This window comes from Zosterops lateralis (genome assembly GCF_965231275.1).
Source record: "Zosterops lateralis genome assembly, chromosome: Z".
NCBI classification, from domain to species: Eukaryota; Metazoa; Chordata; class Aves; order Passeriformes; family Zosteropidae; genus Zosterops; species Zosterops lateralis.
This window is the reverse complement of record NC_139800.1, coordinates 35,465,547-35,537,635: the sequence shown is the minus strand read 5'-3', so window position 1 is coordinate 35,537,635 and position 72,089 is coordinate 35,465,547. Positions and strand designations below refer to the sequence as shown.

The 72,089-nt window shown below is 39.2% G+C and overlaps 2 protein-coding genes across 7 annotated transcripts; both read right to left on the bottom strand.

Annotated features, from left to right (window-relative positions):
* Positions 1-7,293: 7,293 nt before the first annotated feature.
* On the bottom strand, positions 7,294-23,338 carry PSAT1 (phosphoserine aminotransferase 1). The gene is made up of 9 exons (XM_083883574.1): positions 23,211-23,338; positions 20,862-20,922; positions 19,977-20,046; positions 18,689-18,894; positions 17,095-17,267; positions 15,902-16,071; positions 12,143-12,271; positions 9,562-9,699; positions 7,294-8,948 (listed from the first exon to the last, which is right to left on the bottom strand). Exons 1-9 carry the CDS (start codon positions 23,268-23,270, stop codon positions 8,843-8,845), a joined length of 1,113 nt encoding a protein of 370 aa, XP_083739700.1. The 5' UTR covers positions 23,271-23,338; the 3' UTR covers positions 7,294-8,842.
* A 3,936-nt stretch (positions 23,339-27,274) lies between these two features.
* CEP78 (centrosomal protein 78) lies at positions 27,275-53,128 on the bottom strand. 6 transcript variants are annotated; one of them, XM_083882850.1, is made up of 16 exons: positions 53,063-53,128; positions 50,568-50,844; positions 50,180-50,355; positions 49,508-49,580; positions 48,876-48,979; positions 47,923-48,097; positions 46,057-46,170; positions 45,737-45,801; positions 42,974-43,082; positions 41,275-41,410; positions 40,297-40,342; positions 39,105-39,248; positions 34,341-34,418; positions 32,432-32,598; positions 30,527-30,680; positions 27,275-29,256 (listed from the first exon to the last, which is right to left on the bottom strand). In XM_083882850.1, exons 2-16 carry the CDS (start codon positions 50,818-50,820, stop codon positions 28,729-28,731), a joined length of 2,322 nt encoding a protein of 773 aa, XP_083738976.1. In that variant the 5' UTR covers positions 50,821-50,844; positions 53,063-53,128; the 3' UTR covers positions 27,275-28,728. The 6 variants fall into 6 exon arrangements, with proteins under 6 accessions (XP_083738976.1, XP_083738980.1, XP_083738977.1 ...); XM_083882854.1 differs by having other exon boundaries at positions 53,072-53,115; XM_083882851.1 differs by lacking the exon at positions 53,063-53,128 and adding an exon at positions 52,968-53,021.
* Positions 53,129-72,089: the final 18,961 nt, after the last annotated feature.

The following is a 72,089-nucleotide window of genomic DNA, read 5'->3' as shown; positions in this document are numbered from 1 at the left end:
AGTCCCTGCTGAAACAAACACACATGTCAGACGCAAGCGTGAAGTCAAGATTCCGCCCCCGGTTCAAATGTGTGGTCAATGTAATAAAACTGTTTGGGTGGGAGGAAAAAGGCAATCTATTTTCCTCGCCTATTTCAAGGTAAATCCTCTGTGTTATGATAAATCAAAATTAAAAATATGCACCATGGGTGGGAAGTTGTATTGGGAGGGAAGGAATCTCAAGCATGAGGAAGAAGGTTCCTTTAACAATGAACCCATTGTTTCTGACCTATTACAAAGGGGTGATAATCGTGTATGCTTACAGTTTGACCAAACCCTTTGTTTCTCAAGAAACGAGGAGGGGATGGACCCTGAAAATAAAATGAAATAGGTAACTCTAGAATTAAGGAGACAGGAAGCTGAAGCCAGAAAGAGGAGGATTGAACGGAGAGATTGAAAACGCTCAGCGAACAATATGAACAACTAGAAAAACAATATGGTGATGGGAGATTTCCAGCTCCTAACCAAAATCTCTTTATAGAATTGATGCAAGAAATAGCCACTGAATTAGAACTATCAAATTGTTGGATCTGGGGGGGATTGAAGTCAGCTGAAAGGTGGCCCTGGAAAGGAGAAGGACTAGCCCCGGAACAACTCCTAAAATGGGAGGGTTCAAAAATATCCAAAACCATAAAAAGGCCAGAGGGATGGATTCTAGAGAAAAGAATAATTTGCACTATATGTATCAGCAGGGAAGGGAAGGAGTTTACCGACTTAGTAGGTTATACACCATGTATAAACACACTAACGATAAATTCCAATGATAAATCAAGAATCTGGCAACCTGAACCACCCTCCGGATATTGGAGCAAAATCCGAGAAAAGAATTGTGAGTGGTTCAAGACAATGGAACTATGTTGGCACAAGAATCCTGGGGCTAATCCTTTCCAAGCCTTAATGGGTCTGAAAGAATACTGGGATGAACCAGCTAGAACAAATGCTGGCTGGAAAGCGCCTGATGGAATATATTGGATATGTGGGAAAAAGGCGTACAGTGAACTTCCCAGAAAATGGAAGGGGTCCTGCACCCTAGGTATGATTAGACCCTTTTTCTTTACCTTACCCCGATCCAAAAGTAATTCGTTAGGGCCCCCTCTCTTTGAAACATTGAGTCAGAAGAGAAGGGAAATAAGGCGAGAACTACCTGTAGCCGGAGGCAACCAAAAGTGGGGGGGAGGAGGAGTGGCCCGCGGAAAGAATCATTAAGTATTATGGGCCAGCCACCTGGGCAAACGATGGTAGTTGGGGATATCGAACGCCCATTTACCTCCTCAATAGGCTGATACGGCTGCAGGCAGTAGTAGAGGTGGTTTCAAACCACACCTCCGATGCCTTAGAATTTCTGGCCAAGCAACATTTGTAAATGAGGGCTTTTGTATATCAAAATCGGCTTGCCCTGGATTACCTACTGGCTGAGGAAGGAAGAGTATGTGGCAGATTCAATGAGTCAGAGTGCTGCATCGAGACTGACGATTACGGGGAAACAATTAGAGGATTAGCCGCAGAAATTAAGAAAGTGGCCCATGTACCAGTCCAAAAGTGGAATTCAATTCTTCAGGCCTCATGGTGGGATCAGCTCTTTGGGCAAGGAGAGTGGTGGAAGAAATTAGTGTTCTTCATAACCTGTTCTGTTGCAGGCATCATTTTCCTCCCATGTTTGATCCCCTGTTTCATCCGACTGATTCGTTCAGTCGTCCAAGGGATGCAGATAGCCTCCCTTCCCCTAGATCCAGAAGCCGCACAAGGAAAAGCAACCACTCTCTCCTCAATTTCCAAGCTAATGAAGCTAGAGGAGGGTGACGGGAATGGGAGAGCTGTGGCAGCTCTGAGGAGGTTTGAAGAAGGACAGATACTCCAAAAAGGTGATGAATCCTCACAGGAGGACTGGGAAGACTGTGACCTTAATTGGAGTTAAGGTCAAGATAAACAAAAAGATATGAATTTTTAATCTGATGAATTATTAGGTGGGGGACTGTGATAAATCTGGTATAAAAATTCGTAAATAAAATAATAATCAAATGTATAATATAATGGTGTTAATAAACTGTAAAAACCTAGCAGGTAGAAATCTGTACCTAGCCGAGTCTCCGCGGCTCCAGCTGTGAAACAAAAAGCAGGACAAGGACCATCAGACCAAACAAAGACGCTAGCCAGCCCCGATAAGAATCACATTCCGTCCGATGCAAGGAGAATTCCTTCTTGAACGGTGAAGCAGAATTCCCCGACGATGAAAAATTCCCCGGCACAATATGCACACCAGAATCAACATAAGACTGGCTGGCTCAATTCGCATAAGAAAAAGACCTTCCCGGAACGGATCCACGGGACTCGGCAAATCCGGGAAGGCCATCTAGAAGAAATTTGGACTATTTGGTCCATCCTGGACACCTGTACTGCCTCAGGACAAAAAACCCCTATAAAACAGCGAACTGAGAATCGTTCACGGTGGATTTGGGTGACCTGTACCTTGGTGTGCAGACCCCTCATCCACCCGGCGCAGCGCTGCAGATATCCTATTTTGTGGTTTTCTCTGTTTGTCAGTGATTGGGATTGTTTGATTAATAAACCGTTTCTTTATTAATCTGGATTTTGCCCTTGCATTTATAACATAATAGAAGGTCCTGTGCATCCTTTTGTGCCCATTGCCTCTTATCCTATTGCTCAGCACCACCAAGCATAGCCTGGATCCACTCTCTTGATGCCCTCTCTTCGGGTAGTTATTGACATTGATCAAATCCTCTCTGTCATCTCTTCTCTGGGCTGAACAGACCCAGCTGCCTCAGTTTTGCCTCATAAGAGAGATGCTCCAGGCCCATCATCACTTTTGTTTCCATCTACTGAACTTGCTCCAGCAGCTCCACATCTTTGTTGTTTTGAGAAGCTCAAAAGAGGACACAGCACTCCAAATGTATCTCACCAGGGCTGAGCAGAAGAGCAGGACGATCTCCACCGCCCTGCTGGCAATGCTCTTTGTTGCACACCCCAGGACACCACTGACCTTCTTGGCCACAAGGGCAAAATATTCAAGTTTTTTCCATTCAGGTGCAGTTCAAAGCATCTACCAACCAGCAGTGAGATGTCTTCCCAATCAAAACTTGGCAGAGAGCTATCATCAGATTTCCAGATGTGGCTGTCTTCTCTGTGTCAAATGTAGTACAGATAGAAGTAATATTCTGGCTTACTTTACACATAAAAATGTGTGAATTGTGCATGAAAATGCTAAACGTTTGGTGGCAATACAGTGGATTATTTTTTACTTACTGAAATTCACACCCTACTGCCTGTTAAAGATTCTGACCAGTGGTGTTAAACAAGCAATTTGATTTCAAAGTAATGCTGTAATTAAAACTACTGCTGGTGGGCATCTGGAACACAATGGGACTGCTTCTCTGATTGTAACAGAGATGTAAAGAAGAAATTAAATAGAGAATTTTGTTCTTGTGCAGCTATTGCTACAATATGGATCAAGTAAATTATACAATGGGGATATGTTGTGTGGTTGGGCAGGGAAAGTGAGAGTGTGGTTCAGTCCTGACGTTTAACTGACATACATAAGTGTGTTCTGCCTTGCTTCCCAATCTAGCCACATTACAGCTCTTATGGTGTTAGTAGTAGTCATAGAGCCACAAAATAAGCTGTATTCCTTCTGAGTAAAGAGGGTAGGGAAGCACCTTTTCAAAGTGGTTATAACTGGTACACCAATAGGTGACAAAATAACAACTTACTGTTCTACTATATTCCTAATGTTCTCCTGTTTCTATTCCTCTCCTTTAAATTTACACAAACTAAATCTTGCAATATCCTCCTATTCACCAGCTGTCACCAGCTGCCCATACCTCACCACTAGCTTGGTGCAATGTTTCCATCGGAAGTCACCGATGGAAAGCACACAGCTCTGGTGTCAGTGTCTATCACCCTTTCTCTTGCCACACCTGAGGACACCTCACAGCACCAAAGCAGGGTCCTGTCTTGCCCCAAACTACTTCACACCACCAGATAGATTTAGAAAATTGAAGACAAGCTCCCATGATGTACCAAACAGGAAGAGGTACCTACCTTTTAGGTGGCTTAGTGAAATACCTCCACAAACAAAACCTTCTATTTCAGTACCAAGAGACCAGATCTGGCAATACAACTCAGTACTGTGACATCAGGCAAAGCACAATCACAGCTGAGTCATGCATTAACATGTCTAGCACTAAGGCCAGAGATGTGTCTTCACAATAAAAATGTGCCCCAAAGCAGCATGATTTGGGCTGCCCTGGAAGGAAAGAAAAACCATAAGCCAGTATATACTGACAGGGCACTACCAGCCCAGAAGTTTTCCAGCTTTTATAATTCTTCAGGTCTGTTTTGCCAAGCTTCAGAACCTAGTGCCAGAGTTTGAAACTTGCATACAGTTGTTTCAATTCCAAAGACTACTGCTTACCCAAGAAAGAATATTCACTAGGTTTTACAGAAGAGAGTTTGTTACTACTATGCCTAGTTTTAGCAATACATCTCTCATATCTCTTCAGGTTACATAATGGAACTACAACATAGAATCATACCCACGCTGGCTCATTATATTAAAAATTCTAAGCAGTTTAATGGCAATTTCTTGAGTAATAGTTCAGCAAATTTTCACTCTCTCACACGATTTCTTTACATTTCTTTTGTAATTAATCAATTTACCAAAATACACAATTTTTGCCTTTTATGCATAGTGCAAAGGTAGCAGATAGAATTCCAATTTTCTTGGATTTCAGAAACTGTACAGCTTTTGATTTTCTTACATCAAATACACATTTATTCTTCAGCTACTTACAAAAAAACAAATCTACCCTTGCATCTCTTTGATCACTCTCCTGCAGCCATTCAGTAATCCATCAGTAATTATAACTTCTTAGTTTCTTTGGCCTAAAAGGGTGATATTTATCCCCAATTGTTAGGAAACCTGGGTTTAAATTATCAAGAGCCCAACTGCTGACTTGAATGGGAAATCTTCTTTTCAATTAAATGGACTGATTTAATGTAAAAACTTGCAACATTTCACTTTTTAATTAAGTATATAATTATTAAGTACAAAAAGGTTCATCCTCATTTTATTTTCTACCTGGAGAAGGAAATATGGTGAAAATTAAACATATACAAATATAGTGCCAGACCTAGTAAAACTTTCAGCATACCTTTGCAAGTACTAATACATCACTATATGATGTCTTTTATTACTGTTTCATTCCAAACACTTACTTGAATGTCAAGAATAGGCTTAAGTTTTTTACATCCAAACATCCCAGGGTATATCAAAAAATATTAAGTTACAAGTTGAAAAGAAAAAATGAATTCATTTATACAGAGACAGGAAAATATTTGAAAATACAGAGCATCAGCTGACAAGAGCAGGACTCCCTGCACTGCTGCCTGTATGAGTCATTTCTCTCCACTAGAATTACTAGTTAGATAAGGATATGGCAATCTAGACTTCCAATTCTTATTTAATTCTTGCTTGGCTTGCAGATAATAACTACCATAGCAAGTTCTTATCATATACAACTGACAGGAATCTCTAGGACATGGAACCTTCCTGGAGGACAGTTGGCACCTAGGCTGAAGAATCCCTCCCACACACAGCAGAAACAGAGGGAGTGTGCAGCTTGCTCAGCAGCCTTCTCTTTTTAGACCAGGTCTGGAAAAGACATTAACCAGAGACTTTTATACTACAAAGGAGAATGCTAGAACATGCTTTTGTGAAATCAAACAAAGAGCAAGATGATTCACTAGAAAAGGAATTGAAAAAAATGTTCATTGAAAAGAGCTCATCTGATGATTCCCTCTCTATGTGGGCCAAAGTAGGTGAGACCAGTATTTTCTTTATTTATAACCTCTTTTAATGTCTCCAGAATATTCACATCACACAAAAGAGCCCTACTTCTAAACACTGACCCAGCTTTCAAGTGTTGATGAGAAAAAAAGACCAAGAGTCTCAGCAATGGGTTGCTGGAATTCCTCCTACCAATCTGATGTGAGGAAATCAGGATTTCGCTGTCCACAAGGCCTCAAAACCCCAATACAGACAAACAGCTTGGAAGGTTAGAGTTGCTGTATGGATTAGTCTGAAACAAAACTGAAGTAAATAATTTATTCAGGACATGCTTCTGTATTCCCAGAATTCCTCTATGCCCCTCACCTTGTTGCCATAAGGCCTCCGTTAGCAGTAGTTAGGCTAAGGAGTTGGTTCCTGGTGCAGGCCCATGGGAACCAAGCCTGAGAAATGAGGCCTGAGAATCTGCTGATGCAAGGAACAACGTTTAAAGGACTTAGTAGAGCATGTAGTACATACAGATATACAGATTACTTGTGAAATATGGTTACATTGTTACCAATAAAATGTTTTCTATGGTGGGAGTTAAGCTTAGAAAATTAACCTTAATTTTAGCTAAAGCAAGCATGCAAAATTTATAACCGTTAGAAAGGTTATCTAAAAGATGAATGTGAACGTTTGAAGTGAAGTATGTAGGAAACTGCACGTAGGCTGATGAAGTAAGGTATAAAAGATGGTATAAAGGTATAAAAGATGAGCATCTTTGTAACCAACTTGGGACACTGACTTGGGACGCTAGTCCTCAGGGCCCTCGAATAAAGCACCGCATAAACTGACACTCTGTTGGTTTGTGTTTTCTCTCGGAATCGGGCAACAAGTTGATATTCAGCAACCATTGTCTGCTTGATGCAGTCTTCACTCTGTATTTAAATTCTACTTGATTTTTGCCTGACTGGGTTAAAAAAATTGACAAGATGTCAATTGACCTCAGAAGCAGCAAGAGGTTCCTTGCTGGACTCATGAATCAGCTGCACAAATCAGTGCAAGCTTTTTTGTAAACACACAAAAAAGCATGCTAGCTAAGAGGAATGCAAGGCTATTAGAAAGGTTGGCTATTTCTTGGAAGGAGATAAGACAAAGCTACAGTTGAAAGGAAGTACAAAAAACTCATAAAAAGAAATTTATGAAGTTAAAAAGCTTAATATGGAATCCAAATTAGATACTCATAAATGACAGGGTAAAAAGACTTCTTTAAGCATTCATAATAATACTTTTGTTTCCATGGCTCCTATGGGAAAGACTCTTCTTGGAAAGAAATAAAACATACATAAGAGAAGCTTGCTTTTTGTGGAAAAGAAGTATACCAGAATCTAAAATTCTAACACACATTAGTCTTCATTTTCATCCTGAAAGTGACAAAATCAAAGTTTCAAACACAATGATTGTTCACATCATTATATGATCAAATTTTATTTTTTTCACATAATTTACATACTTGGAGTTACACTAAGTTGACAAAAATCTCCAAACAGTAATGATGAATTTTCAGATAGGAATGTAAGTCAACCCTAGAACATTCCACTGACTTGCTCTGAGGTTCCATCAACAAAGGGATAGTACGTCATTATCATTAATTAATTGTTAACACTGAACTGACATTACACAAAAATTAAAAAAAAAAAAAAAGTAAATCCCCATTGTGTGCCAAAGAGTTTAGTCTAAAACCAGCTGTAGTAATGCTAAACACTTTGACAGTAGCAGATAGCTTCTACACAAGTTAAAATAGGAGATTAAGGAAAATATATGAGCATTGGCATCAAAGTCACTCAAAAGTAGTAACTCAAAAAAAGTAACTCAAGGGTTCTGTAACAGGAGATCTTCTGAAGATCTTTGTGTAACCACAGTGACCTCTCTAGCCCAGAGTATCAATGTCTGCAGTAAGCCAGAAGGACCAAGTGAGAAAGTGGGACCAAAAGTACACTATAGTGTCAGGAAAAGGCAAAGAAGACTATTATTTACTCCAGTTGGACAAAGTTCCACAGATAAAAGGCTACAGAAATGAAAGAATGAAAAGGTAGAACAAATACTGGAGCAAGTAGAGAGGGAAAACACTTCAACACCAGACAAAGAAGTCTGCTGCACTTTGGCCTCAAAATCAGTGCAGAGAAAGTCACAGCCCATTGAGTGGACTATAGCAATCCAGTTTGGCACAAGGTTAACAAATGGAAAGCAAATTTTTTGCAGCAGCAAATAGGCATGCTCCAAAATAAGAATGTAACATTAATAACCTAGGAGTTTAATACACAAAATGCACAGAGAAATAAAAAACATCTTAGAAATTGATGGAATCAGACTCATGAATCTTACTTTAAACTAATAAATGTTAATAGGAAGAAAAGCCCAGTCCAGCAGACTTTAACTACAATTACTTGGAATGGTTATGATAGTACTTCTAGCATTGGAGCAGTAGTCTGAAGGCCAGATCCTCAAGTTAGGAACACTGGTGTTAACTCCTAAATACTACTGGTGGTACACTGTTGGAATATACCCCAAAAACCAACCAGATGTCCCTAGAGACACGTTAGTTTACCTTCATTATGCAGTCACAGAGTATTTGTAAAGTATTTGTAAAGCATTACAGAGAGCTTGTGACAAATTTTGCTTCCTGAATTTTACTAAAAAGAAGGTATTGCTGAAGTCACTTGTAACTGGAAGTGAGAAACAGACTCAGATCCATAGCATCTTACAATGTTATTCATGTTTTAACCACACATTTTCAAATTTTGGAATCAATCGTGATCAGTCTGGGGATCCTCACCTTCAGCAAAACCAAAGTTGCCGTATCATTGCAAGACTGGGCCTCTGTCCCATCCAGTTAATTAAAATTGCTACAGGAACTAAAAGAAAATAGAACTTGTATACTACAGCCATGCAATACCACAGTAATGTTAAAACCCTTTAACTTTTACTTCTTAGATGTGCAGTGTGGGTGTAACCCATTTATGACTGATGCATTTGCATGAAGCTTTTCATGAATGCTGCAAGCTTCTGAACATCTTCTACAGTCACTGCATTATATAAAGAGGCACGGATTCCTCCCACAGATCTAAATTGAAAACAGGAGAGGAGAAAAAAAAAACCAGAAAAGTTTTGTATATTCTAAAAAAGACATTAGTAGCAGTCACAGACATTTAAATATATTCCTACTCTAAAATGATAAAATTCACATTTATGTGCATGAGAAGCAATATTTAATTCAAGGCAGGCTTGCAATCTAGAGAAGCTTAGTATTTAATAGTTATTTACAGCTCCAAAACTGTAGCCCAATGACATAAAAGAACTAATCCCACTAACAGTATGAACATAGGAAAGAACTCTTGCAACCAGGTAGACAAGCCACTTGAAAGGCTTTATACACTGATACAATCTGACCTCAAAAGATATCTTCCTTGGCATCTGCTCAGAGACAGATTTGCAGAAGAGAGCAGAATTAGGGATAAAGCTCTCTGAAGCCCACCACTTCACCTAAGCAGTAGCTGAGCCACCAACAATCTCTAATTACAATCTCTAGACTGCTCTTTTCAAGTGTTGCTAAACCAGTATGAGGAACGGCTTATGTGTGAGAAAGGCTGGTAAGTCAATGCACAATGCCTCATGTTGTATCACTGCAATAATAGTTTATTCCACACAGGACAGAGATTCACTTGACTAATACTCACCGATGTCCTTTCAGAGATATCATGTTAAGTTCCACAGCTTTCTCAAGAAATTTCTTTTCCAGGGCTTCATCGCCTTTGACGCTGCCAATGCGGAAAGGTACATTCATCCTGCTTCGGTTCTTCCTCTCCACTGGACATCTAGAAAAGGTTGCAGAATGTAATGCTTAACCCACTTTGTGCTAAATTTGTATTTCAGCTATATGCAGTTTGAAAAAGCAAATAATCACACATGTTTAGAACCAAAGTCAATCCTTCAGAATTGAAATTTTCATTACTTTCTGTGAAAGAAAGCAACCTTCCTTTTTTAATCAAGTATAATAATGGAAGTGGTAAAATGGAAGGCTTATTAACCTCTCCTGACATACTCAAAATTGTGCCATAGAAACAGACATGAGGCTTGTATACAGACCAAATTAAAGGAGAAAAAAAAGAAAAATAAATAAAGAAAACAATTACTTGGGATAAGTGAGGTAGTTACAGGGAAATTTGACTGAGTCTAAAGCAGTTTCTTCTCTTCAAAGACTGACACTTCTCAACTAGTCACAAGTGCTACCAGAATTACACTAAGCTAAACAGAACTAAAGGAAGCATAAGAACACAACGTAAGTAAATTTGCATAGACATTAGAAACTTCTGCTAGTGATTTCAGCCAATCTTCTAAAAAAGCATTACTGGGAATCATGAAGTAGAGAAGAAGTATCTCTAGAACGAATCTTGCACTGCATACATGGCCACAACATTACATGAGATGCATCAAAGCTCCTTAATATCTTAAAATCCCATTTAATCTGAAGTGGAAAACTCAAGATATGTGTAATTCCTCTTCAACTATTTTGTGAAGTTCAGAAATGATGGGGGAGGAAGAGAAGATTTAAATACCTTTTTTTTCATATTTCTACTTATAAAAGAGATATGAAACCTCCAGATTTACTTTTTCTAAGGCTGTGATGTAGATTCTTGCAGGCATTCAATATAAATAAGTCTTTGGAAAAGAATGAGTATCATTCTTTTTAGTTCCTCTCTTGTTCCTTTGTCCAGATGTCTCCATGATGAAAAGGAAAGAAGATGCATCATAACAACTGCCTGTGAAAATCTTCTACTTCATGTTCAACCAGGAATATAATATTCAGAAAGGCCTATGCTTCTAAGCACTCCCATATCTGAATTACTGCAGCCATGCTTTAGTTTTTAGAATATCCAGTTTCTACTGGGCCATCTGATGTAACTCAGTGCACAGACGTTGAAAAACAAACTACAAACAGCACAGAGCACTTCATGGAAGAAAGCTCCCATTTGCTAAATGGCTTGTCACATGGCTTACTCAGGGAAGCATGCCACAGATTAAGTGCCATGTTACAGCTGGGAAGGCAGCTTCAAATTAAGTCTTCCTTTTAGTTATAAATACAATTTCAAAATTCACAGACTTAACTGTATTGCTTAGGAAGCTGCATACAACTCAGTTAGTGAAGCTTGTTCTGCTTTCCCAACTGATTATTTACCATCCAACATGCATTGCATTTCCCACTCACTGCCTTACAGACCAACTTTCCAGATACAGATTTCTGTTTGTCACAAAATGTTTTTTTCAAAGCTTCATTTGCTTTCTGACATTTACGAAAAACCCTGAGGACTTCCCTGGAGTAGGATCACCATCCTGATTGTGGTGATACTAAAGGCCAAGCTATTCTCGTTTTCTAAATGGATAAGAAGAATGTATTAAATGTTATGATGAAACTTTATCCCTGCCAATTATGATTGTAGACAACTTTAATTTAAAATCCAAATTTAATTTGCTCTTTTCTAACTTTGACTTGAAAGTAAATTAGGACCCCACACTAGTGCTTTTACAATGACGGTGAAGGAAAATATTTTGCAGTTTCATGGTCAATTAGTAGTCTAAGCTTGGCAAATGTTGAAATTATTACAGTATCAGCTTTTAACTATGCATAGGTCCTGTGAGCTCAAAAATACCTTGCAACTCAAGAGGGTTAAATCTGCTTTGGAAGGCCAGCAAAAAAAACTGAAGAAAATAAACTATGCATAAAGTACGTAAAGAAAATGTATTCCATTTTGGGGTCTGATCTTTCTATTTTATTTCAGGAAGTGCTTCAGAACTTAGCATAATTAGCTAATAAAAATGCTCTGCTTGACAGAGAAAAAGAAGAGTCTTTGACTCCTGGAAGGTGGTAGAGAAAATACAATGGAAAGGGGTCTCTACAATTTCTTACATGCAATTTTCTCTGTTTTCTCTGTTTTTCTCCCCCAAGAGATTCAGTAAGCATACAAGCCAGAATCTGCATATCTGTTTTTTGCATACTCTTCTCCCACACTCCTGTTTTATTAAGTTTAGAATATGTTTTTGTAGGGTTCACTACTGACCTATACAAGGTAAGTTGAAATAACTTCCAATTGGAATGTGACTTATCCTTGGGCAGTTACCAAGGGAATGGTTTGCACAAATGGTATCTCTAGGAGTCCTCAAAAAAGGTGACTTCAAAACTACAATGAAACTCTCAAAAGTTCTGAATGGTGTGGTAATGTAGCAAATATTGAAGAAAAGGGGAAAAGCTTAGCAACTTACACATAAAATCCATTAGATTTGTCTATAATATCATAAATCATCTGTGACTTGATTAAACTAAGTTTATCCATAGCTGCAGCTCCACCATTATTCTTTATCCATTCCAGTACCAATCCCATGATATAAATACTGCGAAAGGAAAAAACATTTTTCAGTGAAATTATTCAAACAGGAAAAACATAAGTCTTATTTAATTTTTTTTTAGAAAAAACATTTGCAAAACGTTTCAGCAACAAAATGCCATGTTTAAGGGCTCTTAAGATTAACAAACCAAAATCTAGACTATTTTACAAGTTATGACAACTCTAAACAGACACTGTTTTCTGGACACAGATGAAATATCCTGAAATTCAAATGCCACACACATCTGTTGGACCCAGCTTTATCCGTTGTACCATAGAAGGAAATGTCCTGCAGGCTTCCTGCAGGGCTGCCAAAGACATCCCCAGACATGCTGCATGCACTGCCAATTCACTGCCTACACAACTCCCTGTCAGGTCCTGCCTACAAGGACTACATTACTGCCTAGAAGGAGCCAGATTTAGAAAAAAGTTAATAGCATTTGCCCTGTGCAGCTGCTCTAGCAAAAATACAGGAGTAAATCTCAAATATATGTGCATTAATCTCCCAGAAATTTAACAATATTTTCACAAATGTTAAAAGTAAGAACTCTAATCCCATTTCCATCTACAAAGACCTTTTTGCCCACATGAACAGTGAAGTTTGGCAAAACAAATTACAATGTATCACACTTAATTATTCGTTACCAGTCAAGTTCTTAGTAGAGATCTGAAAGCCTACTGGCATCACATGGCTTGAGACCAAGAATTTCAATGCTAGTTACTAAGTGCAACAAAAAAAATCCTTGAGGCCTTTTGCCTTTGTGCTTTTGCTATAAAACTCAGCTTGTTCAAGTTCAGACATTTCCCATGACTACAACAATTTACATAAAAATCTGCTCACAAGTTTTTGTGGCCTATATCCAACAAGTTCATTCTTATGAATCCCTTCATTATTGATTCCAAGGGAGTGCTCAGAGAACATTACCCTACAAGTTTCCCTAACACATATCTAGCAGAAGGCTGTTTTAAATTTTACTGCTTTTTATTTCTAAATGGATGCCAGTACCAAATCCTTAAACACTTCAGAAAGGCTTCAGAATAACCAAAGTTACAGACTGCCATTTTTAGGAAGTACCTTACAGCTCTGACAGCACAATCTTGCCACATTTATGACAGCACACTATCAACTACTCTACTGTAAAGGATATAAGTGAAGTATAGACTATGCCCTTGGCAAATGTACTGGGCTACATTCACCTGTTGCACTCACTTCCTTCAGCAAAACTTTTTGGACAAGCTAACTTAGAAGTTAGCCTTAGAGTCGTTCCCAAAAACCCAGACAGCTTAAACCTTTTATCCTTCTTTTATGTCAATCAAAATAACGTTTCTGGAACAATTTTAAGTGCAAAATGCATTTCACCTTGCAAATGTGATTTTTATAGCAAATTCATTGTTAATTTTAGCTAAATAGTTAGGGTCAAAGAGTCAACTATGTAGTGCCAGGAGGTTAAAGCCATTAGCATTACCTTAATTTAATTTAGCATCTTGCTGAAGTAGCTTTTGCAAAATCAGTTAATATTTCCCGCCTGTTTGCCAGCAAACCATTAACGAGTGCAAAGAAAAGAGCAGAGAAAAAGAGAACTAAGAAGCTCTGCCAGTTCCTTAAACTGAAACAGGCAGTTAGGGCTAAGCCAAATAGATGTGCATCCTGCCAGCATTTCAGTCTGTTACATTCTGGATTCTGGAGTGTACTTCAATGTGAGTCTATAGCATGAAGTGAAATCCAACAAGACAGTGATGAGAAAGGAGAAAGACTATTACTTCAACTTTATTTGCATTTCCCTTAACCACCCACTACTCTGTTAAAGGCTACTGTCAGATACTGAGTAACAGCTAACACAGCACTTTCTTTTCAGAAGTTTTTTTGCAATGGCTAAAATGAGGCTGCAGAATTTGATTTGTTTTGCTTTTCAAATCAGAGGAACAACACTGTGTCCAAGTACTGAGATTAAGTAGAACTTCAGTTTTTCAAATGGAAATAGCTTTCTACTTGGAAAACATGAATGGCTGGATTTAAAACTTGGCATATTCAAGTATACACAGCGTCCAAAAACGGTATGTGTGACTTGGCAGTCAGGCAAATAATTGATCACGAAATAGAGGTTTCAACAAGCACTGGAAAAGAAAGACATACTGCCTATGTTACAAAGCTTCATTGAGCAGACCAAAATCCGGAAACATTGTATAGCTAATTCTTACTGGCTGTACCCAGCCAACAGACAGGCAGACAGGCTGCCAGTAAGAATACATAATTAAAGCACTACATACGGTACAGTATGAACACAACTTGGGGGAACTAGTTCTGCACGGTAAAATCTGACATAAACAAATGTTCACAAGATTTACTGTTCTGTTGATAAAGATAGCTGCTCCTGTGTCATTGCAATAGTACACTCTGTAGTGACAATCAGCAGATTCAGATATACTTAAATTCAGTAAAATTTGAAGTGAACTAATTGTACTGATGGAATTAAGTTATAAGGTTTACATACAGAAATCACTGAACTTTATGCCTGTAAATTCAATATGTGTAGAAGATCATTAAGCAACTTAACTTTGCAATTCTGGAACATACAAACAAGCTGTAAGAGCTGAGACTACACATCAGTAAAAAACTGCATTATCAAATTATCTGAATGAAAAGGAAATCTTTATTTTCAAGGTAATTTTAAAAGCTTCTGGGATAAAAAGATACCTAGATTGAAGTTTTTTTTTTAATAATCATTTCAGAAGACACTGGTATAAAAATTCTTCAGGTTAAGAATGGGTAGAATTTACTAACTCAACATCTAAAAATTCTAGTAGCAAAGCACCACTTCACTAGTTATCAGAAGCTACAAGAAAGTAATTTTTTAAAAGTAAGCTGTAGTCTGATATGCTTCTTGCGTAATGAAATCATCGGATACATGGCAATTTTGTGATTTTGACTGCTAGCAATGATTACAAAGCAAGATCAATTTTATCTTTGGATCCCAAAGCAAACACTGAGACGGCAGTCAAAGAATAATGCAAAACTCTAGAAGAGAATAAACTACTAAAATGGCTTTTAAAAAATTCTTCTACAGTTTCATTTCAAAACCAACAGTAGTGAAAGATGTAGAAAGAACAAGAAATATTTTTAAAGATTAAAAGGATATATATAATATCTTATATTATTTAAAACTTTAATCACAATAATATTTACCATTTTCCAGTAAAGAAAGTCAGTGGGCACCTGGAGGTTCAAATGCTGAGAACAACATCAGGAAGAAATTAAATCAAACTGTATTTTGTGATCAAGAAGCAAGGCAAAGGGCCAAATTACCTCCTTGCAATGAGTGAAGCACCACTGAATTGACTAGAGCTGTGCTCATGTAAACCAGAACTGCATCCTGAAACTTCTACAATGGAGCTATGGCATATAATATTTACTTTGAAGAAGACTGCATCCTCTATGGCTGAGTCACACTAGGCAATGCAAAGCCTACTAGTCACAGGACTGAACACTTCCCATGTTTTCACAGGAATCATGTGCAACACTCCAACATATCAGTGGCGTGAGGGCAAATACACAACTTTGGAAGCTTTTCTAGATAAGAGTGGCAGATGGCAGTGCAGCAGCTTTCTGAGTAAGAGATCACACAGCAGGGTGAGTTACCTGTAGCACGGTGGAGTGTTATACAAGGAGCTATTGGCTGCCTGTGTTTTGTAATCCAGCACAACAGGGCATTCCTTCAGTGCAAATCCCAGCAAGTCCTCACGTACAATTACAACAGTAACTCCAGCACAGCCAACATTCTTCTGAGCACCAGCAAAAATCACACCAAACTTTCAAAGGAAGAAAAAAAAGAACTTGGTACATGCATTCACTTGCAGATCTTATTACTAAGTAATACCCCAGGCATACTAGTCAGCTAAACAGGACAGAGAATTTGTTGAAAATTAGCAAGTTGTAGGTTAAAAGAAGAGATAGTAGAAGTTCTGATTAGCCGCAAGTGCACTTACGGCTACTCGGCTGAGGAAGACAATTACAACAAATTTCACTACAGTTTGCTAAATGTTTATTTAATAGCTGCAAATAATGCTCAGTGCAGCCTGTTGCAATTTCACACTAGTCCAAGCAAATTTACTAAAAACAAATTCCTACGCAGTTCACAGTATTTTCAACCCATCTCCTATTTCAGAAAAATCATCATAAAATCCACCTGTTCAAAGAGGCATATTAGGAAAGGCCAAGCTGAATACATTAACAACTACTCCTTTTTGCTACACACAGGTAAGAAAGGTCAAACATACTGTTTCTCTAGTCAGTAACACCTCTACTCATAGCATACTTTACAAATATAGTAGCTGCCTATGTTCTGCTTCTGTACTATCTATGAAACAGTCACCATAATAGTGAGGCAGAGGAAGCTTTAGGAGCTTAAAAGAGGTTACAGATTTTCATGTAAGAGGCAGGATTTAAAAAACTGATTCACAATACCCTGCTGTAGCCGTACACTATCTATAGAATAAATACAACTTAGAAGATATTTATTTTAATTGTTATTTTTTATAGCAGGTATTTTCTTCATCAGTGAATATCAGTAGCTAAATAATCTTGGGCAGCTATTACCATAAACAATTTCAACATAGTTAAGTATGATTTTACGAAAAAAAAGGAAAAAGACATTGAAACCTCAAACCTGAGATTTCAATGCTCCTATCCATCATCAGATACTCAATTAACAAAACAGGACTTCCTTAATTTCACTGCTCAGCATCTCTAGCCATCCACACATTTTAACACGTTTCACTATATGCATTAAATTTTGAAAATGCTTTGTGTGGTCACTGTATCAAATTGCTTACCTTGGAAACATCCACAGGTTTGGACAGGAAGTTTGAAGACATATCACAAACCAAGACTGCTCCTTTGACATCAGGTACGAAGTCAAACTCCACACCATGAACAGTTTCATTAGCACAATAATATACATAAGATGCATTTGGATTCAGAGTCCAAGTGCTTGGGTCAGGAATGCCTAACAGGCAAAAAAGAAACCCAGAGGTCACTGGAGACAAGTAATTTTCTTGGCCTGCTGTTTTACCTGAAAGTGAAACTTAAGTGCGAACCAAGAACAATTTTGCCATATACACTATTAATCATGTTGTTACAGGAAGATAATGTATCTGCAAAGCCAGTACACCAGTGCATTCCCAAAGCTCTCTGGTGAGCCATCATTAAGGATGCAAAACCTTTTGATTTTCACTGCTTATTCTTCAAATTATATTCATCCAGTTTGCAATTCCAGACTACAAACTACTGCCCTAGGGGTTCAAAACATTATTTCAGAGGAATTCGGACACTGACCCCAAGAATCTTCCCTGTGCCTTTGGAACCACTGAAACATGCAAAATCTCACTAGCAAAGTTCTCTAAAGCTCTTTCTGTGCAATCCTAGATGCATTTAAGTCTTGCCCAAGCTGAACAAACACAAGGTTACCTACCTTTCTCCCATTTTAAGGTCTGCAACTGATTTACAAAACTAAGATTTCCTCCGTCAACAGGCAATATACAGGCATGTCCTGACAGCACAGAACAGGTCTGGCATAGAACAAACAGTTGCTCTCCCTTTCTTTTTTTCTCCAGGACCTGATGGGAGGTGGAGGGAGGGGTGGGAGATGGCGCTATTGCCTCCATCATTATTTACTGCCTCTTCTCTTATGTACAGCTACGAAATAGTGAATTATGCTCCCCTAGACCAGAAAGTTGTAGGTTCAATTCCTTCCTGTGCCTCACAGTACATATGAACTTATTTTCCAAGTTAGTGCCCTAATCACCAGTTAATACACTAATTTATACGAGGATAGTCTTTGTATTTCTTGTTGCCACTCTTTTTAGTTCAAGTGTTGTAATTTGGATCAGAGGGAAGAAAAGTGAGCAAAACTAGCAGGAATAGAAACTAGATCTCATGTATTCCTGCTCCAAGAATTATTTATGTATATTCAGTGACACATTGGTAGGAAAGATAATAATTTAGGAATCCTTAAAAGCAGGCAACAGAATTCAGGTCCCCCATATCCTGGGTCAACAAGGTTAAAATCCCAGCCCTACTTCTGAATTTTAGAGCAATCTCACTACTGAGTGTACATGAAATTAAAATACCTCACAATATCCCTGTGACTAGCTTCAGATCTCAGTTAAATATTAATATGATGCCACTTATTTTCTGGCATCTGCTCAGCCTCATTTCACCTTTTTTTTTTTTTCTGGAGGAAATTGTTAAGCCATTTAACAAATCTCCCAGTGGTGAACAAGGAGAGATGTGGCAGACATTCTTTTGAGTGCTGGGCAGTCAACCCTAGTTAACATTCAACTAGATGAACATTGGCTACATTGGATCCATTTTTAGAGTAAGTCAAAACTTAAGCGTTCACATTGATAGATGCAGTCATCAACTTACTTGTATAGGCTCCTAGTTTGGGATGAACAATATTGACTTTGGCATATTTCTCTGCTTCTTTAGCTGCTTTTGCTGACCAGCCTCCAGTAACCACATAATCTGCCTGTCTTCCCTCCTTTAAACCAATAAGGTTAAGTGGGACTGCACTGAACTGAGCAGATCCACCTCCTTGAAGGAAAATAACTTTGTAGTTGTCTGGTATATTTCTGCATAAAAGAAATAACCATTTATGTTATTCCCAGCTGACACAGGATGCATACAACTTGATATTATGCATTTAACCATGACTGAGGAAGAACACTGCCACTTTAGAAGAGTCTTTGCCTAGAGCTTAGATCCAGTCCCACTAACTTACCTCAGCACTGGTCTTGAGAAACAACTTAAATATTTAAGAGTAAATGCTATGAATTTTAGCGATAAAAATTTGCTGGAAAAATCTTTCCCTCCCCAACCCTGGCACTGCATTAAACAAACTCACTCCTGAGTAGCCATACACACAAACTTGAGAGATATTCCCTCACAATTAATGCTGACTTTTAATTTTATCTGTTGCTAGCTTCATGACTTTTCCGTCAGGCTAAGAATACTCAAGTGCTTACAGTAGCAGTCAGCTTTGAGACCCTTCAATTTGAAAGCGCAACAGTACAGTAAAGTATACATGCAGAGCAAGTGAATAAAAAGCTGCTCATACAATCACAAAAATTACATATTCAAATTATTAATTAAAATACCTCTGTCAATGACTCTGGCTGTGACTGAGGGTCAAGTGTTCGTGTTAGATGACCAATATTATTAACTACTATGAGAACAGTAATTCTAATCCATCATATATTTATTTCAAAATTTTTTAAATGCATCATTCTACAAATAGGAAAACACTGATTCACAGAGCTTTTGTTACTAAAATAGGACTTATGAACAACATGCAGATCACATTTATACCACTAGAGAACTGATTTTTATTGTTTGCACTTATTTCTTTTAGTTCATGTCCTTCATGAATTCTATGAAGGTGATAAAAATCAAAATTTCAAAACAAACTCTGCTAGACAGATAAAAAACTTCTGAATCTAATAAGAACCCTTTGTCACATTCAAAAATATAAGCATCAAACAGAAGATCAGTGTTGTCCCCATGATTATTACTTTATGATACACAGTACCCATGCATAATAAACACCACTGATGAGGTGCTTTTAAGAAAGTACCCAGACACATTACACATTAGACATTACTGATGCAATTGGCACACGCAGAACATAAAAATAAGCAGAAAGTAATTAACTTACAGCAATTCACGCATAAGATTTTCAGTTGTATTTAAAATTTTTGTGAAATCTGAGGACCGATGGCTCATTTCTTTGGTGGAAGAGAGAAAAGACATAGCATGAAACAAGATGATAATACATGAATTCAATTTTAAAACTGAGTTAAGCTTTAAATCTTTTACACTACAGACCCAAAATGCTTGAAGGTTGTCCTTCCCAGCTCCTACTCCTCTTTAAGTACTTAACTACTCCTAAATACCCACAGAAGACTTATACCTGCAGTCTTGTCCAGACACAGGGAAATCCTGCTCATTGATATTTGCCACCTATATGACATTACTATCACTAGGAACAACATTTACAGGTACAAAAAATAGTCCCTAGAAAGGTTTCATTTTTCCTTATGCTAAGAACCTTCTCTGCTGCAAATACTGTAAAAAGTATATAAGTGCAGGAGTCTGTTAGTTCTCTTACCTTTAGCAAGGCTTCTTCACACAATAAAGCTAATTAAACATTAAGGACAATTACACAGTAATTCCTTTTAAATCCATAGGCTGTCTTCCATGTGTAGATGTACAATGTAAACATTACTCTGAATTGTGCAGAGACAACTGCACATTCTACTTTTAGCAACTAATCAGACTCATAGACTAATAAAATGTTCACCGTCTTGATGCATAAATCTTTTGTGCAACTGGGTCTGAAAAGGCAGCTACCCATATGGCACAGAAGACACTTCCTCCTTATCACAGGAGAGCACTGCCTGTGATAAGCACTTCCTTATACACATCTATACAGACACACAGGTGTAAGAAATAGAGCCAAAACACCAAGATCAGAAAGTCTTATTAAACAATTCAGTTAAATATCAAAATAATGAAAAATGTAGATTTTTAAAAGTCTTACCAAGAACACTTATACCAAGTCCTTTGTAGTCCACCAATTCTTTTTGTGCTTCTAATAATACCTATCAAAAGGAAAAAAAAAAAAGTCCAGAAATAAATGAAGGGATTTTTCCATTATCTGGAGTCTCTGATGCATCATGCTTATTCCGGCTGCCCCATATTGCAATAACCTGACACTTGCCAAGCGATATTAACAGAAATATAGTCACCAAAACAATTTTCTTGTACTTAGAAGCTTTAGGCTTTTCATAAATAAGATAGCAAACTTAAATCACATGCTTGTTATGGAGGCCATGTTTTAAGTTATTATTTCAAATGCTACATTTCCAGATTTCTGAACAATTTCTAGGCATTGAAGGAACTCTTAACCTTTACAGAACACTTAATGTTTGTATACGTACTCCTTCTAAGCAAGCATCCTCAATATCCTCTCCCACCACTCCATCCTGCGTCCCTTCACTTGACTTGTGCCAACAGGGCAACCAAAGTATTGAAGGAAACATAAGAAGGATCAACTTGGGGAATTGGATACCATAAACTGAGCCAACGTGACAATGATTGGTTTCACAAAATCAAGTTCCACACTTTTTGAAGATGAGCCCTTATCTTATTGAGAGTTAAGAAAGAAAATAGGCAAAATTTTGAAACAACTGAAAAAATCAGGTCCCTAAAAGTCCTAGCCAAGCACTGCTCTAGCCATCCTTTTTTTTTTTTTTTTGCTTTTCTTCCTTTTTTCTGCGTTTTTTTTTTTTTTTTTTTTTTTTTTTTTTTTTTTTTTTTTTTTTTTTTTTGTATTTTTTTTTTCAGTGCTTTCTCCCCTAGCTCTTGAGTATCAACAAAGTAGCATGAGATTCTAACCACTGGATCTGCAGCCTCTGATTTTGGTGAATTCTTGTCTGAGAGCCAGAACAATCTTGGCTGCTCCTAAAGGAAGCAGGAGAAGAGGGAGCCCCAACAGAAAATGCTGTATGCATGCACCCTAGGATCTGACAAGAAACTTCACACTCCGGGCAATTTAAGGAATAAGAAATCTACCTTGCTAACAGGGTATCTGCATGGCCTGTCAACTGTAACAGCTGGCTACCAAAAGGTCAACTAAAAGATTGTGAAGTTTTAACCACCACGTTTTACACGCAAACTTATCTCCGCCAGAGAAGGAAGCAAAAAAAGTAAGGGGGAACACACAGACTATTTGAGTACTGCTTGTTAAACTGCTTGACAAAATCCAATTCTGTTAGTAACATTCTTCATCTGAGAATCTGCACGATAGACATCTACGACACCCACTATAATCTATGAATTGCTCCATCTTCTTGTTTCAACAAGTTTGAGTGCTTAATGGGCAGCATCAGCCCACAATCAAGAGAAACACACCATCGAGGTGATACGGCAGTCCACACAAGAGCATTGCATTTTCGAGAGGGTAAAGAGATTAATAATAGCGAGCTCAGCTGTGCCCACCCGCACTCCTCAAACCTTAAATCCAGTTTTTTGCCGTTTCTGTCGGAGAGCTGGGCACTGAGGCATTGCCTGTAAGAGCCCCTTTTGGAATCTAGAGCTCGACAGAAAACAAATTTCTTTGCAACCTTATCCACAAAGGACATTTCCTCGAGAAAAGAGATAGGAGGAGAAAGAAACCCAAAAAAATAAAAACAAGAAAGTTGCTTTGCAGCAAATTTGTTTATCTAAAGAATTTTTTTTTTCAAGGAAACAACACATTAAAAAAGGAAGAATACTATGAAGGGAACTAAGAAAAGAACAACAACAACAAAAAAAAATCCCACAGTAGATAACCCTTAAACTGAAAGTCAGGTACGTACAGTTCGGCAGAAACCACCCCTCTCCATATGTAACTGGATAATCCACGGCTGCTGATGCAACTTTCCAGAGGGTTGAGTGTACACCACAGTCACTATAACCTCTGACAAAAAGGCGTCTCACGGCATTACCATGCTATTTATCAACTGACAAATCTCACACTGCACAGAGCTATCCTTGCGCGCTTAGGTCCCACTTCCTATCCCAAACCTAACGATATAGGTGCTGGTGGCATACGATCCAACAGGGGAAGAAAAAAAAAAAAGAAAAAAAAAAGAAAAAAAAATCCACAACACACCACACAACCACCACACCTAGAAAGTATTCCAAAAACCGCACTCGAGCTCGCTTCCAAAAATCCGAGCTTATCGGGGCAGTTCGCTGAAGAAGGGGAGAAGACAGGGGGTTTCGGCGCTGTGCGGGTAAACTCCTGTAATTACTATTTACTAGAGTTTCCCCAGCCCTCGCTTTGCAGCCGGAACCCCGCGGAGAACACCCATCCCCGCCGTGCCCCAGCACAGCCCCTACTCACAGAGCGCGGCAGCTTCGCCGGCCCGGCGCCGAAGTTCGCGACCTGCCGCCCGCCCTCCATCGCTTCAACGCCGCCCGCTACACCTGCTGCTCCTGCTGCGGCCCCGCCGCCAGCCCCTCCGCTATAAACCCGCGCCCGCCGGGGCCCGGCACCTTCCACCCCTGTCCCCGCCGCCCATTGGAAGCGCGGCCGCGGGGAGGGGTGTGAGGGGCGGGCGGTGTGAGGAGTGAGCGCTGTGAGGGGCGGTGTGAGGGCCGGGCGGGGTGTGAGGGGCGGGCCGGGCGCTGTGAGGGGCGGTGTGAGGGCCGGGCGCTGTGAGGGGCGGGAGGGGTGAGGAGTGAGCGCTGTGAGGGGCGGTGTGAGGGCCGGGCGGTGTGAGGGGCGGGCCGGGCGGGGTGAGGGGCGCTGTGAGGGGCGGGCCGGGCAGGGTGAGGGGCGGTGTGAGGGCCGGGCGGGGTGAGGGGCGCTGTGGGGGGCGGGCCGGGCGGGGTGAGGGGCGGGCGGGGTGAGGGGCGGGCCGGGCGGGTGCGGGCCGCCGGAGCCGCCGGTGGGTGGGCGTGCGGACAGACACACGCCCAACACGGGGAATGCATGTCCTGTTGTAACTTTCTGCCTGTGCTTTTCCCCTACGCGGGTGCTGCAGCAGCGCTGGGATGCTTGTTCCAAAAGCAGTCTACGTGAATGCATGAGAATGTAAAGGCAGCGACTCACGTTTACAGTGAATTTTAGGAGATCCTTCATATTTCATACGAAATGACAAGAGGCAACGGACAGAAAGTGTGCACAGGGAAGTTCCACCTGAATATGAGAAAGGACCTAACTATACAAGTGACCGTGCACTAGAACACTTTGCCCAGAGAGGCTGTGGGGTCTCCCCTCCCTGGAGACACTTAAGAACCATCCAGGTGCAATCCTAGACCATGTACTCTAGTACGCCCCTGATAAAGCTGTGAATCTGGAGCAGATCACCTGCTGTTTCCAACCAGACCGTTTCTGTGACACTGCGATTTATCTTGAAAGAGGTGCGTTTACAGAGGTGGGATTACCCAGATGTTCTAATATTTTGTGTGAAACACTTACCTTGTAGAGGAGGATTCCTGCCTTCTGTAAGCCAAGAAGTACCTGCATGTTGTGCAGTTTCCCCAAACAGTCTTTCGCAGGCAAATTGCTATTTAAATTTCATCGAAGAGGGAAAAAAAAAAAAAAAAAAAAAAAAAAAAAAAAAAAAAAAAAAAACCACAACAGGAGAGCTGTGAAGCCTGATCACCTTCACATAATGGATAGCATAGCCTGGACTTGTCTTGAGGTTTGCCAAATCCTAGGCTAATATCCCTGAATACCAAAGCATTCCTTCCACAGATATCTTGGTTCATTGAAAACACAGAGGTAGTATAACTAGACAGTTGTAACTGAGACTTTAGCTCATCCAATTTTTTCTGAATGTTTCAGGGAGACATTCTGCCCAAGTCAGTTTTCAGAAGTTATTTCAAAGACAGTAAACAAATTTTGACCAAGCAAAATTTGAGGTATGACTGAAAACAGATGGGCATCACAGCCTTGGACAAGATTGACAATTCTCATACATAGATGTATAAAGCACAGCTCTTGAACACATTAGCTTGCCCTGTGTTTCCTGTAATGCTGGCCCTATGTTAGTCTCATGGGTCTTCACCAAGCTTATCATCAACATTATTCATCGTATAGAAATCTGGGGGTTTTTTAAGACATGTAAGTAGCAATGTCCCTTATTTTGAGAATAGTGAAATGTATATAAAATACCATTCTTCATTACCATTTTCATATCTATTATTTCACTGAAGAAATACTGATTACTTGAATTTGGTCATTTTCTTGTCAAGCCAGGTGATATCTGGAACCACAAAAAGAATTTACAGACCACAGGCTGATCTGGTATTTAGTTGAAAGATTATCATCTTAAGGAATTTATTTTTGTAAAAAATTGTAAACAGAAATGCTGGTGTTAGAGCAAAGATAACTTTCACTTCAATGATAGCTACAGCTTAAGAAAAACCTACCAAACTTGCTTTCAGACACTAGAAACTTCCTCAGTTCTTAAGAGAGAGTAGCAAACTTCACAGATATAACAGGCTGGATACATTATCTTCAAAACACAAGGGTATTTTTAAAGTATGTCTCACACCAGAACATCCAGAACAACTACCTTACTTCTGGTTATTAGAATTAATTATAATTAAATAGAAACCTCTATTGAAATGTTTAATAACAACATGGATGTGACTAAAAAATATTTTTACTGGTGTCTCAAGTAGACGTAAGATCAAAAGATACAGGGTTCTCATGCGGGCTTTTTGCAGTATCAAATCTAAAGCCCCTATGCAGGCCCAGGGAGGCAACTGCAAACTTCAGTCTGGTTAGGAAAATGGTTTCCAAAGTGGTAGTGGAAGCAGTCATAATAATAAGGTTAGGAAGCCTCTCCACTACTACAGAAAGTACTTCAACATCCAGTCAGCATCAGTATTAAATTCTAATTGTGTGGCACAAACCACAAGGGAAATTAAAACTTTGGAGTTAAAAATGTACTTCAAATGCTGGCACAAAGAGCTAGAACACAAAAATAGAAATGAGGCAAGCTGGAGCTGGTATCAGCTTGAGCACTGGTATAAATACCAGGTATTGGAGCTTTCACAGAAGTCTCATCCTGACCAGAAGGGTCAAAAATAGCAGCTCCCACAAAATCAGAGGACAACTCTTCTGGAAACCTTGTCACCAAGAAGCTTTAGAAAATCCTCTTCATACTGTGCATTGAAGTATATAAAATTGGAAAGAATGTACAAGTGTGAATTTTTTCCTGTGGACAAGGGATCATTATGCTGTTGCAGATGGAAAGAAAAAAGAGAAGTAGTATAGATCACATTACAGTTTTGTTTGTATTGGATTGAGATTTCTCCTATTTTAAAATTTTGCTAGCAGCAATGATGATTTATTGTTTTAATTACATCAAAACTATGACTTCCATCATAGAATCATACCAATATTCAGTCACCCAATATAAGCTTTCGAAACCATGATTTCCAGGAATGCTAGAGAATTTGACCCTTCAAGTGCCACAAATCAGTCCCTGCACGTGAACATGAATTTGCCTAATTAACACAAAAGCAAAAAGCTGTATTTACTATGATGTGTAAGTGGAAAAAACAAGACAGATGAAAAGAAAAAGTTTAAATAAAGTTTCAGAATTTTCAGTGAACTTTTATTAGGTTCATTGTGACTTCATGTTATACTGGACAGCAAAACCTTGATCGACTACTGCTGGCAAAGTATCAGCTCACTCAAGGAGAGCACGTGTACACAAGTCTTCTGACTGGTACCAGAGCTGACAAACGGACGTCATTATTAAAAGATAAATAATGCTGACTACATAGCAACCTGGCAAGTGTTTCAGGAGGCAGCTGGGATGTCTGGTCCAGCAAACTAGTGAGATGAGCAAATTCTGGTGAAATCTTACACTTAGGTGTTCAAACAAGGGTCTGGGGTTATTTTGTTTTTCAGAGATCAAGGTTCTGAACTGTGAAGAGTAGGTCTTGGGAAGACTAAGTGAAGAGAAAAAATTATTGAGCTTTATGAGTAAATAGTAGCATGTTCTCTAGCACAGAGCTGGCCTATTGATTTCAGGCTTTTATGTCAAACAAGAACACAGACAATTATGTAAAACATTAACTAATAGCAATAGAATGAAAGTTTATATTCAGACTCAGCATAGAAAATGGTTTCCTAATAATTTAAAATAAAAGTGCTTTTACTTTCTATTAGAATACTGCTAAATATATATATATGTTTATATGTGTAAAATACTTCTTGTAAATGAGTTTTTAAATTGTTATTAAAAACCTTGAAACTTCTGACGTATTCATGATAGCCTTAAAAGAATACTTCTCCCCTAGGAGCTTCAATCCACTGTCTCTGCCAATTTCAGATCCAACGATATATAAAGTATACGCTACAGATTCTTATAGTAAGAGTGCAATACCATAGCACCAGTAACATGAAGAATCTTTTTTCATGTTTCTGATTTAAGAGGAAAAAAAAGGTTTAGTATTAATCCACTGAAAAAAATGCCCATCTAAATTGCAAACTGCCTGGTCAATTTTGCTTTAAAAGATTATTTTTGATGTAATTCATACTCTAAATACAAATATTGAAAAGCAAGTATTTGACATGAAAGGTATTTAATATCACCTGCTTTTGGGCATGTAATACATAAATTGTTCTAAGTTCTTCATGGTATTTTTAGGGACAACTAACAGACTGCTAACTCCTAACCTCACAAATTAAACACTTCTGAATTTATAATCTTATCAAGCATTTCTAAGTGATTAGCTTTAGAATTTTAGATTTAGAAAAGGGAATAGGTAGGCTTTTACTGCTGAATATACAGATTGCATGTAATTGTTCAGCCAAACCAAAATCACAAACTAAGAACAACTGAAGAATTAGACAAGCAGTTGGAAAAATATGTAAAAAATAACAGAGATTAATGTATTACCTTATAATATTCTGAAGTGACAAAGTCTGTAAAAGAACATACTTTCATTGTGCAATTACTTGTGCAATATTGCAATATCTAAGGTAATCTTGCACTATTTGCTCTGTAGGATTGAATTTGAGGATTCATGAGTTTTTTCACGTTTGTGAAGCAACTGGAATAAGGAATTTCTACAGATCCTGTGTGTTCCAGAAATCACATAGCAATGACTGAGTGAAAAATAGTTACTGGCTGTTTTTTCCTCCAGTTCAGCCTAAATCATCCTGCCTAGTTCCTGTATGTAATAAGTATATTCCAGTTCAGAAGCTGCAAACCAGCTGCCTGAGCACAAGGACAAGAACAAGATGCCAGAGGTAAATCTCAGGAGCTTTAAAATGGTACCACACAATGGTAATTCTCTTAGTTTTACATTTTCACATTTCTCTAGGTCCTGAGAGCAATCTGAGTTAGACTATACATCCTCCAGAGGCCCCTTCCAACACATACTATTCTATGATCTGCAGTCATAGCACTAATGATGTTTGTATTTAAAGGTTTCTTATAGGGATGTTTCTGGGCTCATTTTTGACTCTGAAACTTACACTAATTTTCGGAATGTCACACCCACACACTGTTATGCAGGAATTGATGTTTGCCCCAAAACCACTTCTGTACTTCCCCTGTAATACACTGAAAATTAACACTAGAAAAATAAAACTGTATTCAAATTAACTTTATTACCTGAAAAATCTGTGATAATGAAATCCGTATGTCAAAGAGTCCCTTATATGTAGTACAAACTGATGGGTACCATTTTAGGTGTATCACATGTTTTCAAAACTAAAAATCTAGTGACAAGGAATGCAAACATGAAACAGGAATACTGAGCAGTATGCAATGTTTTAAAAAGTCAAAAAGTCTACAAAACTTTACCAAAAATTCACTAATTATACTGAGACATCCAAAACCTAGTCTTGCAAGTGTAGAGAACAGTTCAAACATTTTAGAATTATTTCAAATGCTGGTAACACTTTGTATACTTTCCTGTATTTCAGAGCCAGATCCTAGAGTATCAGTTCCAGAGCTAACATTTACTACCAGCAGCCTACTTCTGTCTCCTCTCACACCATTACTTGGAGTTGCTGTTTCAATTGCTACAGGGATGTATTTCTTAGAGGAACTATTTTTGCTTTTTTCACCAGAAATTCCACTGGATATTCTGCTATCATCACTTTTGATTTGTACACTGGAATCAGTAAATGAATGCAGACTGGTAGCCAACTGCCTTGCTGAGTGGCGTCCTTTTGCTTGTTCATTTTGTTTGACTCTCCTCTCAGATAATACTGGAGTACTACTTCGAGGTTTATCCTCTTTATTTTGGTTGATTGTTTGAGCTTCGTTTTCCTTCCACAAACCTGGCTGATACTGCTGTCCAGCAGCCTGAAGTTCTCTTATTTGTCTAAGTGATGAAAACGCATTATTAACAACCATCTGGGATTGAAATGTGCCAGGAAGAGGAAGTTGGATGTCCCCAGCTCTGTCCTGAAACAAAAGATTCCAATGAAGAAACTGAAGCAACCAGAGGAAAAAAAAACTGCAACTGCCATATATACTGGAGTCTGCAGAGCAAAATACAGTCTTTACCTAGTATCGGTAAGATGCAGAGGTAATAGCAATTGCATTATCTTTATCACCTTTCAAAACAGGTTTCTGAAGATTGGTAGGGTGACAGTGACACAGTAGGTACATTACAGTTTCACAACTAACTTGAAATTTATACTACAGAGATGTGTCAGTTAGACAAAAGCAGCCAAAATTTAATCCCATCTATCATTCTGAAACACCTGTAATTCCTTATGTTTACTAGCAGTTCACAGAACTGTGTGTAGTCTCAACACTCCATACCACAACAGCTAGCTGCTACAAAAATCCAAACTCATCACCAATACTAGGAGGTAAGAACAAGAGTCTTCAAATTGCAAAACTGGAAATTCTCTCCACACTGTTAAAACAATCACCAATTTTTTAACATTATATTTAAGAAGCTCATGTGTTCTTGAGGAAATCAGAACAGTTAGAGGGGAAGATATTGGATATAAGAAATACACTGGAATGCAGAGTGATTCTTGGTATGACAGGTTTATTCAACTTGGACACAGCTATAAGGCCGGTAGTATCTAAATTTTTAACAGCCTTTAAAACAGCCTGGCTTTTTGGGTTTTTTTAAATGTGTTACAGGAATTTTAGTATCTCCTTTGAAAAATCCAGAAGGTTTACTATTAATTCACAGAGCAGAACTAAAACCTTATGCAATATTTACAAATACTACAAAATTGTAGTTGCCTGAAACTCATGTCATGGCCACAAAGAAACCTCTCAGGACTGGACATATACACTGCAATTACTTACCAGATAATTTATAATTTTCAGAAGGTACATTGTATAGCCTCTCCTGTAAGACTAGGTTTTTTAAAAACACTATATTTCATTATTAAATGTTTCTAAAATACCTGTTCATGGTATTTTTCAATCTGAATGGATGCATACCACTATTGGAACTTCCTATTTCAGACTAGGAAACAACACAGTTACCACCAAAGGTTAATACCTTACAAAATACTGCCATTTGTGCTCCAAGCGGTAAACACTTTAAACGCTTACATTAATCACTGAATTATTATGGTCTGTATAAATGCAGCTACAGCAAAGGGTTGCAGTAATAACTTCATGAATCAGAGGGGAATAAACAGTTGAAAAGTACATTAAAGAGTATCAAGTAGAATTGCCTCTAGCATTCCTTCTAAAGACTTACTTTGCTATTCTGGGTATGTTCCTGTCTTTCTTCTTCAAAAGACTTCTCCTTTACCATGTTCGCAGGCTTACTGAGAGTAGAATTTATTTGTGGATTCCCCAAAATGCCAAAATCTGATTGGTCTATCCCAGCTAATACAGCAAGTTGTCCAAGCCTGTAAAATAAACATTTAATAGAAAGTCACACAAACTATTCTTACTCTTTGAAAGACTAAACATTCAAAATCAAAAGCAGAATCTGTTTAAAGCTTTGAACATACTTTTTATTATTTTATTTTAAGCTCTAAGTATCTTAACCAAGATGAAAGGTTGCTGAAGGTATTTCCTTGTCTTTGCACAAATTAGCCTGCAGATTCAAAACAAGTGTTCCTAGGCTGAGAATGAAGCTCTCCTAGTTAGCACTGCACTCAGAGCAGCATACTGGCAATGAGATTCCATGTCAGGCAGAACAAAGATTAAAACTCTTGTCATTCAAGCAGAAATTGGTGCACATCTCCAAATAGTATAACCTCTAACATGACAATGACAAGCCTCACAAATACAATGATGCTGGGTCACCTGCCAGCTTGAAGTTGGCCAAACCAATCACATGTGGGTTTTAAGGCTAAGTAAAAAGTGAGACGTTGCAGTCATTAACTGATAGTACAGCATATGATGTATAGAAGTTTACTGAGAAGAGCACTCTTTGTGATTGGGATTCTGTAACTTTCAGAGCAACTCCTTATTATTATGAATAGACATAGGGCCCATATGAAGAAATTTCTTTCATGTAGTGAAAATGCATTTTCCTCTTCCTGAGAAGTTTGAAACTCCTGTAGTAATGGCAACTCTACAAAGTGATTGTCACAAAATTAGAACCTCAGGGCTTTATAGTAAGTTAGAATCATTGAATTATGGAATCATTAAGGTTGAAAAAGACCTCTTTAGATCATCAATTCTTGCCATTTATCTAATGCTACTAAGTTTGTCACTAAACCATGTCCCTAAACCAAGTTCGTCACTACACCATGTCCCCTAAGTACCATATCCAGGTGTTTTCTGGACACTTCCTGGGCAGCCTTTTTCAATGTTTAACCACACTTGTAGAGAAGATTTTTTTTCTAATATCCCGTCTAAACCTCACCTGGCACAGCCTGAGGCCTGAGTTGTATCACGACAATTAAATCACTACAATTTGGAAGTGGGAGAGAGAGAGGGTGAATAAAATCTTCTGTGATCTTCTCTGAATATACAGAGTACACCACAAATATATTCATGCCATTCCCTTCTTGTGGATGAGACTGCCGTGCTTCATCATACAAGCTTTATAAATCAGGTTCAAGCTGAAATTCTTCGAAAAATGGAAAGGATGAACCATCCTCTGACAATTTGCAGGTACAGTGGTAATACGAACTTTAATCAACACTCTCTGAAGTACCTCTAGTAGTAGTAGTAGTACTAATAATAACAGTAACAATAAATACAGATTTCAAATACAAAGGCTGGAGATTCATCCATCTGGATATCCATACTTCAATTAGTGAATGGACAGCACAAGATAACGTGACACTTTCTGAAGGCAATTCAACTGCATTTTGAGTCTTTCATATTGTGGGAACACTAAGAGCCAAAGATGAGTCACTAGCGAATTGGCAATGCGATTTAATAGAAGCTTTCTATTCTTTTGGAGTAGGCTTCTTGAAAGCCTTTCCCAAAGACAGATGCATAAATTCAGCTGAAGAGTGCTTAGATCATGCTTTTGCTACTAGGAAAAGATTAAATAAAAGGTACACAGCTGATTTATTTTCCTCTGCTCCCTGAGAGTATAGACCTAGAAATCTGGCAGGGTAGCAGGCAGCATACTTCATTGTGAGGATAAATTGGAAAGATCTCAGGAAAAACGGCAAGACTTAAAGTGACAACCTACCCAGCATCTTTAAGAAGGTCTAAAAAGGCATGAAACTTTTGAAAAGAGTTCTCAATGCTGCCTAGAACACCTTCATCTTCCAAAATCATGTTGGTTACTGACTGTGCATGAAGAACCTCGGATAGGGAGATATTTAGACTCCTTAATCTTGCATTTTCAATTTCCAGCTATGTGGGAAAAAAAAAAAAAAAAAAAAAAAAAGAAATTTCTTTCATTTTCAGTTTAAAAGACCCCAAAATATCAAACCTCACCTCTGTGTGCCTGAACAGCAGCATCATGAAGAGGAATATCTGAAATAACTGACATAACAAGATGAGGAGTTTGCTGTACCACACATTTTCAAGGCAGTCTTAAATGAGCTCTGTGCAGGTCTGTTTATCCATAGCTGCAGTTCTATGCTACCATAGATATTCCTGCAGGCACTCAAAACCACTGGCTCAGCACTGTCTTCAGTATATACAGGATGTTACAGAGCAAGTACAAGCAGAAAAAAAATTAGCCTTCATATCATCTTACTTTGCATGTATTATATGACATGTTAACACCAAAGAATTTATATTACTTGTAAAAAAACCTTAATGAAGGCCAATGTCTGTCCTCCCTATATTCACCCCTCTGTACTGGGGGAATGCATACTACTGGTATCTCTCCTCTGCACCATGCATCCCAAAACTGAAAGTTTAACATGATTCATTTTTTTTTTTTTCACATAAAACCATTAATCAAATCAATGATGAAACTGAAAACTGCCTGATAACTGCAGCATATACAAGGTTTTGTGTTTGAACTCACTCATTTAAGATTACAGCTGTGCAATCAAGTGCTACCACAGGCTTTCCATCTTAGATTTTTTATGACAGGACAAAAAAATTATAGATTGGGTAGTGCACTGTAGGTGATAAATAAGCAACAAAATAAACAATTTTAGAGATTAACACTACTTGGTTTATTCCATCTCCTGGGACAAGCTGCTAAGTTCCACCAGCCTAGTCTTTATAGAGAAAGATTTCTTGAAGGGGTTGTTTAGCCTAAAAAGCATTTAAGGATCTAAACAACAGACACCCAGCAGGGGAACCAAGTGGGGCACATCACATTACAGGAAGATGGGGAAAGTCACACAAGAGGGCTACAATCTGTCTTTAGAAAGTGCAGAGTCCTTTGTGGATATCTGCTCCCTGTACTGTGGACTATCACTTGTTGCTAATATTTCAAAGGATATCACCATTTTCACTCCCCTCCAAATGACATTTAAGGACCAAATTCATTTGTTTACACTACCTTACATTCAGTTATATTACAAGAAATTCTGTTTATTCATGCAGAAGAATATTTTTAGGTCAGCAACAGCAGAGGGGAAACAAATCTCACAATTTAACTCTGATAAGTTGTACCGTTTTGTCAAAACTGGACTGCACTTAGCAAGAAGTGACATGCAGAAAACCATCCAATATGGCTACTGCCTGCAGAAACAAAACTTAAAAATAAAAGGTACAGAATAAACCAAATTGAACAACATTTGCAACACACAACTTTTCAGCACGAGTCATAGTAAGTGAGTTGGGAGACAAAGACCTATCCATGCGTACATACTGCAAACAGATTTAATCACTTTCTTGAGAAAAACAAGTATGAGGATGCCCCAGATCGTGTTTCAGAAAATGAATAAAACACATTGAAAGAGTAGCTTGAGCGGGAGTTCAAGGATCTGGAACAGAATCCATAGAACAAACATTACTAAACACAGATTTCATCACTGCCCTTAAGACCAGTAAACAATCCACGTGACTTTGAACTGAAACTCTGGAAACCACATTGGTGGTCATTGATAATTACTCCTAATTAAGTAAGTGGACTCTCTGAGCAGTGCCTCCTTTAAAAGTAAATATCACTAACAGTTAAGTATCTTTACCTCTAATAATCGTTCCTCAGCCTTTACTCTAGCTTTCTGTTCTTCCTTTAGTTTTTCCATGCATTCTTCCAGCTCCAACTATGAAAACACAGATAAACTATAGTGAAATTTATGTCGAAATGTCAGACTAACATGCAATTTAAAAAAACCTTAACTAGCAAATGGCATTCCAAACCATATCTTCTTCAGAAACAAAAGACAGAGGTCTACCAATACGTAACTTCAGGATGCAAAGTATTAAGAAAGAGAAGTAGAAATAAGTGTGATTCACTTCACAGAATTGTAAGATTGCAACAGATCACATGAAATTACAGCCCGAGTCTCTTTGGCCTATGACATAACCATCAAGAATGTATGTTCTTCTCTACTTCCTCTTCACTTTTTCAAGCATCATTTTTACCTAAATATACTTACATCATCAAAAGCTCATATTGGGCTCTAGTAAGAAATCCTTAGCAGCCATATCTAGATTTTCCAACTATATTCTTTATCCAGGATTTTATTCTTTCTTACAGCTGTAAGAATACAAAATTCTGAGGAACTGTACTCTCAGTAGTGAGAATACAAAATTCTTAAGTGTAAGAACTGAACTCTAATTCATTTCACTTAGTTCTTCAGTAAAAAAATTTCACAATTCCAAATTTAGTGTTGAACTAACAAGAATAAAAATAAACCCAAAACACCTAATAAATATATTCTAGTCTTATTAATGAGATTCCTAAACTTGTATTTTAATTATTAGTTCTAAGTAGTAAATCTCAATTTCAGTAAGAGTAGACAGGATTTGCAATACCACATTTTCCTGCACTCCAGCAGAGCATTATCATCTTTAATTACAACATCTGAACTGGAAAAACAAGAATTTTTGTTCCTGCACACCTACTGCACACCAATAATATTCTGGTTCAAAAGGTGAAAACTATTCGAAACATCAAGCTATTCTATTTTTCAGAGGTCAGACCATACAAATTAACAGTATACAAAACTTCTCCCTTTCACTTTGTATACAGGCACATATTTGTAAAATGACACTTTTTGTACACACTATATCAACAAGTTCTAAAGAGAATCAGATTCAAATAGTACTGAAATAGTTTGTTCACTAGGAAAAGCTTATTCAAGTGCATACTACTGCACTTCATATAAGCAATCAACTGAGAAGACTGGCATGCAACAAAATTCATAGTAAAATAAACCTTACACAAATGCAAAGGTGTTGTAAGTTGCAAGGTACTTTTGCAACTGATTCCAAAATGCAGATTCTAGAATACTCTACATAAAGCCCTCCTAGTGACAACCACTCAAAGTGATAATAATGGGTCTGTCACTACTCTAGTGAAGTCCACTCCTAAAATCCCTAGACTACCAACCCATCAAATGCTGCAAGTAGAAAGCTAGTCATATCTTTATTGTACTCATATTTGAGCATCCAAACAGATTTAGCACTATCTAACCTGCAGGCATAGCGTGGGAGGCAAACATGTAAGGAGAACCACCCACAAATACCACAGTCTTACTGCCATCTACCTTTGAACATGTGCAAGTAATGGGATCTATAAAACCTCCAATAGACACAGAAACACAGCATGGAAAGTAGAAACCATGTTCTACCCTGACAACTTGACATGTAACCTGACATCCCCCAGGATTCCAGCTTTAAAGATCAGTAACAGCTATCACAGACTTCTTAGAATTACAACTTCTTAGTCTTACAGCTATCAGTTTTCTTAGAATTCTCACCTTTCTATTTATAATGCAGGTGCATACATATAATTATTTGTATTTTAAAGTTTCTAGGATGTAAGTTAGGAACACTATTTTAGAAACCATAGTTCTGTAGTATTTTTGTTCATGACAGATTTTAGATAATTTTAAAGATAAAAGCACTGACCTTTTTCTTCAAATTGCTGGTTTGTAATATCAAAGGTCAATGGCTTAGATAGTAATCAAATTATCATGATTTTTTAAACAGAAATGTAGATGTTTTGCAGCAATGTTTGAACTTGATTTATCACACTCCAGATGTGCATGGTATTTCATGGTTATCAGCTGAATTAATAACAAAATTGAATACTGCGGTTGCATCCCTCATAAGCAGTATCAAAGTCAGCATTTAAAGAAACTAATTTGTCACCATTATAAGTATTTGTACACTTTAATCTTTGATTTGCTTTTAAGAAATTCACAAGTTGATACAATACTCTAGTCTCTGTGCAAAAAAAATATTATTAAAATATATCAGAGTTATATCTACAGCCAAGCTACAAGACTAAGCCTTCAAGTATTACAGTCCAGAAAGACAGTACTGATAGACTTTAAGATGAAACTGCATACCAAAAATACAGGTAGCCCTCAGAATTACCGTAAGCAGTATGTCTGTTCAACACTAGACAGAAGTATAAAACTGAAGTTTAGGAAATTAATTTATACTTTTAAAAATTTAGTAGGTAAACAGCCAGGTTCTTCTATTTGACTGCATCATACTTAAAAAAAAAAAAAAAACAAACCAAAACAGTTACAGTGCAATCTATACTTCTTTGTAATTCACAAAGCAGTGAGATGTAGAAAGAGTTGCCCTGTTAACTAGATTAAGGCTGAAGTTCACCATTTAAATCCCTAGTTAAAATTTAAAAGTATGGAAGTTACCTCAACTACACACTTCACCAAAAACAACTGCAACATTTGTTCCCCCTAGTGGAAGGAAAGAATATTTATCAGTTCTTATTTTTCATTTAACCAGAAATTAGGCTTCCACTAGTCAAGGCTTTTTTTAAAATGAAAACACAACCAAGTACTACTTGTTTCATTAAGTAGTACACTTAAAGCCCCTTTTCGAGCAGATAAGTTCTCTAAGACTTGCGTACTTAAGTGAAAGTCTGGTCATTCAGTCACAACAAGAGATGCCTGAAGACTTTTTTCTGACAAAGCAGCAGTTTAAGAAACTCCCACCTCTTACTGTTTATTCCCTCTCTGCATTCCCATCATTGTTCTAACACAACCGGTCGTCCCATTAAGTGAAAGGCTTGCTACCACCAAACACGCTGGACTACTTTTCAGTTGGATCAGTTCCTCAAAGCAGCTCCCCTCACAAGCTGCTGTGCAGTAACAGCTACTTAATGACAGTCTTATGATGAGACAAACATGAAAAAGGGCAAAAGAGAAAAAGACTGAAGCAAGAAATGAAAAGGCACTAAATGACGGAGGGGAAACAGACAATTCAGTGGTGCCACTTTGATAGTTTGATTCCACCATAATGTCAAAACTTCTTTGTGTCAGGGTAACAGAAACAATGGATGAGGCACAGAATCAGGTGCTGATTGCTTAAATGGTGCTATCTGATAAGCAACCATGGCCTAAGAAACTATTTTGGTTTTCAAATTCAGAAAGTCAAGAAAATCTAGACCTTTACAAGCACAGAAAAATCAGAATGTTGGGGGAGGCTGCCAAAATTCGTGGGTTTCCGTCCAAGAAAGTTCAAATTAATCACAAATTATCTCTTCATTATAGCTGGCCTACATGTAGTAGTACAGCTAACAGTGTACTGCCATAATAGGTGAGTATGACAACCTTTCCCCAAAGCACAAAACACTGCCTGCCTCTGCTGTGTGTCCTGAATATAATATTCTTCCCTCACCAAACACCAAGAACAAATACATCAAAAGCTTTCTGCAAGCACAGTGGTTCCTACATAAAGGTTTTTGGAGCAATCTGCACATGACATGGAATTCTATGATTTCAGACAGTGCTCTTGGTAAGAGTGTTGAAGCCACCACACAGCACAATGTCAATACATCATGCACTAACAGTAAAAGCTGCTACAAAACTTTAAGTTCCAACAACATGTGAAAATCTTGAAACCTTCCTGAACAAAAGTTATAAAGAGAAAAAGGTCTAAAGAAAAACTATAGATCAGCTGAAAAGGCTGGTAGTTATTATGCAGTATTTGTAGAGTACTTTTGCTTTTCACAACCCTATCCCACTCTAAACATTCCCACTACTGATAAATCTATAGCAAGTTAAAACTTAACTTCACTCCTCTTACACAAAGACAGGTACATACAGTCCAATATTTACACATATGAACAGCAAATTCAGCCAGTGTGGTGTTCTGACAACAACCAGCAAACCCAAACTGACTGTAGACCTTATTTAGAGAAGTAATCATTAGTTTCTCCAAACAGAATTCAAACCTTAGCACTTCTGAAACAACTCAGTTATTCTGCCTGAGGGTTATTCTGCACTTTATAATAGTGCTAGATTACCTCAGCAGCATTACTGAGCCACTGACATATACCTTTTTTCCACCCCTTTCTTTTATAAGAACATTCCCAGTCAAGAAATTTGCAGAAACAGTCTGTTTCACTAGTGCCAAGTTTTTTAAATATCAAAGAAGTAGAATAATAAAAAGCATATGAAAAAAGTTTACTAGACTCTATTATAAAATGGAACTCAAACACAGCTATTTTATAATTATTTTTACACAACAGTCTTTACTATATTTTAGCTCTTAGAAATAACATTAGATTACTTTTATAAAGGAAATACTTGAAAGAAAATACTACAGGCAATAACACTGATCAAAAGATCTGTGCACTATGATTCAAGATTGGAATAGTGAAATTATGCATACTGCATTGTATTACGTTATTCTGATATCCTGCTCCAAAATAGATTATTTGTTTAATTACAATTTTCTGAATAAAACATGGTTTAATTGATACTATATGCCTTTATGGAGTCTAGGGTACTGAACATACTTCTTACCTCTAACTGTTGATATTGAGCTACATCAGTCTTATCTAATGATTTTGCCAAATCAGGATGCTGGATAACATCCTCTAGATCTTCTGTGTTTTCAGTTTCAGACGTAGAAGCACTTTCTAATGTCACTTTCACAGGAACACCGGTCTAGTTACACCAGAAAAAAAACCATGCTCACTCATAGCATTACAATGCCTAGCAAAGATCAAAGATTAAACCATATCAAAAGCTTAATTTAAATACAGTAATTTCCCAGAGTCCCTTGCAATGTATACACATTGCCCAGACATACAACTTTGAAATAAATTTGCATAAAACAGTATTAAAAAAACAACCTTATGTGCGCCTATGTTGAGTATTTGTGGAGAGGATTTAGCAGCAGAGTCAGCCCCTGCAAGGCACAGCCATAGCTGCCCCATACATGACATAGCCAGTCCCAGCTGACTCACTGCAAGGCAAAAAATGCCTGACAGGCACAAGGGGTGAGAACAAAAAGAGTGAGAAAAAGCAGAGGGAACATCAGGCTGGGAGCAGGAAGAGATGTTCCATGGTGGCACCCATACCCTCATTCCAGCTAGGGAAAACCCATATCAGAGTGGAGGGATGGGTCAAAGGAGCTGCTGCCCACAGGCATCCTGTGCCAGCCCATCTTTTCCCAAAGGACTGCAGTCCATGAGAAGCCTACGCTAGAGCAGAGGATAATTGGTGGTTTCTGCAGCCATCAGATCCTTCTGTGATGAAAACAAGATGCAAAGGTGAAGGCATAAAGACAGGGTCCTTCTTATCCTCCTGGTAGGTTTACTAGAGCAGCTCACCAACAGGTCCAAAAACAACTACATAACCCAAACCCAAGACAGAAAAGATGGTGAAGAAAGCCTTCAGAGAAAAATGCTGTTAGTTATTCTTATTGTCTGTTAGTTATTCTTATAGGCTTATGCCTACACTCCAACTCAGCTAGCTCCTAAGACTAGGAAACCAAAAGATACAGAGATAGAGTTGTAAGTAAACTAAGTATCAAAGAAGCTTCAACTAGATGCTGATGTAAACTACTTTTTTTTCACTTCTATGAGTGAGAATCTTTAAAAGTATGTTCCAATCTTAGCTTTCAGACAACGAGATTCTGCTGAGAACACTTTCCCATTTTTTCAGACATCTACCCACTAAAAACAAAACCACTATGTGAGAGAAACAGTACCTGAATGTTCACTGGCAATTCTCCAGCACAATCCACTGCCCCGCCTCTGAAGTTAGGAAAAAAACAAACAAACAAACAAACAAAATCATACCTTTGAGGAAAATAAGTTTGTAATATTCCAAACACAAGATTTTAGGGCAGATGAAGCAGTAAGAGTAAGCATCAGACACTGTACTGTATCCATTTAAGCCTCATTACATTCTCATTTTGATTAGTACCTCCTACTTAATCATGATTTAGAGCAACACTACTGGATGCTAACATTAGTATCTTCAATTGGCATCTTAGTTAATTATTTTGAACTAGAGTCAACACGAGAATTTGGTATTCAGCATTTTGAAAAACAAGCCTAATAACCACCATTGCAATAGTGCATTAAGTAATTTTTTTTTAATAGTTATATATAGTCTCCATTTTGAGAGGCTAAGATTTAGGGAATAGATTAAAAATCAAAAACAAACAAAAACTGTTTCAAGAGACAGCTTCTATGCATAAGGTTTTTTTCAGTTTTATTTTAATTTACAGGTCTTAGATGATCACAATAATTATGCTGGTATTGGGTGAGGTGAAGCAGAAAAAAAGAGGCAGGAAAATACCTAAGCACTTTTAACTGGATCTCCAACCAACTATACTACAAGTTTAGAACACTAACCTATCTCTTTAGCAAGATAAATACATCTTTATACATCTGATAAATCATTAATAATAGAAGAACAAGCAGAGAAGGTAGGTTTGGTTGTAGTGGCGTTTCTCGCTGCATATGAATATTCCTATGTCTATCGTGTATTTTTGTGTATTTTAAATACTTATTAGAAAATTTATGTAAAATTCTCAAAATTTATATAAACCAAAAAAACTATGATGACATTCTGTGTGTACCTTTCAAATTATATTTTTAAAAGATAACATTGCTCTCTACTGTATTTATCATGCAAGTTTTATTGTTTAGTATTTTTCTTTGTACCATGAAAACCTCACCTGCATCTCTTTGCACGTTCCGCAGTCCGCCAAGGAAGGAAGCCTTTTGTGCCTGGTTGTAGTGGTTTTGGTGAGTAACCTTCTCTCACAGTGGAATTTTTTTTCCCAGGACTTACAGATTTTTTAGATGATAATCCTGGATTGAAGAGCAAGATCAAAAGAAAAGAGAATTCATTACACATTACTCACATAAAAATTCACCACTTACCATTCATAAAATTCCCTAATAATAAGGACTGTAGGAAATTCAATCTAATTTTGCTTAACTGTCCAAAAACTTGTGATTATAAACTGGTATATTTAACTGCTGTTAGACTGATGCAAGACAAGCTGCTTTTCAAAAAAAGGAGGTAAAGCTTTGTAGCAGAAGAGGTTTATTCACATTACTAATTTCAGACATCTAATTCCATTGTCTCACATCAGAATTTAGACTGTCCATGCAGACAATAAAGCCATGTGCTTCAAACTGCCCTCTAGTGGCTTTAGAGTGAAGAACATTATTTTATTTATGGGTAAAAAAGTTTAAAATAAAGCTAGTACTCATACAGATCTATTTTACAGGACACCAGCAATCTCTTCCCTTCACTAACAAGAAAAATCAGGGTTCACTGGTCTGGTCTTTTTTTGTTGTTTAAATCATACAGCATCAAAGTAGACTCAGCAAAGAAACCTAATATGGATGATCACTCTACCTCTTATTCTCTCTAAGCCAGAAATTGCTAAGTCTAGAAAACTAACCACCTAATACTTCCTACAGTTAAACTAGTCAGAACTCAGGTTATTGTTTCTCTGAGATAATAAAATTACCGATTTTGTAACGGTATAGAAATGTGTAACTTAGTTAATAGCATTTAAATTCTCAATTAATTCTGAACATAATAAACAGCATAGTTTTCACTTTGACTCCCTCCTTCTCTTAAAAAAAAACCCCAAAACACATAAAAACCCCACACACAACAAACAACTCAAAACAGAAAAAAAGCCAAATAAACACAAACCCCCCACAATCACATTTGCCACACCACCAGCCGGATCACCACAATTTATTTTTACAAAGACTTCTTTTGATTTATGCTTACCTCTCTGCTTCCAGATAACTGGAGCAAAGATGAGAGACAGTGAAATGTATTACCATGAAATTTTTTAGTAGCTTATTGGAAAATGTTTAGTATTGCAGCTAGAAGTACTTAATTATAAATATTCAAGATCCCTACGTTATTTTAAACATACTATTTATAATAGGTTTTCATTAAGTTAAAAAAAATCTTAGAACATTTTGTACATCAGTTAAAAAAGGCATATTTGTTTGTTCTGGCAGAAGACAGACTGCTATAGAAAGGTTACAAAAGCAGGAGAACTAGACGACTTACTACTGCTAGGCTTGGCAGAAGTGAAAACTCTTGGAGACACAGAATAAATATGTGCAACGCTTCCACACATTTTAAAGTCAGCATATCATACCATTTTTCAAGCCATACATCTAGCAGCACAAAAAACAAAAGCAAGTTTCCTACAAATACCAATGATTTAGAAGGTGAATTATATAATTAAGAAGAAACTGATTTTTATTTTTGAGATAAGCATTCTGTAAAACATTAACATTTAGACACATCATACATTTTCTAATTTAAGCTCTTAAGCATTAAGATACAATTTTTTAGACAAAATTTGCTATAGCCAGAAAAAACAAAAAAATTACCAATACGAATAGTAGCTTTTCCTTTCCGACCACTTCCTAGGACAATGGTTCTTTTCTTTGGCTTAGTTTTCAAAGTATCTTTGGAAGACGGAGACGTCAGCCACTTAAACTAGAATTCAAGGGTTTTTTAAAGAGAAACAAATCAGTTTAGTAAATGACAGTTAAAGAGGTGCTTATTTAAAATTAGAGGTAGCTTGTCAGATACAGAGAATACTGCTGCTTACAGAAAACTTGATAAGCTGTAAAATCAAGAAAAAATGGAAGTCCCACAAAGCCCAAATTCAAACACAGATGATAGTCTACATTACCAGAAAGTGTTCCCAAAATACCACTACAATATCCCATCTAATAGTATTCTTTCTCCTGTGCAAAACAGTTCTCCTTCTACAGCAAAAAAGCCCCAGCATCAATCCTATTAAGAGGCAACCCTGGCTTCTGCACTTCATTCTCAGAAAACTGGCTTGGAATGACTGGCTGAGGCCAAAGCTCTCCAGAGTAATAAAAGCCTCCCTAATGTGATTTTGTATTACTGATGAAATTATTATTTTTAAAAAACTGAAGTTTATTTTTACTACCTGTAATGAAAATTCATCCTTACAAAGTAGAACCCCCAAACTAAAATTAAGAGACAGCGATGATCAAAGGCCACAGCCGTACTTCAAACTTCATTTCCTTACAGCAACAGCTCTATTCCTAAAGGCTCCCCTTGGCCTCGTAAAAAAGTTTAATTACTCGTGGTAGATATTATAAAATTACTCTGCACTTACTTTACAGTGTGCATAACTAATACAGGATCTAGTACTGAAGCAGTCATTGAAGAAAATACAGATGATATTAACATAAAGCTTGTCTCACATAGCCCTAAATCCCACATAAGAGTACTAGGAACAGTATGCCAGAGCTATTCCCATCTAAAGCATCAGAATGATTAAAATGCTATTATTGTACTCTAACTAACCAAGTTTAATCCAAATTTATCATTGTCAGAAAAACCTTTTCTTTTCACTTTGGACTCAATCCTTTAAATTAAACTTTACTGTGTCTCCAGCTGGATCTAGTGCCTGTGCAATCAAATTGATAATTTTAAACTAAAATGCACCCAGAAAGAGTAAAATTAGAATGCAAGCTTCTAAAAGCAAAAGTCATTTTAATTTTGTTTTACTAGACACCTAAAAGGGCAGCTTTACTAGGTTAAACCTAAAGTTCATCTAGCCCATAGCCTATCTCAGCTGGGTGCCTACTGCTGTTGTGTACAACATCTAAGCATCCATGAAGACAGCAAACTACAAAAACAGTGTTTTGAAGCATCCCGTTTTGTAGACACCTTCAATGGATTTTCCCTTAAGCTATTTGTATTTCAGAAACTACACAGATTTTCACCACCTATTACACTTGGTCATAGCTATGATTATAGTTCACTACATTGCTATATAGTGCTGCTCAAATATATAGCTTTTGTTTTAGCAGAGGCATCAGTTAGCAGACAATTCTTCTTGCAGATCTAAAGAAACAGCCCAGAAGGGAATCAACTACATGCTACTGAAAAACAACCAATCACTTTTTACACAAAGCAGGATGGAAGGAAAGACAGCTGTGACTGGTGGAAGAAGCAAAGCTACTTAGCAAGCCAATGGTCAATATTTCTCCATCCAGATTGTTAATGAAGTATGAAGAATTACTAGCACTGCCAATAAAACTTAAGACACCACACTAATTGGTTGAAACTAGTATCTTGACTCAAGTGACCTTTTAGCATATGGGAGATTTCCCAGAGTTGCTTCTTTCCATGGCTGGACTTTCCAATTGTCTTTAGCATTTCCAGGCAGATGTTATTTTCATGTGATCCCTGGGACATTTTGCAAGTTTTGATTGAATCTGCCATGCAGAGAGTACATCTTCATAACAAACCTCAACCTCTCAAAAAAGGTCTTCTAGAGACTGAAGTAGGGAAGTGTATTAATCCTCCAGAAATCCTATGCACAAATTTTCAGTTTATTAGACGGTCCCTACACATTCACAGCTCTGTCTTTGTTTAGTCTTTTCAAAAATCAAAAGAGCATTAATTTTCAACACAAGAACTAGGATTGCTGGGATTCATTTGAGAACTGAATCAGATTTCTGCGTATTTCAACAGTATACTTAATCATAAATGGTCTAGATATTCAGCTTATGTACATCACTGTGAACTCTGTGTCAGACGAAGATGAAAGGGGGTACTCTACTTCAACTGGATGCTGTTTTCATAGATGGTTTGCATTGGAAGGAACAGTCTTGAGCAACTTAAAAAAAATCTTAGTTACAGAAGCTAGAGACAAGAAATAAGTTTTACAATAAACTAAGTGCTAAATTTTAAATTGTGGTTTTCTTTACTTTTTAATTAGAAATTATTACCATGTTGACAAGGGCACACGTAGTAGAAAGCCCTACAGCAGTTCCTGGAGCAATATTTAGTTAACATTCTGTGATAATGCTGAAATACACACACATTTCCATTTTTCTTTCCATTAAATGTATATCCAGGTTTTATTACATGTGACAACTTAATTATGTAAGAAATCATAGAGAAATCCCAATACAGTAACATGTTCATCATAGTGGTTTTAGGTTTTCCCCTAGTGTTTTTTTATTTGTACTGAGTCAAACTTCTGTTTAGAACTAGAACAGTTGTTTTAGATTCATTTTGAAAAAAGTCGCCTTTAAAAAAAAATGAAATTGAAGCCACAAAGAAAACCCCAAAGTAATTCCAAAATTTATAAAACATACCTCTGAATCAGCACTCTTACCATTCTTAAGAACTCTTGCAATAATGTTTTTCATCAGAACATGATCTAGAATTAATTAAAACACCTTGTTAAGAATTTTCTCTAAGAGACAACTCTTTATGTGAACAAACAGATCATTGAATAGTAAGTACACATTACCTGTCCTGCTTGTTTTCCTATTCTAATAAAGTTTAGCAAATGACTGTGGTATGTTCTTTTTTTCTTAAAAGCAGTTTACCTTTCCCCCTATAGTTACTGAAGAAGAAAAAAAAAAGAAATACCAAACACACAAAGAAGATAAATACAGACACAGATACGTACCAATTAATGGATTTCTTCTTATGTCAAGTACCACTAATGTTGTATTAGTTTGAAGAGCATCTAATAATGACCTTGCTCCCTCATTGGATATTCCACACTGTTGCAAATCAAGCGCTAAAATGTTTAAGGAGGCAAAAAAAAAAAAAAATCAGTGCAGGTAATACTGCATTTAGTTAGTAATTTAATTTAATAGTTGATATCTAAAAAAAATTAATCCTGCTGAAAACCTCCATTTCATAGAACATGAAGCATGAGAAGTGAGGACATGATGATAACAGTCATGTGTAAAAACAGAAGTATTACTTTCAAAGAAGACAAGTAGAACTTTTCAACATTAAGAAATTACTGTTAACATTTGCAGAAGAGGTAATACGAATCACTCTACAACCACTGTGCGCAACCTGTGCCAGTGTTCAGCCACCCTGAAAGCAAGAGGGTTTCATCACATTGAGGAAAAACCTCCAGTGTTTTCATCTCTACCCATTCCATCTTGCCTTGTCACCAGGCACCATCGGAAAGAGTCTGTCTCCATCTCCTTTACATCCTCCCTTCAGATACTTGTACACCTTGATTCCACTCTGAGCCTTCTCCAAGCCAAAGAGTCTCAGCTTCTACAGCCTTTTCTGAAAACAGAGCTGCTTTACCCCTTCATCTTAGTGGCACTTCACTGAACTCTCTACAGTAGCTCCAGTTCTCTCCCGTACCACAGATTGCATGGCCTTACTCATGCTGAGTAAAGAGGACAAATCACTTCCCCTTAACCTGCTCACAAAGTCTCTGCCTAATACTACCCGAGTATCACTGGCACTCTTTGCAACAGAGGCACTTCACTTTCTCATGGACAGCTTGTTGCCCACCAGGATCTGCAGCACCCTTGCTGTAAAGCTGCTTTCCAGCCACACAGCTCCAGCATGTTCTAGTGCACAGGATTATTCTTGTCCAAGTGCAGGATTTTGCACTTCCTTTTCTTAAACTCCATGAGGTTCTCATTAGTTCATTTCTCCAGCCTGCTGAGGTCCCTCTGGATGGTGGCACATCCTTGCCTTTCCAGACATCCAAGCAAGACTGACTGGTTTGTAGTTTCCTGGGTCCTTCTTCCCAGACTTCTTGAAAATAGGCACGACATTAGCTATCCTTCTCCAGTCCTCATGCACGCCCTCCCAACCACCATGAGCTTTCAAAGACTACTGAGAGTGGCCTCAAAATTACATCAGCCAGCTCCCTCAGGACTTGTGAATGCATCCCATTAGGGCCAACGGACTGCTGTTCGTCCAGTTTGTTTAACTATTCTCTAATCTGATCCTCTTCTGTCAGTATGGATCTTATCTGTAGACCTGCCTCCAACCATAAAACAAAACCATAAAACAGGTATTTTATTCCACATACAGAACACTATGATTTACACCAGCACCATTAGTAATTTTGTATAATTACTAGATATAGTACTAAATATACTGTAAAACAAAGTCATTCTTAAAAATACTGAAGGACAATACTAAATAACTCAACAGTATTCAGTTACTTCAAAAGAGGAAGAGAGATTTCTTTGGAAAAAAGAGTACTCTTCCCAAGCTACATAGTGAGTTGCTCCTCTGGCTGCAACTGCTATAATTGACAGCTTTAAGTCTTCTGTCTGCCACTACTGTACTTTAAGTAGTGAGACATAGATAGTAGAAAAGATAGTAGTAGAGATACAGAGAATATTGCAGAAATCCTTACAGCTACTAGTAATTACCAGATATGAAGTATACAGAGAATTTGCTGGTGTAGGCAAAGTTCTCTGTCACATTGAATATCTCAGTATCTATACATCAATATGTCTATAGTTACTATACTGCTGTTCATTAGTAAAAGACTTTGTAATACCTTTTAGCCAAAGATCCTCTCCTAGACAGTCAGCAAAGGCACTTGCTCCTCTATCTCCAACAAGCATGTTGCAGTTCAAAGTAATCCGCCTCAAACCTGTCATATATTCAAGGTCAGGTCTCCTGTAACGTAGGCTTTTAGCCCAAGCTTCACCATGTCTTTTTATTGCCTGGTGCTTTACAAAAAAAGAAGCTGTTACCAAATGCAATGGCAAAGCCAAATGACATGATCACAAGTTACCTTTTTTTGTAAACCAAGTTCAACCGCTTGAATGCTGGTGTAAGAAATACATGCTGGTATAGGTACACCATTCCTGAGTACAAGAAATATAACTAATTTTTAGACCTCACCAGTAATTCATACTTGTTTTTGACTGCCCAGTTTGCAATGCATGTTATTAAATTTGGCTACAAAGTATTTTATCACCTTCTTTTGGCAGGACACTTTCAAGGCACATTGAATAGGAAATAAACACATACATACTACAAAATTTTGTGCTTTCATGGAAATCACAACTAACACTACTTAAAACATAGTACTAGGCAGAAGCTTACTGATCAATTAATCAGTAGCTTCTAAACTGTAAATCTGATTATTCTTACCCCATGCTTAAGAATGCTTGAGACATTTTTTCAAAATTACTGACAATAAAAGAAGCACCCCCAAAACAAGTGTCAGACATTTACGGGCCTAGTCTTCATTTAAAGAAAATACTTTATTTTATTATTTATGGTTTTTTCTCAGAAATAGTGAATTTAAATCCCACACCAGTAAATTAAGCTACTTTTGTCATACAAAGACACAGCTTTCAGAAGAAGGCACACTTAATTTTGGTATTCACACAAGCTCCTCATGAAGTGACTTAATAAATTTAACTTTTTACCTTTGCTTTAAAGCCCAAAATTCATTAAGCTCTTACGAACACTCCATTCTAAGATAGTTGACTGAATTACCTTTACTACATTTGCTATATGTTCTGCCCCTCGCCATGTGAGGCTACATGCTGTGAAGTTTACAAATCTGATAGTAGTTGTATTCTTTATACTCTGACAGATTGCTGAAGAAAACAAAAGAATACATGTTATCTACACACAGCATTTCCACATTATCAGAACACACTTTTTTAGTGGACTACTAGGAGGCAGCTTTAACAGCCAAGAGCTTTGACAAAGAACTAGCACTGAAGTGCTAAATATACCAGCAGAGTATATTTTAAATACACTTAATGTATTCTAAGTTCATACATTTCTAGTGCCAAAGTTCAGCAAAGAATATCTGAACAAGATAGAACATATTTGAGTTTACTTACAGAAACATAAGCAAATCAGGAAAGAGTAAAGAAATATGAATGCTGTTCTATTTAAAAGTATAAACATCACTATAAAGTAGTATAGTTATTTACTAGCCTGAAGTGAAGAAATTCAAGTCTTTAAATGCTACTGAGTTATGCAGAATAAAATGAAGTTTGTTCTTTTAATCACCATAGACAAACTTAAAACAGGAATGGAAATACTGAAATTTTGCCTACCTATTTGGAAACTTAAAAAGAGAAAAGTATATTTACAGGTTTTGATTCTGAACTTACTTTCCAACCCTTCATCTCCAATTGGACAGTGGGCTAAGGAGACACTCTCCAGAGATGAAGCTGTGGCCAAGCCCTTAAGAATAAAAAGAAAAAGAAAAAGAAAAAAAAAAACACTAAGTCACCCAAACTGCTCCAACTCTATTCCTTACAAGAGACTCTAGGGGAATCAGACAAAGGTCAAGACAAGCAAGCCTTCAGGTTTAGTTTAAGCAGACTCATTTCTTCAGTGCAGAGGAAGTTTGCCTGCGGGCAACCAGCAGCAGCCTCCCTTCCTAGAAGTGATCCCCGAGTAAACTGGAGCTTTTCAATAACACGTCTGAAGACCAGTTTTTACCTCCTTGGTGTCCCACAGCTTACCTTCTATCACATACATGCACAGTGGTTTCAGTCATGAGCGTATGTCATATGCCTCAAGCATACAGCAGAGACATTGCTAAGATCTTTCTAGTAAGCCTTGTGATTCTGAGACATTCAGTTAAGACTAGGCTATACCAAATGTCTCAGCAGAATCATTATATACATAAAATATCTTAGAAGTGAAACGTATCGTAGAAGAGAAATATCTTAAAAGAGAAATATCCTTGTCTGCAACAAATACTTACAAAGATTAGTTGCTACTATTCTTTGTTCAGGGCATATTTTCCATTTATTTGTATATTATTATTTTCTCACCTTTGTTAAAAGTGCTAGGTCTTTTTCCCTCAGAAGCAAACCCTGCAGTTCTAAATTTTTTAGTACATCTGATATACTGAGACAGCCTTTTACAGCTTTGCATAGTTGGCCAGTCAAGTCTTTTGACAGAGTTGCTGGAATTCTCCTTCTAAAGTAAGTTTTGTATCTTTCAACACCTAGTAAAAAACAAAAACTACACATCAGTAAAATCCAGCTCCTATTGGCTTAAAAGCAATTATAATCATACCTTCCTTTTTTCATGCACTTTCTTAAATAAAAATAATTCCTTAAGCATACAATTTTTCCCCCAGGTATTCAACCACACAGAAGTTTTATGCAAAACAAATTCTAACACACATATATCAACATACCTATTCTTTATACAGACCTGAATCTTCAAGACCATGTTGATGTAAACTCCTTATTCCAATAGAAGTCAGAGTCTTACTATGCCTGAGAGCATTCAGAAGCGGTACCCAATCAGTAGCTTTGATGTGATCCACAATTAGATCAACAGCATCACGAGTCCTGTTAGCCTTCACAGTTTTCAGTGGGAGAGAGCCTTGAAGTTCACAGAGATGTTCATAATGTGAGTAGAAATCCAGCATGCACTGTCTTCTTAATTTGACTGACTCAATCATTTCTTTTATGTGACAAGTTTCTCTCTAAAATAAGAAAGAGGAAAAAAGATATAAACTTTTTTCAATATATAACTATCTTGCATCACAGTGCCAATTCAACACAGATACCCAAAACATGGAAATGTTCCTGGATATTGTATAGGATTTATACATCTTTAATGTGTAGATAAAAACCTTATGATGCTCACTACCTGCGCAAGTAAAGTTGAATTAGTAAAGGACTGGGGTCCAAACACCAAAAAACAACTACTCTGCATTTTTATTCTCTCATACTAACAAATGTATCAAGAACACAAAAGTCCTGACCTTTAAGCACTGACTGTTGTAGAGATATTGTTTTCATCTTCAGATTTAACTCTGCCCAAAGGCGTTGGACACTCCCTGAGCCCCCATCAAGGGAAACACAAAGAACTAGTTGTGAGCTTCTCTGCTACTTCATTTAAAAGTCTAAATTTTCACAATACATAATAAAATTTGATTCTCTCAATATTTTTGCTAATGCATACTGGATAAACATATCCCAGTAAAATTCAGTAAGCACTTTTCAAGGCATAAGGTTTTGCTATACTTTAGTACCCACATAGGAAAACACTACTAACTTCCAAGCATAATCTCTAAATACTGCTATGACATAGCTATTAAGGGTTAAATAATTCTACAGTCTCAATAGGGACATTTGTCAGTATATTTAGAAAACACATTTATTTATTTATTCTCAAGATGGCATTAAGCATGCCACATGGGGTATCAAACACTGTTCACACTGCAAACTTTTTGTCTTATTTGTCACAGACTAGAAAGCTTTAACTAATCTTCTCAAATATTCCGTATGTCAAATTAAGACAAATTATTGTGTATATAAAAGCATGTGAGGACAGTAATTCGTAAAAGTATAATTTAGGAAAAAAATATCGTTAGCTCCTAAATTACTGGAAATGTATATAATAATAAGATATAAACTCTAATAATACAGTTCTTCCACACCTTTTTACCTTTTTTGAGTTCTGATTTACTGACTACATTTAATGACCACACTGTGGACACAGGAACAGAAATGACTGAATTAAAATCCAACACTTCAGGTTCAGAAAATGACAACCAGTTTTAAGGCACCAATATGCAACATGTTAGTCTTTCTCCGGAGCTTAAGCCACATTCTTTTCGTGGGGGCTTTGCTTTCACTGCAACACCTTAATACCACACCTCTAACTGAAGAAAGGAGCTCCTGGCCCTACCACTTAAGTTTAACCTACTTGTAGGAAGAGAGAAAAAGGGAAAACTAATCAGACCCACAATGCTTTCCAAACGGAAAGCATATAAACTTGAACTCTTCTGCACCGAAGGTAGTGATACCACCTAAACCTACCTTGACTGGCTCTGAGAATGTATGGAGAATTATTTACTCAATACGGATTCAAGAAGACATCACACTAGCTGGCAACAAATTACAAGAAATACACAGCACACAAAAACCTGAAAAATCCAGGTCTATGCTAAGAGTTTTCAGGAAGCTATGAGTTTGTAGCGATTAAAATAACCATGTGTAGGGCGGGCCAACAGATGAGAGCCAAGAGCACCGCCAGCAGCAGCAGCCGGGGCCAGGCGGGGCCCGCGGGCGGCCGGGCCCGCAGCACAACCGTGTTTAAGGATGTAACACAGCACCCAGCTACGGACAGCTTCGGTTAGCACCTGGGTAAAAACAGCGGGGCTTTTATGCTGCACCCACTCAAGACGGACAGGGACCCAGGGACAGATCGCACACTAGTGAGCGGGCATCAAGAGGGGGCTGCGCTGCCCGCCACCGCTGCGCGGGCTCGCCAGAGGCAGCCGGGAACAGGCACCAGCCCGTCGCTCCTGCGCCCACAGCGGCCCTGCTGCCCCGGCCCCGACGGCTCCATCTTCCCGGAACCGGCTACGGCAAAGCTCCGCCGGTCCCCGCTTCCCCTCCGCGCCGCGGGCCCGCCGGTACCGCTGCTGGGCGCCGCTAACCGCCATTGCCCAGCGCTACCCGTGTTACCCGCCGTGCCCCGGCACTGCCTGGCGCCGCATTACCGCCGTTACCCGCCGTGCCCCGGCACTGCCTGGCGCCGCATTACCGCCGTTACCGCTGTTACCCGCCGTGCCCCGGCACTGCCTGGCGCCGTTACCGCTGTTACCGCTGTTACCCGCCGTGCCCCGGCACTGCCTGGCGCCGCGTTACCGCTGTTACCCGCCGTGCCCCGGCACTGCCTGGCGCCGTTACCGCTGTTACCGCTGTTACCCGCCGTGCCCCGGCACTGCCTGGCGCCGCGTTACCGCTGTTACCGCTGTTACCCGCCGTGCCCCGGCACTGCCTGGCGCCGTTACCGCTGTTACCGCTGTTACCCGCCGTGCCCCGGCACTGCCTGGCGCCGTTACCGCTGTTACCCGCCGTGCCCCGGCACTGCCTGGCGCCGTTACCGCCGTTACCGCCGCTCCCGCCCCCGGGCCCGGCGCCGTTGGCGCGTGGCGCGCGAGGCTGGCCCCCGATTGGCCGCCGCCTCCCCGCTCCTCCGCGCGCGTTCAAAATGGCGGCGCCCGGCATGGCGGCCGCGGGGTGTCGCATAGCAACAGCGCCGCGCACGAGAACTGACGCTTCCCTTTCCTGAACAAACAAACAAGGAAAAAAGACAAAAAACCCACCCCAAACACACATACCAAAAAAGCCAGAACAAAAACCCCAAACAAAACAAAACACAAAACAGCAACCACAAAACAAACCACAAAAAAAAAAAAAAAAAAAAAAAAAAAAAAAAAAAAAAAAAAAAAAAAAAAAAAACAACCACAGAACAAACCAAAAGCCAACAGTGCAGTCCTGGAAAGGGCAGGCACTTGCTTCAGCTTTCGCGCGTAAGGAGCTCCATAGGTAGGGAAACATTTGAATATACAGCAGTAGCCAGAGTCAGGTGGCCTGAGCCTGTCCAAAAGGGTAATGAACTTGTATTTCACAGCTGCGTTTCCCATTAGGTTGCTAGGTTAGTTTATGCACAAGGGATCACCGAGTTTTCATTATCATTCAGGACAGTGCATTACAGCGTTACAGTGCATTACATTAAAGGCAGAATAACTCAAAATGGAGTCCAGGAGCTGCTCCTAGAACTTGCAATTTATTCATGGATAGGAACACCAGCTATTTAGGAAAAATTATCACTGTAGGTTGATGACTAAGAGCTATTTGGTTATTTTAGAAATTATGTTTCTAGTCTGCTGGTAGGCAGCACGATTTAAACTCTAAAGATGAATGAACTCCAAAGAGCTTTCCAGATTAACTAGACAGGCCGCTAGAACATTCTGAGGACACTGTGTTTACGCAGATGCAATGTTACTCACTATCCTTGACTGACATCAGGAGCAACTGAAGCACCTTAAGTGCTATCAAGTGTACCAGAATAAGACTTATTTCAGTAAGTCTGAAATCACCTTCTGTACAAATTGTTCACTGTGACATTTGAGGAATTCAATGTAGAAGATAAGAAATACAGGACCATTACCAGTGAAATAGCAAAACCAATGTTTCTGTGACTGTAAGACAAAATATTTCCTGTGCGTGCCATACCTCTCAGTGTCACAGACCAAACTCAAGCAAAATAAAATTCATATATTTTCAAGAATCTTTACTTTTAAAGGTTTCTTGTTCATGCTACTTAGTTACTTCAAAACTGAAATTCAAAATCTTGCTGAGAAACTGCTTCAGGTTGCTCCCTACCAAACTTGGTTTTCTTCAAAAAATAATGCTAAGTGTCCCTTTCCTCAGCATTTGATTCAGTGCTTTAAATTTGCATTCTATTTCCAACTCTAAATTTTTTTGTTTTGTTTGGGTTTTTTTGATTGTGGCTTGGGTGGGGGTTTTTGGAGGGTTGTTTTTATTGGTTGGTTGGTGGGGTTTGGTTTGTTAGTTGGGGGGGTGTGGCTTAGTTTGGGGTTTTTTCTTGTTGTTTGGGTTGGGGGTTTTTCACTTTGTTGAATTTCGGTACACATGACACAGAGCTACCTTCCAAAAGGGCGGATTACTGAGGAAGTGTTCTGTGTATCTCAATCACTGGGTAGGCCCTAAATACAGGCTTTATGTCGTACTTGTGATTATGTCTTGTTCTGCATTCTGATCTCTCATGTGTGCACCTTTTGCAGCCCACAGATATGTTGCAGAACACATCTAGTGCAGACAGCTTGGAGTACAAGCTGCAGGTCATGCCCTGGCTGGTGGGAAACGGCTGTAGCACCAGACAAGGAGCTGTGGAGGGGCACTGCCCTCCTGCCTGTTATAGACAGGTAACATGATGGTTGGCTCTCACAGTCAAGGGATGAGTATTGTGTGTATGTTAGGAAAAGTTTTATTGATATATGGTTATGTTATTGTGGTTTGTTGTTTGGACATCCTCTGTTCTCCCCATAGTCCCCTTCTGTCACTTTGATTTTTCAGCCTTCTGATGTTTTTACATTTTTGTATTGGAGTTCTCATGTTTGTAACAAAAACAAGATTGGTATTTTGTAAAGATGCATTCCTTTTTAGAGGGAAAGACAAATTGATGGACTTCTAAGTTGACCACTGGATTCAGAGAGGTGTTACTCTCATCCTCCAATCCCTGAACAAATTCCAAACCTTATAAAAACCCTAAATCATAATAAACTTGCTCTTTCTCTCCTCACTTCTCAACTTTACGGGTGAGTGTGATTCTTTCGTGTCCTCTAGCGACACCCTTCCCCGCCCTCTGTATTGTTGCCACCAGACAGCCTTGGTTGTCAGGGTTGTGGGGGACATGCGGAAGCAGGGCTGCATGGGGCAGCTGGGAATGGGGAAGGCTTGCTGCTAGGATGCACGGCATGGCAACACCTGACCTCCAGTCAAGTTGCAAGAAAGGCAGCCTCCACCAATGGACGGCCAAGAAGAGTTGACTGGCAGACTTTGGGAGGGGCCAGGGTTGGTTGATGCAACACCACCAGGGTATAAAAGGTGGAGCAGCCATTTTGTGGATGAGCTTGTGGCAGATGGTCCTGCTCCAGCGCTGCTCTTTTTCCTTATTCAGTCCTTTGTTGTATTTGTTAAGGTTTAATAAACGGTTGAAAATTTTAGAGTGAATGGTCGTTTTTCACATGCCTAACAAAGGGCACAGTCCTGGAATGCCAGCCATCATCCAGAGCCTCTGTAGGGGCCCAGTGAACAGTGAGAAGACCCCAGATGCCACACAACTTCTACTGTTGTTTTATGTTTTCTCTTTGGCTAGAGATCTCATTTCTTTTGTAATATATCCTATGTATTGCATTCACGACTTTCTTTTGTAGTCAAAGGCGGTTCCCTTTACTGTTGTCTTAGTTTGAAGGACAGGTGTCCTCTAGGGACAGGGCAGGGCCTCCCTTGGAATGGAGAACTGAAACTTCTTCCAAGTTATTATAATTCTGAAAATTAAGCGGGCTCTCAGGCAAAGATATGGGGATAAGAATAACAGTGCTTTACTAGTATGCATAACAAGATAAACAAACAACAATTAGAGCATTAACAATAAAACAGAACCAGGAACCTCAAGGGGCTTTGCTTCACAAAGCCCAGGGCAGTCTGATCTCGGTGCCCCTGCAGGACTCTCAAAGCACCAAGCCGGAACAGTGGAAAAAGCCAGGCTGGTGGATGAGATACATGAGCAGCTCCATCGGTGGTAGCTAGAATGGCAGGGACGTCCAGCAGGGTTACAGCATAGCAAAAGGCTCAAAGCAGCGCCGAAGAAGCGCAGCAGCGGGACAGGGCCAGCCCGGCTCCAGCAGGACAGGGGGAGGCGAGCTCAGAGCTCTGGGGCACACGAGCAGATGGTGGTAGATTTCCCAGGATCGGATCTGGTGGTGACAGTGAACTCCTTTCGCAGCAAGCAGCAGCCTGGCCGTTCTCTCTCCGATGCTGAGAGCAAGAGACAGCGTAGCTGCCCCCATCACCATCCTTTACCTGCCCCCAAACCTCGTGGTATCTTTTCCCATCCGAGAGAAAACTCCCGGAGACCAAAAAAGGTAAAGCCCGGTGTTACACTCTCCTTCAGCCACTTCTTTGTGTTCCTCAAGCACCCATAAGTACTCAGTAGTTAGTTTTGTGGCAACTTATAGGGAAAAATGCTGTAAGAAAACTCCTCAAATCTAACTCCCAACAACTGTTTTAGAGCTCCAAAGGCATAAAGTAATTTGGTGACATACCAGATGTCTCTAGAGAACAGTCCCAAACAGACCCATTTCTGTCGCTTTGGCAAATGATATCTTCTTCACCAGTCATGATTTTATTGAAGAATTTTTTGTTCTCACTGTTTTCTTCCTATATCTTTCTAGGCCATATGTTCTTTGGAGGTTTTTTTTGTTAATGCATAGAAATTTAATTTTTCAATGTGATTCAACAGTACAAGCATTTCTCAGTCTCACACCATAACCAATGTTAGCTTTCAATGTTAGATGAAAAAGGGGCTCTGCACTCTATCCTGTTAGTGGGTGGGCAGCAGATGTTTTCTCTTGACTTTATGAGGATGTCTGGAAGGTATCCTACTTGACCGGTGTTCTTCCACATTATTGCTTACTGCCTAGTAAGGATGTGTTAAAGGAACAACTTCACTTTTTGTCCCTTACTTATTTTTTTTTAAACTCCTCTATCTAGCCTTTTAAAGCCTGCTTCCAAGACTAAATAGCTGTCTGATTCCAAAACTAAACAGTAAAAAATTATTTTTCTCTGTTCTGCAGAATGCCAATGCAGTTGAATACTAAGTGCAAAAAAGGACAAAATCAAAATTTCCAGAATTATTTGACAGGTTTTAAGAGCTGCTGACAGGGCAGTTCTGTATAGCTTTTGTCCAGAAGCCTAAGAGGGTCCTTTGTTGTTAGATGGCAAGGTTCATCAAGCAAAGCTGTATGGGAAGAGCCTACAAATCTGCTTAAAGCACGGAGGAAATAGTTATTTCCTTTTGTCATTATTAGATAGCTTTATTATGTTTTTATTAGACGCTTATAGTTGCATCATGACAAGTGCCCAGTGCTCCTTAATATTTGCATTATACTGTAACAAGACTTGACCCTTCAACACACACTAAATGTGACCAACTACAAAATCTCAATGTTTTCTTTAGGGCAACTTAAAGGCACATCAAGGTAAAAAGAGTCATTGTTTTCACACCAAGTGATCCAAAAAGGTATGAAGCTTGGTCTGAAGTCAGAAGTTTTTCTGATAATCGTTTTTTGTTCTCAAAACATTGTTTCTTTCACTGTTAGATAATGTACAGAAAACCTTTGCTCTCCTTTTGTCTCTTCTTGTTATTCACTGTCTCCCTTTTTCCTACTTTAAATTTGTTTTCTCATTTTCAAAATTGCTGTTTAACCATATAAACCATCTAGGTACAAAAGTCTTTGAAAATAAATGATTACTCCTCCAAAAGTTACACTGAAAAATATCTAGATGAATTGTGAAAGTCATAAATGTAACAAGAAGCAACACTGAAAAACTCACCTAGAAAGTTTAATTCCCCAAATTCAGGAAATGAGTAAATACTCATATACTGCATGTGGAGGATATAGAAAGGCAGCATTAACAAAAATAGCAACATTATGTACTATTGTTATAACATATACTAAATAAGATACTGTACATACGATATATATCATTGCATAGAGAAGAAAATATATAACATCTGTAGTTAGCCCAAATCGCCCGGAAGATCTCGGGATGTACGAGGAGGTAGGGTCCTCCTTCCTCTCCAAGGCGTTACCCCGCAACCGCGATGTCAATCATCTTTCAGGAAAACCACGTGGGCGCACCGCGGTTACTTAAGCGGATGCCCGCGGGAAATAAATCGCATTCCTCCGTTCACCACATTGGTGTCACGTGTGGTTTGTCCGGCCAGTTTCTAAGTTCGCCGTGATCTCTCGCCCGACCAGGTCGCACTGCCTCGCACCCGGAGGCAACAAACATCTAACTATACATAATTATGTATGTAAGCATATAAATTAAATATGTAAAATAATATGTGAAATAACATGGTTTTTTTCCTTCTGAAATTAAGCTATAAGATTTTATGTTCAGGAAAATAACACTTGTACCAACTTGTTCTTGATCCTAACTTTTCTCCTAGATTGGGAACCATTTCAGTTGTTTAATTGCATAAAGTTCATCATATGCTTCTGATTCACTACACAGATCTGCACATCCTCAACTGCCAGAGTAAGTTACAGTAACAGTAGTAATTACTATACACTAACTTTGAAATATATACTAACTTTCAGAAACAATGCTGAGAAAGGATAGAAAACATGTTTTTTCTTTGAGATAGCCTTCAGATATTATAAAATCATTGAATGGCCTGGGTTGGAAGAAACCTTAAAGATCATCTAGTTCCAATCCCTCTGCCATGGACAGGGACATCTTTCACTAGACTTGGAGCTCCATCCAGCCTGGCTTTGAAAACTTCCACAGATGGGGCATTTGCAACTTTTCTGGGCAACTCGTTCCAGTGCCTCCCCACCCCCACTGTAAAGGATTTTTAGTAATATCCAATCTAAACCCTCTCTCTTTTGGTTTGAAGCTATCCCCCCCTTGTCCTGTCACTACATGCTCTTGTAAATAGTCTCTCTCCATCTTTCTTGTAGGCACCCTTCAGGTACTGGAAGGTTGCAACTGGGTTATCCCAAAGCCTTCTCTTCTTCAGGATGAACAATCCCAATTCTCTCAGCCTTTCCTCAAAGGAGAGGTGCTCCCTCCCTGTGATCAACTTGGTGGCCTCCTCTGGACTTTCTCCAACATGTCCATGTCCTTCCTGTGCTGGGACCCCAGAGCTGATGCAGCCCTGCAGGTGGGTCTCAGCAGAGCAGAGCAGAGGGGCAGAATCCCCTCCCAGGCCCTGCTGCCCACGGAGCTTTGGATGCAGCCCAGGACATATTTGGCTTTCTGGGCTGTGAGTGCACGTGGCTGGGTCATGTCCAGCCTCTCCTCTACCAGCACCTCTAAGTCCTTCTGCCTAGGGTTGTTCTCCATCTGTTCATCCCATAGACTGCGTTGGAACCAGGGCTTGCTCCAACCCAGGTCCAGCACCTCACACTTGGTCTTGTTAAACCTCATGAGATTGCTATGGATCCACTCCTCGAGCTTGTCTAGGTCCTTCTGTATGGCATCTTGTCTTCAGATGTAGCAACAGCACCACATTGCTTGGTGTCAACAGCAAATTTGCTGATTTCAAATTTAAAAATTTGAAAATTGTGCAGATTTGCTCAATCCCTTCATCTGTGCAGTGGTTGCCTTTGTGCTGCTAGCTCTGGCCAGCCCTGGCACCACTGCAACACTTGGGGTCTTGTAGCTCGACGAGCAGGACCAAAGCAACAGCACAGGAATAAAGAGATGGGACTCTCTGAGGTGAACCAACTGGGGTTTATTAGCACCCAGGGCCGTGCCTCGAGAGAGACACCAAGCGCCTGTGTGCAGTAGCTTTTAAGGAGGGGAGGATCTCAGGGGAGGGCAGAGCAGGGGACCAATAGGGAAGGATCAGGGAGTGGCTCAGAGAGTGGCAATCAAATACAACAGCCAAATAAGTAAAATAGGGAGGGGGGAACCCCTGATCCTGACCAATCACCTGAAGCCTCTCCTGGAACTTTCCAGGCATGGGGTGAGGCCCCAGGGTGACTGGCAGGACCAGATGGTTATATAACAAAAGATTGATATTTAACAACTTTGGAGTAAACAACTTAGGGATGAACCAAAGGGAAAGCAGGAGAGGGGTACAAGGAATGAACCAAATAACAATCTATATAATGAAACATGCCAAACAAATATGGAACTACAATTAGGACTCTTTGATGCACCGCCACACATGTGTGTCATTAATGAAGATTTTAAATAATGCTGCCCCGGGAAGGACCCATCAGGGACACCACTTGTCACTGATGTCCATCAGGGCTCTGAGCCATTGACTACCCTTTGGATGCAACCATCCAACCCTAAAAGGCTGTCCTCAGGGACAAGGATATAGAATGGTTTGTAGAATAGAGCTGGCAGATCATTAAGGAATTAATCCATAGAACACAAAAAAATAGCAATCTCCCGGAGTAAAACATTATGCAAGGAAGGCAGGAGAGTGGCATGGTTGAGTAGGAAACTGCTGGTCAAAGTAAAGGGAATGCACACAGTAGAAACAAGAATAGGTGACCTCAGAAGTGTATAAAGTTCATTTGTGTAGGGATGGGTTGAGGGAGGCCAAGGGAAAGCTAGAAATGAACCTATAAAGGAATGCAAAGAATAACAAGAGGTCTTCTACAGACACATTAGGCAAAAAACAAAGATCAGAGAAGAAGTACAATGCTGGAAGACTGGTAACTATGGTAAACTGTTGGAGTCCAGGGCATCCCTCTGGGCGCCCTGGGAAGTCACAGACCTCGGTAGAGAGGCCTGGGACCCAAAAAAGAGGGTCTGGGGTCTGTGCAGGGGGATTTGCCTGGCACAGAGCCCAGGAAGACACAGGCTTTGATTTTGGTCCATGAGAAAAACATCCAACAGAGAGAAGAATTGCAAGTCACAAAGGTGTTACTGAGAGTAGTGTAGTTATCACTGTGCAGAAGATTTTGTAGTTATGGATTTTTAGAATGTAGATGCAAAGGGACAAGATGGTGATTTTAGGGCAGTGCCCTGGGTTCTTCTTCTTCTCCCTTGGCATCCATCTTCTGCAGTGACGTGGGCACAAAATAGTTTCAGTGGATTGGATCAAAGTAGAAATGACCGTGTTAGTATAGGTGATAGGCATTGGCACAGAATTGTAAACAATGGGTACGTAGTTATCTGTATAAGAGGTAGCGACCTCCCATCACAGGGGGGAGTCGCCTTGTGTCCGAGCTGCTGAGAACACCATGGCCGGACACAGGGGAAGGGGAGTCGCCTTGTGTCCGAGCTGCTGAGAACACCATGGCCGGACACAGGGGAGTCACCTCGTGTCCAGGCTGCTGTGAACATCTTGGCCAGACACAGAGAATTGTAAGATAAGAACTAATAAACAACGCGAGAAACCAGAAAAGCAAGACCTTGAGACTCCTCATCATTCTCGCGCCGAACACCGAGCACCGAGCTCAGCACAGAACACAGAGACACAGAGTCAGACAGCAGACCCTAAATCCTTCAGAGGTCCAGAGGGAAAATCACTCCCTTCGTGCCCACACGAACCACCAGCCAGCCTTGGAATCTCGGGTGAGGAAACAACCGGATTGAAACCCCGAGAGTAAACAATGCTGGAAGACTGGCAACTGTGGATGAGAAGAAGACTGAAGTAATCAACAATATTTTTGCCTCAGTCCTCAATGGCAACCACTTTTCTCACGTCTCTCAAGTGCATGTACAGCAGGATGAGGACTGAGGGAGCAAAATCCCTCCCAGTGTAAGTAAAGATCAGGTTTGTGACCATCTGAGGAACCTGAATGTATGTAAGTCCATGGAACCTGATGAGATGCATCCCAGAGTCCTGAGCAATTTCACTGACGCAGCTGCCAAGCCAATCTCCATGATATTTGAAAAGTCATGACAGTGATGTAGAGTCCCATGGGACTGGAAAAAAGGGAAAACATTGTGCCCATCTTTATACAGGGTAGAAATGAGGACCCTAGTAACCACCTGTCGCAGTGCGCACTCCTCGGCCAGCTCCTGCGCGCTTGACAGCACCGCAGTGTGGGGCCTTGACCCACGCTCTGCTTGCTTGACCCGCAAAGACGACGGACAAAACAGGAAGGGACTCTTTAGAGGGTGGAAACAGGGCAAAGGTTTATTGCCTCCGAGTCTAGTGCCTCAAAAAGACACAGTGAACCAGGGTGACAAGGGTTTTTAACTTGGTCTCTTGAGGTACAATCAGGGGTGGGTACAGAGAACATCCAATGGGGATAAACTAGGGAGTGGCAGTATGAGTAACTTGACAAATCAAGGCAAGCGGGGAGGAGAAAGCAAGGGAACCCAGCCAATCACCCGTTCCAGGCCTCAGGGTGACTGACATGGGGGGTAAGGGTGATGGACAGGAGGGATGGCGGGAAAAGGCAGCCTATGGAGAGCTGTCTCCAAGGCAAAGCTCATAACATGTATCAAACTGGGCTCTAAAAATAGTTATGAGGGAGAACAACAACATGGAGGGCAATGGTACAAAGAACAAGGAAGCCATCTTAACCGAACACTAAACTTAATCAAAACCTTAAAACACCCACAACCACCACCCTGTCAGCCTCTCAGCCTCTCCTCTGTGCCTGGGAAGATCCTGGAACAGATCCTCCCAGAAGCTGTGCTAAGGCACAGGGAGAACAGGGAGGTGATTCAAGACATTCAGCATGACTTCATCAGAGACAAGTCATCCTGACCAAGCCAGTGGTCTATGATGGAGTGATTACATCAGAGGACAGGGGAAGGGCTACAGAAGTCCAGATGCCATTTATCTGGACTTCTGTACAGCTTTTGACACAGTCCTGACAACATCCTTCTCTCTAAATGGAAGAGAGATGGATTTGGTGACTGGACTGTTAGATGGATAAGAAAGTGGTTGGATGGTCACATCCAGAGGGTAGTGGTCAACAGCTCTATCAAGAGATAGATTTATCAGTGGCTTATATCAAGAAATATGCTTTTTATCTGCTGGTTAAATGTATGTAACAACTGAAAATCAACTGAAAATCAATCACATAGAATAAAATATGTATATATAAAAATATATACTTTCAAAGAGAATTTGAAACCAGCCTGTCTCTCCTCATTCCAGATTTGTTATATTAACACATAAGATGGTGTTGCAAGGGGATTCTAATGCCTGAAGAACACAAAATTTTCCCCATAAAACATCTCCCAGGCTCTGTAAGGAAGCAAGACACTCAGGAAACTACTGTAATTGGCACTGCTGCTGAACAGCCAGGTATCCCCTCTGAATGCCTGTGCACTTTGACTAGAAGAAGACCAAGCAGAGGCAACTACCAGCACAGGCAGAAAATGTTCTCATATGACTTTCATTGCCAGACCTGTTCCAGAGCTATGCTGGGTAAGACTGGACCAAGTCAAGAAACTGAATTAATTCATTAACTATTTAGAGCATAATTACAATAATACTTTTAGTTCTCCTGTTCACCATTCCATCAGTACTAGTTTAATCCCTTTTGACATTTTTACACAATATATATTTGTCATGGTTTAGTCCCCGTACAGGCTACCAGTTGTGAGGGAAATAAAGGGGAATAGGGACACACCGCAACAGTTTAGGAATGGTATTCCCCTATTTAGTGTTCCCACTGAAGCACTCAAAATCCTGCACTGCTCACTCACTACCCTTCTCCTCCACCTCCCTGTGTGGGTGGCTGGAGAGGAGAATTGGAGGTGCAAAGGGTAACAGTCATGGGCTGAGATAAGCACCATTTACTGGAAACAGCAAATAAGAAAAACAGTAACAGCAACAATATTAGTAACAGTGCACGAGAGACAAATCATTCAAATATGACTGCTCACCACAAAGAGCCCACCTGACCATACTCCACTACCGACAAGCCACCCGAAACAGAAGGGTCCCTTCCCTCCCAGAAAATTATGTGAGGTAGTATAGAATAACTTTCATGTCCTAGCCATGCCTGCTCCTGGCTATTGCAAAAATTAACTGTGTCCAAGCCAGAAGCAGGACAATATTAAATTCTTATTTTCTGCTAATAGCAATTGCCTATACAATATTAAATGCCCTTGCTCTGACTCAGAATTTTTTTTATACTTTCTGAGATTTCCTACTGGGATAAACCATTAGCCCTTTTAGACTTCTAGACACAACTTCCTTTCAAAAACAGAAAACTAAAAGATCAATAAATAGAGCTGGTCCTGACTTTTCCTTGCAGAGCAGCTGCTCTACCATATGACTGTTTCAGTCACCCAGTCTCTGACTTTTCCCTAATTCCACTACATACTTATTGCAATGGAGAAAACGGCAATGGAAATTGTACATACAACCCACAGGCTCAATTAGATTTAGACAAAACCAGATGTCTCTGACCTGTTTTCAGCACTGTTTTGGTGATTGTCAACATCCAACTGTATTTTCAGCTGCTAAAGCGCAATTGACCAATAGAGTTATCAGTAACAACTCTGAGAAATCCCTTTTGAGCTGTAAGTTTGAGTTAAGCATTGTAAAAGCATCTAATTGTGTCTCAGTGTATTTTGCATTCTGAGTAGAATAATTTTTTTGGTGCCGAATTTTCCTATGCTTCCTCAGTAAAAAATAATAAACTCCCATGAGTTTATTTATTTATTTATTTATTCCTATTTTATTGAAAGAAACACCTCTTCTGTGGCAGTCTTCATCTTTGGCCTACAAAGCCATTTGCTTGAGTTCAGAGGTAGTGGTTTTCCTAAAAAAAAAAAAAAAAAAAAAAAAAAAAAAAAAAACTAACAACAAAAAAAGCTTTTTAATACAGAATCAGTTTTCTTCATATAATACATATAATAAAAATTTTTCTGTTCAGTAGCTCACTTCCAGGGAAGATTTACCTTCTTTATATTTACACAGAGGATTTTATTACTGTGCTGGATGCTGTTCTAGAGGTCATACAACATTCATCTAATATGTGTTAACTATTAAAAAGAGCCTGAAATAACACTATTTTGGATTCACTGCAAGGGGCAGTTGGGATGAAGTAAAAAAACTACAGCAAAATTTTAATATTATTGTTTAAAAACCTTGGAGGAGTGAAGTTTTTCAGAAGTAAAAGCTGGCATTATTCTGTAGAATCCAAACTAAAAACTGAACAAAAACTAGATAAGGAGACTTCATCAATTACAGTAAGAAAACTCAATTGACTCACTAAAGATTCTGCAATACCGCTTGAACTTTCTCAAGATGATAGTCATATAGAAAATTGAAAGACTGGGAATTTAGCAATTAACTGAAAAATATATATGTGGTTGATAGCATTTAGAAAACACAGAACAACCCATTTCCCAAAAAAGTAGTATTTTTCAGAACTGTAGGCAAGGACAAACTCATTTTCACAGCAGTGACATATTAAATGACTGAAAAATTTGCCCAACTCAGAAAAAGAAGCACTCTGGCACCCAGCCAGTCTTAGGGTCATTGTTTGAAAAATGTTTAAGGACAAAATCCAGCATCACATTCAGTGCATTTGGAGGTAGGAGGGGACATGGAATGAAGGAGTGGGAGTATAGAAATAGAAGACTAGGAATATAAAAATATAGGAGTAGGAGTAAATAGAATACAGTGTCCTTGTTCAAAGCTGGTATTTATTTGATGGTACCTACAAAATGCCTAAACAGATTTTTTGATCAACAAGTAAGGGTTTTCCCCCTGGATTTCACTGCCAATAATATCACAATCTGGAAGTAGATTGTTCTTTTCTCACTCATTTTTCTACTGTTCTGCTCAACATCATTTCATGGCCTTTCCCCCCTGCTTTCAGCTTAAACGCCCAGTTTTAGTTTTGTCTAGAGAAGTCATAAATAAATCTTTGTACTGGCAGAGAAAAATATCAAAGAGGAATCCAATCCAGTGCAATCCCTAGTACGGATGGCTGGGCAGAGAATGGATCAAGACTAGCCCTGCCAAGAAGGACTTGATAGTGCTGGTGAATGAGGAGCTGGACAGAACCCAGCAATGTGCACTAGCAGCCCAGAGCAAGCAACCATGTCCATCCCTTCCAACCCAAACCATTTTATGATTCTGTAATTCTGGGAATGGCATTTCTGTGTGTTCTCCAACATGTGCTAACTGCTGAATATAAATTCACTGTAAGAAAAACCATTTGGTGTATTTTATGTAACATTATTAATAGATCACTTTCTTTACGTTATTGAGCACTGATAACCTGCAAATTCAGATCTCCAACTTGCAAGAACACTACAAGTACAAACCATACTGACATTGTTTCTGATGCAGTTTAAGGGTATAATTGCATGGCAATGCTGGAATTTTTAGCCATTTTTAAAATTGTTAAGTTGTTGGATACAGTGCCTGCTCATTTTACACTATCACATGAAAAGTCTAGCAAAGGCTCAAGTTTTTCTGTGGCACGTGGACTAATGCACCCATGCAGTATGTGGTGTGATGATCTTGGCTGGGTGCCGGACACCCACCCAGCCCAGGTGCTCTTTCGCTACTCTTCCACACAACAAGGGAAAACAAAATAAGATTGAAAAGCTTATAGGCCGAAATAAAGACAGAATGGCAGCTTGCTAATTATCATAGTGTCGAGGTTTGAAAGCAAAATGAGTGAGAGGCTACAAGTCAGAAATACAATTTAATAGGAAAAAAGGGAAAAAGGTAAAAATAAAATAAAATAAATGCAATAACACAAAAGACCGCTGACAGAGTCAGAATACAACCTGAGCAGGGTGGTGGAAGCAGTCCAGATGAGGTGCTCTTCCTGAAGCAGTGACAGTGATCCTGTATAAAGGTCTGGTGGCTCTGGTCCTCTGGGAATCCAGTAGGTAAGGGCTGCTTGTACTGTCCCAAATCCCAGATTATATCCAGGTGAGAATGCTTGGCTCCTCCCCCTGGGCAGAGCATCTCCCAATGGGATGATGAGTCGTGAAGTGGGTCCTTGATGGCCCATTAAACAGAGATAACTCCTGGAGGGAGTTGCCTGTGAGTCATGGGCAAGGCGTTGATGGGCCATTAACAGAAGATAGCCCAAAGGCAGGGGCTTGGGAACACTAGAACACTGCCCCACTTGGTTTAACAGTTCATGAAGATGGTGATAGCATAAATACTTTGTGTACAACCTACACTACAACCCAGGACACATAGGTAAAACAGACTTGTCTTGGGAAAGATTAATTTTATTGGTGGTAAGAACCAAAGACACTCAATTTCTCCTTTTTGTCCCAGCCTCAACGCCTCTCCTTCATTCCCAACTCCCCTTCCTCCTCCCCTGTCCAGTTATGTGAAGTGCCTGTATCATACCAGTGCCTGTATGATTACTGGGAAAATGTAGGTCATAAAGGATTCTCAGTCTTGAAAGATTTCAAAGTTTCTAAAAACTTGAAAAATTCAGATTTTTGAACAAATTCAAAAATATAGTCTCTAACTGGCCCTTTGTTCCAGTTCTGGCCAGGGCAGGATTAAATTTTGTGGTAGCCAGGAGGAGCATGGCTAGGACATAGAGGTTATTTCTCTATCACCCGATATTTTCAGGGCAGGGTGAAGGGACTCTCTTGGCAAGATGAGGTTTCTTCCAGTTGAGAAAACGCAACAGAAGGTACCCTATGTTGTTTATTGTCACAAGGTCTGCAGTGACCACTTCTGCATGTGAATCACTCTCTTTTGTACACTTCTATTATTCATGTTGCTGTTACTGTTCATTTTTTTACCTCATTGCTGTAAATTGTTTTTAATCCATGATCTTCCATCCAACTGGATGGAAGGGAAGGGGAGAAGCATATGTTGGGGTTTATTTTACTACCTCTAAGCCAGGACTGCCATATATCTTTAAAGATAACTTATTACCTGTATAACAGAGGCAAATGGCTATGGAACAGCATCCCCAGAGAGAGTATAGAGCATTGGAATGAAATATTGCCCACTGTATTTCTAGCCAGCTCAGAGGAGCAAGGCAAACTTAGAAACAGAGTGAATGAAAAATACACAAAGTAAACAGCAGTAACAGCCTGATTTTTTATATAAAATCCTTTTGGACAATGAGGTTACATACATGCCATCACAGTTGTAAGAGATCATGCTGCTAATGCCTAGGTGCTTACCCCAAAGAATGACAATATGACAATATGAGAATATCCTGCATTGAGTAGTAAATAGAACCTATATTAATTTCACAAGTGATGGTTTCATTAAAAAAAAAAAGTGAGAGAAAGAAAAAAGAAAACTAGAGCTGGAAAGATGCCTGTAGAGATGTGCAAGTTTGCAATCCTGAGAAGAGGGGGAAAGAGCAGTATGGCAGGAATGAATCAAAGCGTCTGAAAAGTGGTTTGAATGCAATGGCCCTTGTCATGAGTCAGTAGGTAACAATATGACATCATTCCACTGTCACAACATGACATTATTGTGAAGACTACACTGCTGCTGTCTGACCCAAGATCAAACATTTTCCTCTGACATGTTTCAAAAACTCCAAGAGAAGACATGCCTATTTGGAACCTTATTTGCTTAATGATCTTCCATCATATTTCAGTTTTTGTCTGCAGGTAGGTTTTCTTTCCAACTTTAGGTTTTACTAATCAAACTAATTGACAGACTAATATTCAATCTTGTGGAAAATCAACAGCTGTAATATGGAGGATGATGCATTTTTTTTCAGGGAGGTAATAAAAACTGTTCAACTTCCATTTTTTTCTCATTTCTGGTAATGATAGATAATCCTTTCTTGACTTAAATTAATCAAAGTTATTACCCATGTTGATGATGCCATTGTAATTTATTGTACAAAGAAAATGCCTTTCTGTACTACCGAAATAGGAATGCAAGCACTTAACAAAGTCACTGTGCTCAACTGTGTTCACACATTTTCTTGAACAGCATGCTGAACTGGGGGTTTTAGACAATATCTGGCTAATATTGGGTAGCTAATTCTATTGATCCAAGTAACTATCCTAGGTTCCAAGAAAATAAATACAAATTAAAAGTTCTGATAAAATACCTTAGAAATGGATTCTAAAGAAGATAGGGACCTGGAGCAGAGAGTCCTGATTAATTCCTGTGTCCCTCACATGGTGAATAAACAGCCCATCAGCAAACACATTAGGCTGGAACATCAAAAAATCCCCCGACCATTTCAGGCAGCCAGATATTAGATTCTGCTTCCAGCAGTGGAAGCAAAAATGGTTTCCTTTAAATTGGAGCTCCATGTATTTAAGAAGGCAGCTACACCAAATCCTCGAAAGGATTGCACAAAGCTTAGTAACTTGCTTTGGGAGTGGAAAGGGTGAGTTCAAATCCCGGGTCGGAGTCTGCGGGTAGAATCTTTATTCTCAGCGGGTTTTTTTTCTAAGTAAGAACATGGGATGTGTATCTTCCAATGAAGGCATGCACATAGCCCTTGACTCCCTGTAAGATTTGATATTAAAACATTGGCATTCCCTGACAAGCAGGAGAACGCCTTTTATCACGGATTTACTCGAAATTAACTCGGATTAACTGTAGAGAAATCTATCTGATCCAGAAATTAGAAAGAGGAGGGGCGTGGCCTCACTTCGGCAGCCTGGAAAGTGAATTAACAGAATTATTATCAGTACTTCGGTCTTAGAGAAGATGGCAAGAAATGAGCTATGCAGAGCTATTTGCAACATTCTTAAGCAGATCAGAGACACACGAGCCTGAACAAGGCTGCTTTGCAATGGTTTTAAGAGTAAAGGCAAAGGGTAGGAGGGAGGAGGGTCTCGCCGGTCCGTCCGTGTCGGCAAACCCGACAGACCTGACGGGGATGTGGCGGCTCTGCGGGGAGAGGGGAGGGTACCCGGCCTTGCCGTCCGCACTGCTCCCCGCACGGCTGGGCGGGGACACCCACCACCACCATCTCTGCCCGCCGCCGCCGCTAAAGGTGACAAAGAGGGGGCAGCTGCGGAGAGAGCTGCAGGGCCGCCCCGAGGCGGGGACGGGTCAGGCCTCGCCCGTACCGCACCCAGTGCCCCGGAACGGCCCCTTGACTGTGAGCCCAGCCGGGGGGGCGTCAAGGTAACTCCGGAGAGGATGGCACCCAGCACAAAGCTGCTGCAGCCACTGCAGTGAGAAGAAAATGGGGAAAAGCAGCCCCAGAGGCCATAGAAGCACCCTACCAAGCAGCAAAACGTACCAGATCTAAAAAGGAGGAGTCAGAAAGGGAGGAGCCTGTCCTACAAGCGCCTTTAAGCCAAGCTGTTGGGAATCAAGATGTGATTTACATAAAAACACCATTTTCCCTGGTAGAACTGCAGCAGTGGAAAGCCTCAATTGGAGGATATTGAGACAATCTAGAGAAGGTAGCTGATCTTGTTTTAATGGGGCTATTAAGACATAAAACCAAGATTGGAATGATCTGAATATAATACTAGACACATTACTAGATGAAACAGAAAAAGATATGCTTAATAAGGCTGCTATATCTGCTATGGAGACGCTAATTATAGCTGGAAATCTTCAAGGGCCAGTTAACAATATTTTTCCCTTAAACTGACCCAGGGTGGAACCCTAATGTAGCAGAACAAATGGCAAAGTTAAAACGTTATCAGAATTGGATAGTATTTGGCCTAAAACATGCCATCCCTAATGCAGTGAATTGGTCCAAGTTACATGAAGGCACAAAAAACCAGAAATGAAACCCCTAGAGACTTTTTGAATAGGCTTAAAGAGGCTGCGTGAAAATACACAAATCTAGACCTCAAGGCACCTGCAGAACAGACCCACCTAGCTTCTTTGTTTATAGGCCAATCTGCAGATGACATAAAGAAGGAGGTGCCAAAGATGGTTGAGATGTATGACATAGGTAAATTGTTGAATACGGCCTGGAAGGTATATCACAATAGAGACTCAAAAGACGGGGATAGATGCCAGCAGAATAAAAGAGGTGATCGGAGAAAGTCATCTAATGGGTTGAAAAGGAGTACTCCTCTTCTAGACAAAGATCAGTGTGCTGTTTCCAGGAAAAAGGGAGACTGGAAGAACGGGTGTAGCGGGTGAAAAGAACCGCACCCCCAGTACCTGAATTAGCTGTAAATGGGAACTGATGGCGGATCGAAGGGAGTATCCCCCCCACAGCAGAACCTTCGGTTGTAGCTAACATGGGGAAAGATGATGCTGAATTTCTGGTAAATATGGGAGAACCTATTCTGCATGAAATACTTTAAAAGGGAAACTGAGTCAAGATACTGTAAATGTGATCAGTGCCACAGGGTCAGTGAAACAAGGCTTTTTTCCCCGACCTTTAAAATTTAAGTTAGGAAAACACTGTCTGACTCACCAATTCCTTTATATGCCAAACTCCCCAAAAGCATTATTTGGGATTTATTGTAGAAATTAGATACAGAAATCACATTTTCCAAAGGAGGAGGAATGAAAGTTATAATTCTTGAAACTAAATCTGTCCAAACAGCCGCTATTTTCATGCAGAAGAATTAGGAATTTCATGCAGGAAATTCTCAAGGAAGTTGAAGATGCTGTCATTCCAATAGTGTGGGCCAATGATTTTCCTGTGACATTAAAAGAGCTGAGGCTGTGAGTATTACACTCAAATTAGGGGCTACACCAGTAAGGCAGAAAAAATACCCTTTGAATTTAGAAGGCCATAGGGGATTGGCATCTGTAACTGAGAAGTTCCTTAAG

Coding starts and splice junctions, on each gene's coding strand:
- PSAT1 (XM_083883574.1), bottom strand. CDS start 23,270: ATGGAGGGCGGGCGGCAGGTCGCGAACTTCGGCGCCGGGCCGGCGAAG. Junction 20,047..20,861: donor ACTTGGTATAAGTGTTCTTG/GTAAGACTTTTA, acceptor CTTCCACCAAAG/AAATGAGCCATCGGTCCTCA. Junction 8,949..9,561: donor ATATCTCTGAAAGGACATCG/GTGAGTATTAGT, acceptor TTTTCAATTTAG/ATCTGTGGGAGGAATCCGTG.
- CEP78 (XM_083882850.1), bottom strand. CDS start 50,820: ATGATTGAGTCAGTCAAATTAAGAAGACAGTGCATGCTGGATTTCTAC. Junction 43,083..45,736: donor GTAAGAGTGCTGATTCAGAG/GTATGTTTTATA, acceptor CTTGAATTCTAG/TTTAAGTGGCTGACGTCTCC. Junction 29,257..30,526: donor AACATACCCAGAATAGCAAA/GTAAGTCTTTAG, acceptor CTTTTGTTTCAG/GACAGAGCTGGGGACATCCA.